At 35.9% G+C, this 72,089-nt stretch overlaps 3 protein-coding genes across 5 annotated transcripts; 2 read left to right on the top strand and 1 right to left on the bottom strand.

The window, feature by feature from the left end:
• The first annotated feature begins 22,317 nt into the window (after positions 1-22,317).
• Positions 22,318-59,002, top strand: LOC104896864 (ATP-dependent DNA helicase homolog RECG, chloroplastic). 3 transcript variants are annotated; one of them, XM_048646126.2, is made up of 17 exons: positions 22,318-22,667; positions 23,153-23,288; positions 24,637-25,179; positions 25,321-25,433; positions 27,427-27,658; positions 30,441-30,604; positions 34,435-34,516; positions 37,505-37,594; positions 39,804-40,037; positions 43,110-43,181; positions 43,387-43,536; positions 43,619-43,762; positions 48,856-49,014; positions 51,933-52,016; positions 56,423-56,995; positions 57,316-57,415; positions 58,740-59,002. In XM_048646126.2, exons 1-16 carry the CDS (start codon positions 22,588-22,590, stop codon positions 57,406-57,408), a joined length of 2,949 nt encoding a protein of 982 aa, XP_048502083.1. In that variant the 5' UTR covers positions 22,318-22,587; the 3' UTR covers positions 57,409-57,415; positions 58,740-59,002. The 3 variants fall into 3 exon arrangements, with proteins under 3 accessions (XP_048502083.1, XP_010681954.2, XP_048502084.1); XM_010683652.4 differs by lacking the exon at positions 58,740-59,002 and having other exon boundaries at positions 57,316-57,635; XM_048646127.2 differs by lacking the exon at positions 58,740-59,002 and having other exon boundaries at positions 23,131-23,288; positions 57,316-57,635.
• A 3,201-nt stretch (positions 59,003-62,203) lies between these two features.
• On the top strand, positions 62,204-62,638 carry LOC104896884 (leucine-rich repeat extensin-like protein 5). The gene has a single exon (XM_010683671.2). The coding sequence runs from the start codon at positions 62,204-62,206 to the stop codon at positions 62,636-62,638; it is 435 nt and encodes a 144-aa protein (XP_010681973.2).
• A 6,554-nt stretch (positions 62,639-69,192) lies between these two features.
• Positions 69,193-70,136, bottom strand: LOC125498659 (uncharacterized). Its single transcript, XM_048646911.1, has 2 exons — positions 69,884-70,136; positions 69,193-69,779 (listed from the first exon to the last, which is right to left on the bottom strand). Exons 1-2 carry the CDS (start codon positions 70,134-70,136, stop codon positions 69,193-69,195), a joined length of 840 nt encoding a protein of 279 aa, XP_048502868.1.
• Between the last annotated feature and the right edge of the window lie 1,953 nt (positions 70,137-72,089).

Here is a 72,089-nt window from a genome sequence, read left to right as displayed (position 1 = left end):
CATTTCATGTGTTCCTATCAATGCTGGAACCAAGAAATCGTGAAGATGCCCTAACTGATTCTGATTAGATCACTGCTATGCAAGCTGAGTTGAATGAGTTCGAAAGAAACAATGTATGGCATCTAGTTCCCTCTTCTAAACAACAAAAAGTGATTGGCTTAAAATGGGTGTTTAGAAACAAACTAGATGAGTATGGAACAATTGTAAGGAACAAAGCTAGACTTGTAGTAAAAGGTTAAAATCAATAAGAAGGAATTGACTATATATGAAGAAATATTTATTCCCATTGCTAGACTTGAGGCCATTAGAATACTAATTGCATTTGCTGCTTATATGGGATTTAAACTATATCAAATGGAGTCAAATGTGTGTTTCTTAATGGCTATTTAAATGAAGATGTATATGTTGAACAACCCCCTGGATTTGAAATCAATGATCTCCCATATGAAGTCTACAAGCTTGACAAGGCTCTTTATGAAATAAAGCAAGCATCTAGGTCATGGTATGAGAGACTATCTAAGTTCCTTTTAGAAAATACCTTTAAAAGAGAAAAAGTGGATAAAACTTTGTTTCTAAAATCGAAAGGAACTAACATACTTCTTGTTCAAATATATATTGATGACATTATTTTTGGAGTAACTAATGAATCATTATGCAAAGAATTCTCAAACCTTATGAGTAATGAATGTAATCCCCCGTAATTTTATGAATTTTATAAATATATTTTAGTATTTATGTATTTATATTTAAACATAATGTAGTTTGAAATGATTTATTTATTTAAAGAAGGTTGACCATTTTCAAAGTCAAAGAAATTATTTTAAGGATTTAAGGAAGTTAAAATATTTTATTAAGGCATGCTTTGAAAAATATTTGAAATACTAATTGGATTTGGAAAAAAAAATTAAATGGGCTTGAGGAACCCAAATTCTAAGTGGATTAGGAAAAGGATTTATATTGATGTTAGGAGTTATAATTCATTAATTCTATTCATCATCAAACTCTATTCAAACCCAATTTCCTTTTCCTAAGCCCAAAAGGAAAAACCTACTTATAAATACCTTAAACCCAATTATTTTACCACACAAATTTTCTCTCTCCTCCTCAGAACTCCCAAAGTTGTCGGTCTTTCTCTCTCTTCTTCCTTTCATGTTTTTTTTTCTCCCAATTTTCTTTCTTCTTCTTCAAGTAACGCTTTCTTCTTCGCCAAGAAACGTCACCGCACCACCATAACTGTCGCCGTCCTTGCTGTGCCACTGTTGTCGGTGCTGCTAGGGGTGTAAGTGGATTGGATTGGATTGGACTTTGCCAAATCCAAATTCAGTCCAAAGTTTTTTTGACTCGAGAAATTGAGTCCAAGTCCGATCCAAATATTTTTTTGAGTCCAGTCCAATCCAGTCCGATAATTTTTTCTCTAGTCTAAATCCAATCCAGTCCGAATATTATATCTTTTTTCCCGATTTAGATTCAATGATTCACAACATTTTTTGAGATGCTTGAGCATTTGACATCAGATTCAATTATCAATATCCACAAATTAGATTGAAAGCTTAAATTAAAGTAAAATACTATGAATAAATACTAGTACAGAAAAGGCAATTTGCGTCGGATGTGAGGCGCCTATTTGCGTCGGTCCTAGGTGCGACGCCAAAGCCCTCGACGCAAATGACTAGGAAACGATCTGCGTCGTACGAGAAACGACGCAGATGGTTAAGCTATGTGCGTCGCACCTATATACGGTGCGGCGCACATTGCCCTGCTGCCCATGCCAGCATGGGAAGGGCAATGTGCGTCGCACATTGCACAAGGTGCGACACACATTAGTAATGTGTGTCGCACCTTGTGCAATGTGCAACGCACATTGCCCTTCCCATGCTGGCATGGGCAGCAGGGCAAGGGCAATGTGCGTCGCACATTGTCTGGGTGCGACGCACATTACTAATGTGTGTCGCACCTTGTGCAATGTGCGACGCACATTGTGAGTAATTTGCATCGCACTTCTTGCCATGTGCGACGCAAATGGATCATTAAATATTTTTTTTTTCGTTTTTTTCAGATTTTCTGTTGGTTTGTTTACATATTACTAAAATTTGATGATTCAAAACTAAACAAACATTCATATTAATAATTGTGAGGGAAAAATTCGGCAGAGTCTCCTTTGTAATATGGATAACCCAAGAAATCGTTGGGAATATATATATATATATATCAAAACCTGTTTGAATACATCTCAAATAATCCCAAGCAAGCAAACCAATGTTGCCATATACTCAACCAAGGTTGCAATAATAAACCAATTATGTACATCTACTACACTTACTACACTAACACTACTTGGCCTTTTCTTCTCCCACGAGATGTTGAAAGAATCGCGCAAAATTGTCTTTGATTTCGTTGATATCTTCTATGGTGTATGGTTCAACGCTTTGAGGAAAATCCTATAGATATGTTAACTTAGTTGCTTACCTTGATCTAAGTTGAGAGGAAGCAGAGAGACTGAGAATTAATCTGAGGGAGAAATAGAGAATGCGAGAGTCGAGACAGCGAGGTAGAAAGAAAATGAAGAGTAAGAGGAAGTGAGTAGTAAGGACTGATGAGTGAAGTGAGATAGAATTAGTCGGCTACTAGCCTACTACTGCAGTATTGCTAGTATAATTTACTTATTTAACAAATGGAGCGAAGTGCAATAGTCTGGCGCCAAGTAAAATTGTTTGGCGCCAGTTGAAATATTTAGAGAGGGTAAGTTAAAAACTCCAAAATTTTAAAAATAGTATCTTTTTTTAATATATACATTATATATGTATTAAATATATATTATATATAAAAATATTTTTGGACTGGACTGGACTTATTTGACTCTAAAGAGATGAGTCCAACTCCAGTCCAAAAATGTTTGGACTCGAAAATTTGAGTCCGAGTCCAATCCGAAAAATTTTCAGTCCAGTCCGGTCCGACAAGTTTGGACTGGATTGGACTCTGGACTTTTCGTAGTTCGCGTACACCCCTAGGTGCTGCTTTCCATTGTCGGCGCCTTTGTCTTCTTTGTTTCCTTGATTCGTTGGTTTAATTCTTTTCTTCATCGTCAAGTTTGATTAAAGATTGTGTTTTTATGTATTGTTTTAGTACTAATCATGAATTCATGATTAATAAATTTAATTTACTATTTTAATGGTGAATCTTTAATTATATATAGTATGTATTAAAAGAATAAAATTTCAGATTTGATTATATTTAGATTGAGTTTTTAATTATCAAAGCATGAATTTTTAGGGTGTTAAATATTGGAAAATCATAGTAGCATGTTATAAACTATGAAATTGATTTAAATAAGCATGTTCAAATATGTTTAAAGGGAGTTTTTAAATTTTATAAGTTGCTTGAATTTTAGAAAGCGCATTAATAATGGAGTTTTATGAATTTTAATTACTAGTATAATAGTATGTATTATGCTAGATAAAATAAGTAATTGAAGTTTTAATGGTAAAAACAACTTTTAAATATTTTAAAAGAGGATTTAAAGTATTTTAAAGTTGCTGGATTTTATCTAGAGTATTGACTTTTACATTGGTTGTTTTAGGTGGAGAATATTCAGTAGGCCATGTTTAAGGTGATTAAAGGTGGTCTACCAATTGGTTTACACAAGGTACGTACATACCTATGTGTTATGTGATGTAGTATCATGATTTTAGGAAGGAAAAGTTGTAGTATCATGTATAGAAACTTTGTAAGTTCATACGTGATTTCTATTATGATTGGATCTTACATGTTGTATGCATGTGTGCAAACATGTTGATTATGAGATTTGATTTTGAGTTGAATATTATGTTTGTATGGAATATTGATGCAAGCATGTTGGTTGGGAACGTTACTTATTAATTCACATGAGGGAATTAATATATTTGTTGAGATTAAATCATGTTGAATCATGTGTTCCCTTGTATTATTATTTTCACTACTTTATGAGGATTGTGGACCATATTTGGTAAGTTGATAAATTATGCCTTTGAAAGGTAAGTTGGTTTGTTGGATAGGTTCAACAAATAAGAAAGATTGGAATGAAAAGGAATTAATCTTGGATTGTAAGTTGTGTGATCACTTATTTAATCTCAAGATAAAAAGAAGTTCAGTTGTGAATGTTTGATTATATATATCTGTGTGACTTGTGTGACATAACAAGTAATAAATTGTAAATGACATAAAGTGTAACTTGGATAGTCATAAACATTAGATTGGTGCACGTCTGAAGTTGGACAATCAGGAGTTGGAGTACATGGTGGTAGCCCATGGCTTTTTCTGGGAGACGGATTGATCGATCACCATTCCTATTTTTCAAAGGTTCCTCGATATCGCAGGTCATTCTGGAATGTGGAGTCGCGCCCGTATTTTGTCTTCCTAGGTGAAGCTAAGGCAAGTTTTAGTTAGACAACTCGGTGTAATAACTATTCCATTAAAGTAATAAAAAGATGGCTAAAGTTTAGTTCAGTAAAAGTTATCTGTAGAATATTAGATTGTTATATTATCATTTATCCCTGCTTATTATTTATTAGTATCATGTTAGGAATGTTTATGTATTACTATGTAGTACTCAGCTTTGCTGATTACGTGCTTTATTTGTGTATGTCATCATGGATTTGCCTTATTAATCCTGTGATGACCCATTCTGGTGAGCAGATTCTTTAGAGCATTGACATCTACAGGTTTGCAGATGTTGCATCATGGGGATCTGGGAATGGAGAGCTTGTGTAACATATTGTTTTATCTATTACTTTAGTAGGAACTTATTATATTATTAAGTTTGATTTGAAGTTAACACTTATAGTGTGTTGGTTTTAAGTACTTATTTATTTATTATATTAAAGTATGAAGGTTATTTATATATGTATTTCGCTGCAAAATTCTGAATAAGGTGATACGTTATCACACGGGCAATAATGCTTTGGTAATTCTCTATGTTTTATATTGAAAATGTTTTTTTGAAAAGAGAGAATTACCGGGGTGTTACAATGAATTTGAGATGAGTATGATGAGTGAGTTGAATTTCTTTCTTGGGTTACAAATTAAGAAAACTTAAAAAGGAATAATCATTCACCAACAAAAATACATAAAGGAACTGTTAAAGAAATATGGTCTCGAAAATTCAAAGATATATCACACTCCTATGGTAACTTCAACTAGATTAGATGAAGATTTCATAGGAACAAGTGTTGATCAAACAAAATATAGAGGCATGATTGGTTCACTTTTGTATCTAACTACTAGTCGTCCAAACATAGCTATTAGTGTTGGTTTGAGTGCTAGATTTCAAGCAAGTCCCAAGGAGTCTCATTTAATTGTTGTGAAGAGAATTCTTAGATATCTGAAAGGAATAGATGATCTTGGACTTTTCTATCGAAGAAGTGATACATTTGAGTTAAGAGGATATGTTGATGCTAACTATTCTGGAGATCTGGTAAATAGGAAAAGCACCTTACATATGGTTCAATTTATTAGTCATAGTTTAGTTTCTTGGAGCACCAAGAAACAAGACACAGTTGCTTTACCCATTGCTGAAACAGAATTTGTGGTTGTTGATGCATGTTTCTCTCAAATGCTTTGGATAAAACAACAACTTTATGACTATGGAATAATCTTTAATTTTGTTCCTATTTGTTGTGATAATACAAGTGCCATTAGTATTTCAAAAGATCCAGTGCATCATTCAAGAGTTAAGCATATACATATCAGACATCATTTTTCTAAAAGAAAATGTGGAAAAGGGTCTGATTAAACTTGAGTTTTGTCAAACTGAAAATCAAATTGTTGATATACTAACCGAGCCTCTACAAAGAGATAGATGTGAAAATTAAGAATTGAGTTATGTTTAATGAAACTTAAGTAATTGTTCCTATTCCAATACCCCATATTTGAATTGATTTGTCTTACTTGATGTTGTTGTATTCCATGTTTTGAATAGTTTTGACGATGTCAAATAATTAGGTTAAGTTTACTCTATAGTTTTATTTTACGAAAAATATAAAATACCAAAAATAATGTAATGTTCAAATTTGCATTTATATCTTGTGGAGAAAGATTAATTATGTAATCTATGTCAAGATATTTATTTTATACACTTTGAATATTTATTATAAGGTATGTTTAATATTCTAGTAACTTAGAATATTTGAATAAAAGATTCTTTAAGTTATTAGATATTTTGTGTTGTTGGAATTGTTTGAAAAACAGATGGAAAATAGCGTGAAGATGATCCTTAAATGTCTCCAACAAACTCCATCTACCTGCGTGAAAACAGTTGGAGTAAGCGTGGCTGAATTTGTCGAACTAAATCCTTGAAGATCTCCAACTAACTCCTCCACCTGCGTATTAATTGCTGTAAGATTAAACCACTAACCGAAAGTAGTGGGAAGTTTATTTTCCATTGCAAGAAGAGTGGAGGAAGTGCAGCGAAATTGAGCCATGATCTCCACAACTCCACTTGTGCAACTTGAGGAGAACATGGAGCACAACATGACTAGTAGAAGAAGATTTGCAGCAGCTATATAAGAAGAAATTATTTAATGAAAAACTTGAGAACTTTCAAGCGAAAAAGTCTATCATTACTTAGAAAGTTTTTCCTGTAATTTCTTCTTCATTCAACATACTCTTTATTGTAATATTCATAGTGTATGGGTGAGAGAAAATTAAAAGAATATTCTTGTATTCAAGATAAAGAGAAAGAGAAAGAGAAAGAGAAAGAGAAGAGAGAAGACTTCGAGTGAAGTCAAGAGAGAAAAGTCACGTGTTCAGGGGGAACAGGGTGACTGGGGAACAAGTTCCTAGAGGAACAGAGAAGGTCCGAGTTTAGGTTGTACAAAAGAGAGTCTTTTGGCCTAAGTATATTAAAGAGAATTGAGTCAAAATCCCTCGTGGTCAAGGTTTTTCTTCCTATTGGGCCTAGGAAGTTTTCCTTGTACAAATCTCGTGTGCTTGTCTCTTTCTAATTTCGAGTTTGTTTTAATTCCACATTACAAAATTTAAAATTTCTCCTCAACTACAATTCACCCCCCCCCCCCTCCGCTCTTGTAGTTGGTCTAGTGTTCATACTCGACTAACAAATGTGTTATTAAGTGACTGTGATTAATTGCCTAAGGTCATTGTAAATTAAGTTGTTCAAAATATAAACATGGATTCAAAGAAATAAAGCTACTCACACATGTCACGTAATACTTTCCTTATTGTTCCTAAGTTATGGAAACATGCATGATATGAATAATGTTGATAATTAACATAAGTTGTTCCTATAACACAAGTTCCTTAGAATTTATTTTCTTTCCATAAATTAAAAAGTCAATAAAAATCAAAAAATTCAAAAAATCCCAAAAATATAGGAATCAATTTTAATCAAGTCTTGATTTCCTTTTTATCTTTTTTTTTTCTTTTATTATTTATTTTATTTTTATCTTTTTAAATTTTGCGCGTGTAACTCTTCATTTACTGTTACATACATCTTCTTTCTTATTCCTTCTTCCCTTCCAAAATCGTGTTCCTTAAACGCTTCAACTTCACCATTGTTCATCTCCTTAACACCTCTTCGCACCACTGATAAGTGGACTTTAGGTTCACTTATTTGCATTTAGTTTAGGTCATTTAGATTCATTTTAGGCCCGGATTTTTCACCATATACCCCTGAATAATTTTTTTTTTGCACCGTATACCCTTGCAAGTTTCCAAATTCACCATATACCCCTCACGTTTCAAAAAATACATCAACATACCCTTATGACTAACGGTGTTAGACTTCCATTAGTCATTATGCCCTAATCCCCCCTAACCTAATTAATAAACCCTAAACCTAAGCTAAACCCTAACCCCCTTATTAACAAACCCCCTAATCTAATAACCCTAACCATCCTAACCACTACCCCTCCCCAACCCCTTACCCCTAGCCACCTATTGCCCCACCACCCAGCCCCCCTCCCCTCCCCTCCCCTCCCTTTCCACGGCCAGTCGCGCCGCTGCCCTCCCCTTCCACGGCCAGTCGTGCCGCCCCCTCTCCCCTCCCCTCCCCTTCCCCGCCTGTCGCTCCGCCCCCTCCCCTCCCCTTCCCCTGCAGCACCCTTCCCCTCCCCTTCCCCTGCAACCGCCGCCAACCCCCTCCCCCCTTCCCCTGCAACAGCCACGCATAGCGCATAATTGGTTCTGGGTTTTCGAATTCTAGGCGTTTTCGATTTTTTTTCATTTCAGGGGAGGGGGAGGGGTTCGGCGGTTGCGGGGAAAGGGTGGAGGAGGGGTTGCGCGGCGGTTGCGGGGAAAGGGAGGGGAGGGGAGTTACCGGTGGTTGCAAGGGAAGGGGAGGGGAGGGGAGGGGGTTGGGCGACTGCAGGGGAGGGGGAGGGCGGCTGTATGGGAGGGGGCTACGGGGGGTGGGGGAAAGGGGAGGGGGGAGGGATGGTGGGGGAAATGGTGGGGGTGGGGTGGAGGAGAGGGGGGTGGGTGGCTAGGTTAGGGTATTAATTAGATTAGGGTTAGAGTAGGTTTTGTATTATTTGGAGTTAGTTTAGCTTAGGTTAGTTATTAGGGTTAGAGGGTTAATTAGGGTTAGAGGGGGATTAGAGCTTAATGACTAACGATGTTCGACTTTCGTTAGTCATAAGGACATGTTGATGTATTTTTTTAAATGTGGGGGGTATGTGGTGAATTTGGAAACTTGCGAGGGTATACGGTGCAACAAAAAATTAGTCAGGGGTATATGGTGAAAAAATCGTTTTAGGCTATATAGTTTCCTTTTCTTCCCCTTTTTCATCATTTTTCATATTCTCATACTTAGCATTTAGTTTTAGTTCGTTTGCATATTGTTAAGTTGCATATAGGTCATTTCATTTGCATGTGCATCCCCCCTCCCCCATCTAATATTTTCTTGGAGTGTTTTAAAGCTAAGATAAGCAAGGAAGAGGCTCCAAACAGGGGAGCGGGCGCTCCATATGTGAAGAAACAAAGGCAAAATGGCAGTAGCTTGGAGCGGCCCGGGAGCGTTCCAGGAGCGGGCGCTCCGTCGTCCAGTTTTTCTACTTTTTGTTTCATCTTTTACAATTTTGCCCTTGTTTCTACGGGGTATAACACCAATTTTATTTTAATAATCCTAATACTGAGCTTTTAATTTGGGAACTAATTAGTTCTAATTAGAGAGAGTTTTTAGAGAAAGAAGTAGAACTTAGAGAGAGAAACTAGATCTAAGCTTTTGAATGTGGATTATTGAAGCTATTTCAATGGAGTTTTGCATTTGATTTTCATCCATCTTTAAGTATTTCTTCTATCTCTTCTTTTTATGTACTTTTATACTTGTTTTACCTTGCTTTAGTATCGATTAGTAGTAATTAGTTGATGATTAGCTTATTAGATATGACATTCACCATTGTTGCTTCACCATTGTTGCTTCAAGCTTTTTATTTATTCCTTTCCATGGCTAGTTTAGTATTGATTAGTTCCATGGCTAGTTTAGTATTGATTAGTAGTAATTAGTTGATGATTAGCTTATTAGATATGATTTTCACCATTGTTACTTCATCATTGTTGCTTCAAGCTTTTTATTTATTCCTTTCCATGGCTAGTGAGTAGATTAGTAGCTAGGGGAAGAGGATGACCTTGCTAATCATGTGTTGACCTTGAAAGTCAAGCTTGGGGGTGTGATTTGGGTGAGATTGTGTTGTCTAGCTATTTTGATTGCCTTGTTTATTTGATTGATCACCATTTGAGCTTGTTGTGGAAATCTAAGGTGAAGGATTGAGAAATGAAACCTTAGATAGACCTTTAGCTAGATTTTAGGTTGACTTCACCATGAGAATAGGTGATTAACTCCCTAGGGCCTTATTTGGATCATTATGAGTTGTGAAAATGCTTGATTAATTGATTTTACCATGAGAATAGGTAAAATCGGTCGATTAAGTCCTCCTAATTAGCTCGAGAGAGTAATTAGGAAACATTTGAGTGACTTAGTCCCCTAATAGACCCTAATGAATCGCCTTGGCTTGAAATTTGGTTAATTATCTGTTAGCTCGCGAATACCCTATCCCTAGCGTCCTCTTAATATAGTTTAATTCGAATCATTTAGTCTATTTGTTAGTTTCTTAGTTCCTAATTTCGAAGTTGCTCACTAATCTCAAAAACCCCCCAAAAATAGGCTTAGCTCGCTAAATCGCATTCAACCCTTGATTAATCCTTGCTTCCTCGTGGATTTGACCCTTTCTTACGCTATATTAGGCTAAGTTAGGTATTTAATTTGGCACGTGCAACGACCGTGTCAACCACATAAAACCTCAATTTCTTTTCACCAAATGGAAAAATCTCTCTCAATACACCTTTTCAAAAAGCAAAAACTCTCAAAACCTCTCAACTGAAAAACCCCTCTTCTCCATCCAAAACCCTAGAAGCCGAAAATTTCCAAGAAACAACTATGGTGGTAGAAGAGCAAAAATTGGAGTCACCAAGGAGAAATATGTGACGAACAAAATTGATTCGGAAAGATGATGAGGAAGAAACCCCGAAATTAGTTGAGGGGGAAAAAGAAGCTACACATGTTCCCTCCAAAGGAGCTGCTGCTTCTTCCTCCAAGAAAATAGTGGAGCGAAGTGATTCAAGGTATGTGTTAGGATTTTGTGTAGATCTTGAATGGGCCAAGAAAGTAAAATTCACCAAGTTAACTAATATTCTAGAGGAATAGGGTATGGAACACTTTTTTGAAATCGCTTATAACAATGTCTTAGTTCCTTTAGCTATGGATGATTTTTGTACAAACTTCATTAATACTGATGGAGTATGCGCTACTGAAGTTAGGGGGAAGAAAATAAAATATTTCCAATAAACTTTAGGAAAATTATGGAAAGTTCCTTGCAAAGAAATTGATCTATATTTTAATAGGAAAGGAATTTGTCACATTTCCCAATGTCTCCCTGCAGGATGATATTGTTGAATCCTTTAGGGGAATTGTTGGCCAAACAAAACTTAATCACAACCTCCTTTCTGCTATCCACAAAATTTTATTTAACCTTGTTTGAAGAGCACTCATTCCTCGAACTGAAAAGAGGAATGAGGTGGGTCTCCTAGATATGTTTTACATGTTTTTCCTTGTCCACCACATCCAAATTAACTTCCCTTCTCTCTTTATCCAACATCTAACTCACTACAGTGAGAATCACTGTGTTGTTGGCTATGGTGCTTTAATCGCATCTCTTCTTTCTCACTTCAAAGTCAAGACTACTGGTCGGCCTACCTTGGGTATAAAACAAGGTAATATTTTAAATGAAAAAACTTTGTATGGTTTGGACCTCTTTGTCCAAGATGGAGTGTTGACTCAAGGGAGGACCGCCACTAGTTCCTCACACAAGAGAAAACTGCCTAACGCAGTAGAAGAGGAACCAGTGGAAGTGATACTAGAGGAATAAGTTCCTTCCCATATTGAACCAAAGGAACAACCACTTAAGAAAAGAAAAAAAGTTGCTAAAAAGTCTACCTCTCATGTTCCTAAACGTGTTAGACAAAGCTCTAGGTTAAGAATCTCTGAGCTGCACATGTTCCTTCAAATAAGGACTCTTCTTTAGTCGTCTCTAATGAAGAGGAACTACTTACCCGCTCACCTAAGGAACCAACTCCTCAATCCTCGCCAAAAATGCCAGTAAACCTCACTATCATTCCTTCCATCTCTCCCTCCTTCTTCTCTGTTCCTTGTAGTTTTGAACAGATGAAGGTTGAGATGAGTACACCAAACCCTTTCTCCTCTACATCCACTGACCTTCCACCACGACCCATTTTCTTCCTCCCCTTTACACCACCACCTCACCTTCTATTTCCCACAAAGGAACAACAGGACCATCCACTAGTAGAATAAATGCTATTTGCTGCGGTGATATTGCTGCGGTTTTACCTATACGCAGCAATATAACACACAAAAAGAAAAGAAAAAATAGAAATTGACAATATTGTTGCGGTTCCCGCCCAAAACCGCAGCAATATTCTCTAACTCACACTTTTTAAAATTAATGTGGGGCCCTAAACAACGAATATTGCTGCTACTAAAAAAAAAAGACAGGGTCAGCGCCTCTCATACCTATCATCAGTTAGGGTTTTCCCCCAACACTTTATCCCTACCCTCACATACTCACGCCTCTTAACCTCTATCTTCCTTTACCTCCTCTCAACCTCTCTCTCCCTCTACAGCATCTCTCCTCTACCGCCATTTTCTTTCCTCACCAGCATCTCTCTCTTCCTCTACCGTCGTTCTCTCTTCTTCTACATCCGTTCTCTTCGTCGGCCATTCACTCTTCGTCGGCCATTCTCTTCGTCGACCGCAGTACTTCCTCGACTGCAGTACTCCTCTACCCAATTCATTCGTCACGTGTTTCCTCGACCGCAAGTCGTCGTCGGAGGCGTTAGAGTGTTCGATAATCGAAATCCATTTTCGGGTGACAGACAAAGCCACCGTTCGCAGAAGCCGCCTCCGACGAGTTTCTGCTGTTCTTCGCTCGACCTCGCCGCCGGATATTCCTTCTTTTATTTATTTTTCTTCATTTTTTATTTTAATTTTCGATTTAGATCTAACAATAACTTTTGTATTTTTTATTTTCTTCATTTTTTATTTTAATTTTCGATTTAGATTTAACAATAATTTCTGTAATTTTTATTTTGTTCATTTTTTTTAATTATTTTCGATTTACATCAAACACTTAACTTTTGTAATTTTTATTTAGATATGATGTTTAGGAGTATGTGGTTGATGTTTTAAGAATTTGAATGTTATTGTTGTGGAAATACATCTTTTGGTTGATTTGGGTCATGTTTATGTTATGATTTTTCTAAGTAGTATTTTTGCGAAGATTTTAATTTTAAAAAAAAAAATTTTTTTTTGAAAAAGTGCACCTATTGCTGCGGTTTTAGCCCAAAACCGCAGCAATATGTGCACTTTTATAATATTAAAAAAATTCATATTGCTGCGGTTTGTGCTAAGAACCACAGCAATATGTTGATATATTGCTGCGGTTTAAAACCGCAGCAATATAATTAATACCTATTGCTGCACCCTTAATTGCTGCGCGCCCCAAACTGCAGCAATAGGGCACTTTTTAACCGCGGCAAGTAGCATTTATTCTACTAGTGATCACAAGACAACACCCTAGTTCCTCCACTAAAACCACCTACTGACTTTGGTTCTAAGGGAAAGCAATAGTTTCCTTCGGATGATTTTGGTTGGGTTAATGATGTGTCTCTCCCTACTCAACATACATATGATCAAGTTCTACAACCATCTTCACTGGACTTTGGATGATACTACGGATAAGATGATGAGTTTGATGATGAAAGTCCTTAGTGATATAGTGATAAAACAACAGAAGAACATGGAGATAATGGCCCAAGAAATTAACACTTAGAAGCAGCAGCTTGATGGGAATCACGAGGAGGTGATGAAGAAGTTGGAAGAAGCGGTTGAAGAAGAAGTAATAGAGGAACACAACTATTCTTCCCTTCCTAGTGTTTAGTTCTTGTTTCTCTTAAAGGAACAAGAACTCTTAACTTTTGTTTCTTTTCTTCTTTTTCTCTTTTGTACTTAAATGAAACTTTGCTATAAATATTTAATGACTTTTGTTATCTTTGTCTTTGTTTGTGATTTGAGTGCGTAATTTCTTACTTGAAATGGCTAGTATTATGTGATTGATGTTTGAGCAATTCTAACCTTTGACATTCCTAACTTAATTATTTTTTTGGTGCTTGTTGATGGTTTAAAAGGTCTTGTAAATATCAGTCTTCCCAAAATCACCAAGAGTTTGATCTTTTTGACGATGACAAAGGGGGAAAAGATACAAGGAACAAACTAAAAGTTGAAAAAATTGAAAAAAAAAAATGAAAACTATAAATCCTTAATATGCCATATTAAATATTGTAAAGTATCATTTTATTTCGGTCTCTCATCTCCTTAAGTTATTTCACTAGTAGAAAAAAGCACATCTAATGCGGTTAAAATCCGGTTTACGGATGCGGCTTTAGTCCGCATCAGGTGGGCTCGCAACATATCTCATTTATTTACTAATCCGGTCCAAAATCGGATCAGTAAATGATTTACTAATGCGGAGCTTAAGGAAAATCGCATCAGTTAATGTGTTTAACTGATGTGGTTTTCTTTAAGAACCGCATCAGTTTTGGGACTCATGAAATTTAAAAAAACAAATCCCGCAGAGCCACAACTAGGGATGAACCAAAACCAACACTCAAGCATACAAACTGATTATACAAAATAAATTAAAAAAATTTCGCAAACTAACAAAAAAATTAGGGAAAATAAATTAAAGAATAGCATATTATACAAATTGATTAAAGACAAAAAATTGGAAACGAAATATTGTACGAAATGATTATACAAACTGATTGGCAATGAAACCAACATCAGATCAATACATAATAATGAAATTAATTGGTAACGAAATTAAAATGAAACTTAAATAACTAAACTATACATAAAATTAAAAATGTTGAACAATATAAATTGAAACTGAAATATCAAAAAAAAAAATTAAATCAAACAAAACAACAAATCTAAACCCTAAATTACATGCGAAAATCAACCATCTTGGCTTTGTAATTCATCTTCATCATCTTGGCTTCGTCATTCATCATCTTCGTCATTCGTCATCATCTCTTCGTGTCGTCGTGCGAAGGTAGTGAAAGCGGTGGTGGTTCGTTGAAGCAACGAAGAAAGGACGAAGTAGTGGTGGTGGTTTGTGTTGTCGTGCGAATATTGAGGTGACGAAGAAAGGACGGCAATGTCGTCGTCATCGTGGTTCGTAACGATGTCGAAGAAAGGAAGAAGGTAGTGAAAGTGGTGGTGGTGGTTCATTGTGGAAGGAGAAGGGAGTAGGAAGGAAAGAGCAGAGAGGGCATCATTCAGTTGGGAAAGAGGAGAGGGCGTTGTTCAGTTGGGAAAGAGGAGAGGGCGTTGTTCAGTTGGGAGAGAGGTGAGGGTTATGAGTTGGGATGTTTTTAGGGTTCGGGTTATTAGGGAGTACACTGGGGTTATAAGGAAGGAAATGAGCTACGCTATTTTTTTAAAAAATAAGACGATTTGATATGGTCCACCAAACCGCATCAGATTTTAAAATAACTGCATCAGTTTTTTTAATCTGATGTGGTCCACAAGAGGACCGCATCAGATTGTCCTCCTAGCTTTCCCTCCCATTTTTAATGTTGATTTTCGGATGCGGTTTTACAAAAACCGAATCTGTTACTAAGTGACATATAAGGTTTTTTCCACTAGTGTTTGTTATTTTATTTTCCTTAGTTTGTCACTTTCTTGTCATCATCTAAAAGGGGAAAATAGTTGAACCCTAGTTTTGATGATGACAGGAACAAAGATGCAAACTAAGTATTGGACTAACAAGTTGTTTAAGTGAATGAATTTCAAGGTATCAATGAAAGGAACAAAGAGAATACTGAGTTAAAGAAGAAATCAAGTTTGGATTTTGAAGACTAAGGCTCCATTTGGTAGGGCGTAAAACGTTTTCCTGTAAAACCGTTTTCCTCTATTTTCAATTTTACATTGTATGGTTGGAAAAAGAGTGTGAAACCATTTTTCCTTGGAGTAAAATTATTCTCCTAATGATGAAAAACCATTTTCCTTTCAAAAAATGAAGGGAAAACTGTTTTCCTTATCTCTCTTGTACACTCCTCTCACTACCTCCTTACTTTCCTTTCATTTCATTATTTTTCTTACAGTAAACCAAACAACGGAAAACTAATTTTGGAATGGTGTTTTCCATTGTAAATTGTATTCAATGCAAATCATTTTACACTAAAAATGTTTTACGCCCTACCAAACGAAGCCTCAGTGAAAATGTCCAAAGATTTGGTACTGGAGTAGTATTGGAGCAAGAAGACCAAAGCGAGGCTTTTTGTTTCTAGTTCCAATGTAAAGGAACGAGTAACAATGGTAAAGAACTGTAGCAATTTAAAATGAGAATGAGAATTTGTTCCTTTGCAAGGAGCAGACGTACTGGCGTTGTCATAATAAGTTAAAGGAACTAACTGTTAAAATGAAATAGACTTAGGATGAAGTAGTATAACGGTTTAATTATGTATATTGAGTAATTTATGCCTAGATTCTAGGTAACCTTTTTATTTAAGTAAAAATATGATTTTCAGGAAAATATTTTTAAGGAAAAGATTATATTTTTATACAGAAAATAAATATCCTTTTCGGTTCTATTGAAAATATTTTTAAAGATAATATTTTTGATAAAAGAATTTTATTTTGGTTTTATTAATTAAAATATTTGTAATTAAATAAGAGTTTAGAATTACTGCTTTAAGTGGTTGCTAAAATTAAGGGAGCAGTAACATGTCTATCTCCCACATTTAACAATGATCATGGTTTAAGAAGGAATTTGTTCCTCTGGGTAAGGAATATCATGGGATAATCATTTTATCAGTAACACATGTTTTAATCCCACGTTCCAAGTTATTACCACTATAAATACTAGTGTCTAATTAAGTTCTAATTTGTGTCTGACTAAGTGATTTAGCGAGTTTAACTAAACAAAGTGTCAGTGCCTTCATTCTCTCATAAAAGTCATTTGTTCCTCAACTTCTTACTCTATTCCACTAATTAAGTTATTAATGATCAATTGTATTTTGATTTTTGGGGTAATGGGACTTTGAGTAAAGTTCTGTAAAAGAGAAGCTTTGAGTGAAGCGAGTTGAAGTGAGTAAACATCAAGTGAAGTTGAGAGGAATAGTTGTTAAGAGAACAATTGTTTAGAAGCTTGAGTTTAGGAATAATTCAAGGGGTGGCCCATGAGTAGAATTAGGTTGTAACAAAGTTGTTTGGCCTAATTAGTGAAAGAGTTGAGTTTAAATCCCTAGTGGTCGAGGTTGTTTCTTCTTGTTGGGCCCAAAAAGTTTTTCCTCGTCAAGATCCCTTGTGTTCCTTTACCTTGTTTTTTGTTTAAGTTTAAAATTATGCAAAAAGTTATGTTTATTTCTACACATATAATCAACCCCTCTTGTATTGTTCCTAGTAAAAATAACATGATGACAATCTTCTCTTCACAAGAGCTACTAGACAAGAATGCACTCTGATTGTTGATATTCTCAACCAATATGAGTTGGCTTCAGGTCAGAAAATCAACTATGACAAGTCAAAAGTTTCTTTTAGCAAAGGAGTTAGTACTGAACAAAAAGATGTTTTGGCGTGATATTGAAGATGCGGCAAGTTGAGAAACATACCTTGGTATCCCTTCTATTGGTGGTCGATTGAAAAAAGCCATTTTTGATTCACTACTTGATAGAATTCGGAAGAAACTCCAAGGGTGGACATAGAAGTTACTATCTCAAGCGAGGAAGGAAATTTTACCCAAATCTATCATCCAAGCAATTCCAACATACCTTATGGGTGTGTACAAAATCCCAAGTGTGATTCTTTAATGAATTCGTTCATTGATGTCCCGATTTTGGTGGGGTAGCTCGGATTCTCAAAGGAAGATTCATTGGAAAAATTGGGACTTTATGTGTACAATGAAATGCTTTGGTGGAATGGGTTTCAATTATCTAAGTGTTTTTAATGATGCTCTCCTAGGACGTCAAGCTTGGCGTCTCATACGTGCTCCACATTCTTTATTTGGGTGAGTTATGAAGGCCAAGTATTTTCCTAACTGTAATTTTCTTGCAGCATCTATGGGTTACTCATGTAGTTACTCTTGGAAAAGTGTTTGGAGTTTGAAGGCTCTATTGAAACAAGGGTGTATTTGGAGAGTGGTAAGTGGTGAAAAAATTCGTGTATGGTCCAATTCGTGGGTTGCTAGTGACAAGGGGGGTTTTCATTATGAGTGAACCGAAAGAAGGGGTGGAGAAAGTGAGCGATCTCATATATTGACTCCCGAACCCATGAGTGGAAAGTGAGTTTAATAGAAGAAAGCTTTCAAGAGAGAGATGTTGAGAGCATTCTAGCTATCCCCATGAGTAGTTTGAATCATGAAGATGAGTTAACATGGGCTCTCACTAAGAATGAGCATTATTCCGTGAAAACAACGTACATGCTTAGGAAAGGAGGCAATTTTGACTCGTTTCATCAAGCATAGGTTTATATTTGGAGCATAGAAGCTAGTCCCAAGGTTATGCATTTTCTTTTGCATTGATGCACTAATTCTCTTCTTGCTCGCTCTCTTCTTTAATTTCGCCATCTTATTGATGATGATGTGTGCCCATGGTGCTATGGTGCCGTTGAATCTTCTTCCCACGCAATTTTTTAGTGCCCTCGGGTGCTTGATGTTTGGGGTAGAGTGGGGGTGTGTTGAGATGTGCACCCGTGCTTCGAGTATGACAATGTGTGAATTAGTGGAGAGTTGGAGGATGTTGGATAGGAAGAAAGTAATCAGAGGGACTTTTCTTGCTTGGTGCCTTTGGTGTGAGAGGAATTGTTGGGTTTTTCAACAACAATGTACTCCTAACAAAATTCTGGTTGACCAAGTGACCAGATTGGTTGATGAATATGGTTCAAACACTGCTTACGTTTATAGTCATGTTGTTGCAGCTTTCAGACCAAGTGCGAAGACTTGGCAACCCCCCCCCCCCACCAGGCATAGTTAAGCTCAACATTGATGCCTCCTGTGCTGATGCAGGCTGGATTAGTTTGGGTGTTATTGGATGTGACTCTAGTGGTAGAGTGCTATTCTCTATTGTGCTACAGTTGAAATCTTTTTGGAGTCCCAAAATTGCGGAGGCTAAAGGCATAGTTATGGCTATTTTGGTTAGGCATGTCCTTTGGTTATGATGATGTTATTCTAGAGTCGGATTGCCAAGTGGTTATTAATCGCCTTTCCAAGAATGCTCTCTTTCTCTCGGACCTTGATATTATCCTTCATGAGATTTTAACTTCTTGTACTTCCTTTAAGTCTATTGCTTGGTCACATGTTTAACGTGATAGGAATTTCGTTATCAGCCACCACTTAGCAAGGCTAGTTCATTTTCGTGCTGAACAGACTTGGGAAAACCACTCCCTTCCGGAGGTGACATCCTATGTATTGTTGGACAATTTGTCCTTAGTTAATCTAGCTTGCTTTTCCCCCCTTAAAATAAGTAAATAAATAAAATGGTATATACTCCATAACTTTTTCTTTTTTCTTTCTATTTCTCCGCAATACTGCCTACTAACTATGTCCATTTGTTCGTTCGAGTTACAATTACAAGCAGGACTATCATACTATATACATTGACAATTATACTGTCCAATGTGATGGTGCAAGTGTGTGAATGGATCTTATCACATAATTGGTCAGTTGGTTATCTCGCGCCTTTAGTAATCAGGACTTTTCAGTTGAGATTAAAGCTTCAAAATCAATCACCATTAAAGAAACTAATCTTACACTTGTTCTTAAATTCTTGTTATAGGTGTTTTTTTCCTTTCCTACAATAGTTGTATATAAATCATTGGGTTCTCTCAACTTTTCGCAGTAAATATCTTATTTGTTAACTATGAGCTTGGTTTGTGAAGCTGAAATTGGATTATTTTTGTTGGATTAGTTTGATGTATCATCAGGTTGCGGCGCATACATAAGCCCAACGACCACTAGTTCACCATGTTTGATCAAGATGCTCTCCTGAACATCATATGAGTTATCCATGTGTAATATGCTTATATTAGCATATATTTTTTTCCTTTAAATGGGAGGTCTAAGGTTATATGATTTTTTTCGAATGATCTATCATTGTATTTTTGTTCTTATTTATTTAGAAACTCATAAAAGTATTTCTTATTTTTTAAAACTTAAATTGGTATGAAATACATTTTTTTATTCATTTAATTATTATATAAAAGCAATTTGTTAGCTATAAATTGTTTAAAACAAATTCGCATATTTATTATTTCATATTTAATGTGTTTTTATAAAATTCAAAGTTACATATATTAGAGGAATTTGTTTATTTTATCAGTTCCTAGAGATGAATGTGTCATCTCAAATTGTCCACAGATAAGACGAGAGTTGAACTCTTCGTAAATGATTTAGGAAAAATAAATAAAATTAGATAATTAGTTGTTACGGATTGAAATAGTTTGATTCAGTTTTGTGTAAAATGGTGAAACGGTTTGATTATGTTCAGTTTGAAATGGTCTGGTTTAGTTTAATTTTGTTTAGTTTAGATAGGTTGAAACCATTTTCAGCTGAATTCAATTCACCTTTCAGTTCACTTCAGTTGTTAAAAATAATTTTATATGAAGTTAATTTCAATTTAATTGGTTTTCGGTTCAGTTTAAGTTCAGTTAACTACAATTCATTTTAGTTCAATTGACATTATTTTTATTATTTCAATTTTCAATTATTGGTCTATTCAGTTCGTTTTGTTCAGTTCAATTGACAATTTAACCAATTGTTTTCAACCAAACTGATAACACTACTTATCATTGCCTTCCTCTAAGGGCATGTTCTCTTTGGCATAAAACAACTGATTTGAACTGAACTGAACTGAACTGATTGAAACGAAACTGAATTAAATTATAACTAATAGTAGTGATAATAATATAATATAATATTATTAAATTAATAATAAAGATTTATTAATAATAATAAGTTATTAAATAAAATAATAATAAATTATTAAATAATAATATATTATTGTGAGATAGATGCAGTAGTCCATAATAAACAGATAAACTAATAACTTGACAAACAAAATTAGAATATCGAAATATAGAACAACAACTCCTAGTAGCTGGTAGATGTATAAGCACCTCCTAAAATTCAAAGCAACATCAAATATAGATTGACCTTTCTTTAAGGTGCTTATCCTACATTCGATGACATTTATTAGTAATTAACATAATCTAATATCAACACGTATAATCTCAATGTAGTGACGATATATACTTTTGTTATTAGGATTGTGTTGGTGCCATAGATGGTACCCTTATACAATCAGTTGTTACAGATGATGTAGGCAAGACATTTAGAGATTGTCACGGGGACAAAACATGGAATGCGATGGTTGTGTGTTCACTTAACATGTTGGTTACTCACATCAATATGGGATACGGAGGGAGTGCACACGATACAAATGTATGGATGCGAAGCTTAGGAGATGCTAGAATGGGATTCCCTCATCCACCTTCTGGTACTAGCTAACTTATATTGCCATGAATAATATTGGAAAATTTTCCTGACACTTTCACAAACTAACATTATGATTGTTGTACAGGGAAATACTATGTAGCCGATTCAGCGTATTCTAATACACTCGGGTACTTGAGTCCATAACTAGTACCTGGGTTGAGGTACCATTTGCTTGACTTTAGAAGAGGGACTCCACCACAGGGAATGTATGAGCAATTCAATTACCGACATTTTTCTTGTCGAAATGTAATTGAGAGGGTTTTTGCGGTTCTCAAAAATAGGTGGAAGGTTCTAAAATCGATGTCGTAAATGGACGAGTCTAATCAGTTGAAAATTATTGTAGCTTGTTTTTACCCTACATAATTTATTCGTTTACATGATCTATGTATTCCTTTCACATACCAAATAGAAGTCATAGAACAAAGAGTTGATCATAATATGTAATATGATAACAGAAAAATGACTATGGATAGTGTACGATAACAAATAACTGAAGAAATATGGGTGTCAATGGAGAATAATCCCGAGATAATGAAACAAATTTTTGGACAAGAAGAAGATGAAGAATTAACCGATTATGAAAACTACTTAATGTTCGATAATATTATTATTTTGGCTAGTAATTCAACTATCAAAACGTGTATTTTTTTTCATTTCAACAATGACAAGTATTATTGTTGTTATTATTAATAATATTAGTGTTGTCATCTATTAAAAAGTTTGTACTTTTAAACAATGACAAATATTATTGAAATGTGTACTTCTTAGACTTGAATTATCATTTCGATATAGCTATTGGAATCATATAGAAAAAAGTATTAGCAAAATAATAATTAGCAATATTAAAATAATAATATTATTATCATTATTATTATCCCTAATGAGGGCCTTTTTGATTTCATTCGTATTCCGATTCCGACTTTCTTTTTTTCATTTTTGTTTTAAATTTTTTTAATAAAAATAATATTAAAAGCAATAGTAATAGGAATAATAATAACAATAATAATAATTGTAATCATGATATTAATATTTACAATAGTAATAATAATAGTAGTAATAATAATAATGACAATCATAATGATCATTGTTTTATTATCAATTAAACTGAATTAAACTGAATTGAACTGAAAATAAGTTGGGGAGACCCGACCTTAAAAATATCTACATGTTAACCCGGCCTTACCATACAAAACAGTTGTGTTATGCATTTCTCCGATACAACTATACAAGAGTAGTTTCTTTTGGTTCATGTGAATGAAGTCTCCATCGAATTAATTTGCAAAGAGAACAAAAAATATCGTTTTTATCTCCTCGGCAGCAGTTTTTTGGGTGCACAAATCAGAATCTTCTCACTAACGCCACAACAATTTATAGTTATTTTGCCAACTAAAATGCTCTTTTCGTCGACCTATTGTTTGCTAATAGCTCACTGCAAAATTCTGCCTTTTTTCAATTGAGTGACATTCAGACGATGTTAACTTTCAATTTTAGAATCGCAATATCCTTTGAAGCTGAAGGAGGTTATCAGAAACTTTTGAGAAGAAAAATGAGGTATTATTATTTTTCTTGTTTTTTTTTTCTTAGGCTCCGTTTGGTAGAGCGTAAAACATTTTCAGTGTAAAATGATTTTCATAGAAAACAATTTACAATGGAAAACACAATTCTAAAATTAGTTTTCCATTATTTGGTTTGATGTAAGAAAAATGATGAAATGAAAGGAAAATGGAAGGGAAAGTAAGGAGGTAGGGAGAGGAGTGTACAAGAAAGATAAGGAAAATAGTTTTCCACTCATTTTGAAAGGAAAATGGTTTTCCATCATTGGGAGAGTAATTTTACCCCAAGGGAAAATGGTTTTACACTCTTTTGCCAACCAAACAATGTAAAACTGAAAATAGAGGAAAACAGTTTTCCGGGAAAACGTTTTACGCCCTACCAAACGGAGCCTTAATGTCCTTTCTTTTTTAGTTTCCCCTTACTTTCAAAAATGATAGTATAAGATGATTTGTGAGAGTAGATTTGTTGTTGAATTTATGCAGATATAATCAGATATTGGTTTCGAAGATATCGAAATTTTGCTACAGATCAAAGCATAAGGTGGCGGAAAAGCTAGTTGAGGAAGTGGACAGTTATGGTGCTGGAAGTATTTCTGATCGTTCTAAGTATCTTGATAAGGTTAAGTAATTGTCAAGTTTGTGTTTGTTTGGTTAGTTAGTTTCTTATTGAATTTATGGACTTATGGATATTTTCCTGCATTTTGTTTTTTATTATCTGAACATGATTGTATTTACATCTGCTTTTTTCCTGATTAAACTTGAATTTGCCTTAGAGTCCTTGCAAACTGAAGTGGAGACTATTGTAGGGGGCGTATAATTTTGTCAAGGATGTATTAGTGACTATCGACGGTAAATAGTTCGGTAAATCTTAAGAGTTGGGAGGTATGAGTATCTGTATGAGGTTGGAATTGTTCGTTTGAGGTTAATTTGCTTTTCGATTCTTTGGTTTTGTGGCTAGAGAGGAATGGTAGAATTCTTAAAAACAATAATGGTTGTGAGGTCTTGTGGGATGCACCATTTACTTTTGGGACTTACTTGAGGGTTTTTTTTTTGGGTTTTGGTTCATTTTGTGCATAAATGGCCAAATTGGTCCTTTAAGTGTAGGCTTCCATTTATATCATAGTGTTGGGTAGTAAAAACACATAAATGGTTAACTTCAAGTTTGAATTGGATTTACTTGTTACTGTCCAATTGCTAGGAATACTCGAGGAGTTTGTTTGGGACCAAATTGTGAACATTGGATTGTCTGGCTAGTACTATGATGGACCAATTGCAAAGAAAAATACACGCAAGCACATGTCTATGTATACATATCTGTGTATGTATGTGTTCTCATGTTTCTCTATCTCTCTCTTCAGTAACGCACACATACCTACAGTCACATGATTCTGTACTTGTATCATTGTATGTCTACAATATTACTCTTGATATTGGTTGGATAAGTTTTGTTATTTGCCTTGTCTCCATCTTTAACTTTGAAGATATTGGGTTCCCTAATGTTGTGACCATCTTCTTTCTCTTGTAATATGAAACAACCCTTATATTTTATATAAATTTTTATATCACGTATTTATCTGAAGATCTTTATTTCAGGGCTTTGCTCTATGTACTCAAGAAAAAGTATCTAGAATATTTTGAAGGCTTAGTCATGTCATGCTAGATTTACATGTCTCTTTTATGTGGCTTTTCCGTAGTTCGAGCCATGTGCTTCAGTTGGATCATCACTTGTCAATTATAGATTTCTAGGCACGATTATAAGTGCTTCGTTTGCTTTGACGTGTGATTATTTCTGCTTACAGCCTGCTATGCTTTGGTGTTTAGTTGGCTTTTGACAGAGTTTCCAGGACATAATAAATCTATGTTGGCATTAAATTGAGCTTCTTTTTTCTCATATGTTGATTTCCTTGATTTTTGGCTATATGTATGCTCTTTATGGATGCATTTTTTGTTTTCATATTCTCGTACAGGTTTCTGTTATGTTAGGGTACAGTAAACTTGATGGTTTAGTAAATGGAAGAAGTCAGAAAGAATCAGGTGTGGTTTTAAAAGATGGGTTAGACACCTTTGATGTTTCCATCATGTGCAAAATATTTCCATCCATCATCATTGGAAGCTCACCCCCGGTGGAACTGTACAATGATTCTGCTTGGCATTCTCAAATAAGGACTTATTCTCCAGTTCTAAGCTCTGAAGAATTTCAACCTATCCTGACAGAAGGGAAGTGGATGATTCCGGAAACTCTTACAGAAATGGGCCCTTCTCTTAATTACAAGGTTCCAAATATGAGTTCCTCATGTGAAGAAGTTTCTTTTCCTTCACCATTCCAAACTCAGTCTGATGGTATGGAAGATCAGCAATTCGGTTTTCCAGGTTCTGGAGAATCTCCAGCTCCTCCAATGGTGCTTGAGAAGGACAAGTTATCTCGGTTGATTCTTGACAAGCCTATTAGCTTCATAGAGGGATTGAGCAAAAGGCAAACTCGTCAGCTGGAAGACTGTGATTTCCATACGGTGCGCTTAGTTGTCATAGAGAATTTCCTCTGTTAGTCCTCACAGGAATATCTTCTGCTAGTCTAGCAGAACTATGAGGGTCACCATTTTATATATCATATATTCCTTTTTAACTCAGATTTTATCTTTCCCGCTATGTAGTTGCGCAAATTGTTGCACCACTTTCCTCGTACCTATGCTGATCTACAAAATCTAAATATGGGAATTGAGGATGGCCAGTACTTGATTTTTGTTGGGAGGGTTTTGTCTTCCAGGTATGTTGACTTTACCAATATCAGTTGCTTTTGGTGCTATGATGTGCTTGGGAAGCAAGAAGGAATCCAGTATCTGCTTGTTGTTCATATTTGAGCTACCTTATAGCTTTCAAATTATTATTCTGTTGAATGATCTTTGTGATGGAAGCATGCTATGTTTTTGAGCTATGGTTAACTATGTCCCTAGTATTCATGTCTGACCATATATTGAGTATAAAAAATTATTTCTTTCAAAGTTGTGAGTTTTCTTTCTGGAAGCATGCTGTTTGGGAAAAGCATACTCTCAAAGTGTGATTTTTTTTGAGAATTTATACACATTCTTGGAACAGTGCAAATATCCATGGGATAGCCTTTGCAAAAAGTGTCTGAAAGTGACCTTGTCACAGTTTTTCTCCGTGAATTTGCATTGTGGTCTGCACATTTATTGACAGATTGTGAACAGACCCGCTGGACTGTGTAATCTTAAACAATCTGTTCTAATTTTAACAAGCCAGCTCTCTAAGCACAAAACATGTGCTGCAAGGGAAGTGCACTTCTTGTCCCCCTATCTATAGTTTGTCGTATCATGACTGTTATGTCTATTCAATTGGGCCATCCTCCCAGAGGTCTTAAGCTTCTTTAGGGCCTTTGATTTCCACATGAATTTGGATAAAAGAAAAGGAGATGAATATGCGCATCTTTGTAGGTGTTCATGAAAGAGTTAATACAAAGATACGAATATTCATCTTTCCTCTTCTAATATCTTTTTCTATGGGTGTGTTTGGTTGGATGAAAAACATTTTTTATGGAAAGTGGTTTTCCATGAAGACTATTTTCCATAAAAACTCAATACTAGATTGATTGATTTTCCTTTGTTTGGTTCCAGAGAAAGTATGGAAAATGAGTAAGAGGACAGAGAAGATATAGCTAACCAAATCAGTGGAATAATGGAGAATGAGTGAGATTTTCTCCCCGCCCCCCTCAAATTAGACCAAAATATTTTATCAGACAATTCTACATATCTTAAACAAATAAGATTATGGAAATTCATGATAATATCATTCGTTATCATTAAATTAAAATGTTTACCATGGTGAATAAGCTTAATGCTTGTTCATATCATAGGACTGTATTTTACATTTTCCTGTAGCTATTACTATTATTGCCGGTATCATTAATATTATAAGTAGTTCTACACTTTGTTAGTAGCAGTATTATCTTTGTAGGTGCACAAAACACAAAAGACATGCAAAGATACACATATGCATTTCCCTATGCTCAAAATACTCACAGCAAACACATTTTCCGGATCTACAATGTAATATATCCTGAGTGTTATGTGTATCCATTTGAGTTGATCTCGCAAAGTTCTTAATCTTCTTTAGGATCTTTAGTTTCCAATCAAAATAATGAATAGGGGATGAAGATGGTTCTCATAAAAAAGCTATGTTCATCTCTTTATACATACTTCCTTTACTCCAAAAGAATACTTGCATTTTTAAAGTCAAACTTTACAAACTTTGGCCCTGAATTCCCACCACTATATAATACCATGGTCATGTGAGATCTTGTCAAATTCATGCCAATGTGTAGTTTCAAAATATAGTTTATGATAATCTTTTTAATAGATAAAAAGATATTTATTGTCAACGTTGTGCATTGGATAAGTCTAATTGACAAGCGATGTCCTTCTAACCTAGAAAAATGAAAGGAATTTAATTATTTTTTGTCATTATTTAACTCGAAAATTATTATGTTTAACGTTACATGAGAAGTTATGTAACTAAGTACGAATTGCTTTAACTCTAAAGAGGCATATATATCATTCTCATCCTTTTCTTTTCCAAATCCTCTTAACCGTATCTCTTCCATATGTCATATGTGCGCGCGCGCACGTGTGTGTATATGTATGTGCGCGCGCGCACGTGTGTGTGTGTGGATGTTAATAGAGGACAAGCTACTCATAATTCCTTTTCTTATGTTCATTGGATCAAGAGCTTTCTATTACGTGCAGGGCCATAAAAGCTAGCTACTCCCTATCGTTTTTGGAGGTGGTAGTTTGTGGTAAGGTTGATCTTGTAGCAATTGACGAAGTTGAACAAGACGGCATTAAGGGTGAAGGAAAGAAGATAATATATATACATCTGAAGAAATTTTTCCGTGGCACTCGTTTTACTAGTCAAGGTTTTCTTCGGTGTGTCGAGAAAAAGCATATTGAAGGTGATATTGTGTGTGTTAGTGGCAAGGTAAGGTATCAGTTGGATTTCCAATTTATTTTGTATGCTATCAATAAACTTGACATCTCTAAGAAATGACTATTCTCTTGCAGTTGTCCCTTTCTTTTTCTGAATTGAGTACCTCTGGACTTCCGTATGTATGTGCTGTTTTTGAGCCTTGTGTCATTGCGATGAGAGAACATAGTTTCATGTTTGCTAATTAGTTTCTTTGAAAGAGATAAATCCTCCTCCCTAATTTTAAGTTTAGGACATGCTTTGTTGACTAAGAAAATATGGAATAAATAGATAAAATCATAACTTTTCTTTTTTTAAGGATGAAAGTGATTTTGCAACAAGGTTTTTGGCCTTTTTATTTCCATATATTTGTCTTGTCATCTGTTTGTTTGACATGGTGATTGATGCTAATGCAGAAGCATCCGTTATTAGGTCTGGTCATATGTTGACTTACCTGAAAAGTTCTAGCAGGACTGCAGGACTAGTGCTTTGGATGATTAGACAAATTGTGAACCTTGACATGGCTCGGAAGTCTTGAGGAGCTTATGTAGGGTAGAATGTCTTTTTCTTAAACTTTATAGAGTATATTTGCAGTAGTATGTTTATTTCTTATGAGTTGAGATTGGATTTGCTGTAGATAGCAGGCAGATTTGCAAGTAATCTAGCTTCTTTGTGGAGTCATGTTCATGGGGTTATCTTGGACTATCCTTTTTATGTCATCATGTATATATCATGAAATTCTCCTTTGTGGCATTCTTAGTCTCTACTCGGGACTTTTTGCCTCCCTTTCCTTCGTGAATGCTAATTTCTTCTAATCAATGATATATCTCCTGATCATAATAAAGCAAATTGCTAGAAGTCAAAAATTTGCTAATCATTCAATGTGCTCATTGGCCTGCAATAAATAGAGGTAGCTCTCTAGCATCTATTGCTTAACTTATCAGGTAAAATTCATGTATTGTGGAGGTGAGTCTTGAACAACCATAGATGAATTTCATTTTTCGTTATCTTTGCTACCTAGGTTCTCTTCTTCTGGTGTTAGAATATTTTGGTAAAGTTAAAAAAATCTAGTTGTAAAAATATGCCTGAAGATAGATGAAGGAACGTGCAAAAGAGCCATGAATATCAGCATACGCTACCTTGTATGGTCTCTTCAGCTTGAATCTATGTTGTTAGGTGTCTTTCTAAAATGCTTTCTCTGTCTTTAAATAGTTAAAACTTGAAATGCTTTCCTCTTTTGGCTGTTTTGGATGAGTCAGGGTAGTTCAATTTTTTTTTATCCAACTCAAAGACTATATATATTACCCTTTTCTCCTTATGTACACACCATAATTAACTTGCTTTTTATTTTATGCAAAATTAGCCTCAACACCACAAACTATGGCGTGGAGTGCACCCAACACCACTAACTTTGACTAGTAGCCGAAACACCTCAAACTATTGGCTTGGGTGCAGCAAATGTCATAAATGACGCTGGATCTTACATTCTTGCCAACGGTGGGGAATCAATGTTAGTTTTCTTCCCATTTTCCCCTTTTTCTTTCATTTATCCTATTTTTTCATTGATTAGAAGCCTACGTCATGTGAACATGTGTCGAGAAAAGTTAGCTCAGGCATCATTTATGACACTCCTTGCACCAAGGCCAATAGTTTGGGTATGATGGCTACTAGTCAAAGTTGGTGTGCCAGGTGCACCCGCGCCATAATTTGTGGTGTTGATGCCAATTTTGCCTTTATTTTATGATAATCTATTTCTTTATTGTCGGTGTAGTAAATCTTGTGAGCTATTGCCTGTTAGAGCCACAGTAAATTCTCCATATTCCATATCTTCCCAACATCATTCGCTCTCCAATTCAATTATTCAATTGTTGAAGACAATCCAAGCTCCAATGTTGAAGGCCATAAAAAATTAATTGTATTGGGATTCTGAGTTTGAATCAAATTCTACTGAGCATGCTTTCGTAGAATCGAATTCAGCCCAATAAATCAAGTAATATGAAAAAATAGCAGATAATTTTTGCATTCTCTTTCAAGTAGATCTATATGTAGAAAGGATGGCAATGAAGAGAAACAAACAAAAGAAGAAGGTGGAGGCCTGGAGGGAGTATGGAGGAAGGGTCGAGAGGGAAGAGGGGCAGCTTTCGAGGTGAGGATGAAGAAGTGGGGCTTGGGGGGAAGGATTAAAGTTAACTCACTCTCTCTCTCTCTCTCTCTCTCTCTCTCTCTCTCTCTCTCTCTCTCTCTCTCTCTCTCTCTATCTTCTTGGGTTCTTTGGCAATAAATATTCCCATTAAACTCAAGCTCAAGCTAGACCATGGTTTGCTAGTAATGGCGTAAAAGAAACCAAGTAGTATTAGAACGCTACACTAGTAATTGAACAAGACTTTAGCCTGTTAAGACTTATACATTTTGAGATCTTCTTTTAATTTAGTTGGAACACATCCCTTTCACTATTTATGTTATCTGATAGTCTAAAAAAAGCAAGACAAGGTCGTTATCTGCTATTTGAATTTGAGGTTCATTTGCAGGACTAGCCTCGTTCCCTTACCCTGTCATCAGCAATAAAGGGGACTGAGAACGTCCTGTGCTCTAGCTGCAGCAAAATAATCGTTATCATTTACTTTAACAAATCCTCCAGCTATACTTAACTGCTTTAAATTCTATTTTCCTGGATTCTGGTTTGCCATGTATTATTAGAGTAATGAATGATCATAGATGTGGGTGCATTGTTATGCATTACACTTGTTTCTGGTTTGATGTGTATTTTCTGTGAATTACTTAAAGCTCATTGCTGCAGGTGAGAGGCACCTCTAAGGAAGATCACTATGAAATGAAAGAGTATAGCCTGGATCTAATTGAAAATGAAGATGATCCATCTGTTCCTATGAACGGTAGACCATATCCTATATATCCTTCAAAGGGTAGCCTCAAACCTCAATTCTTCAGGGACATTATGACAAGGTTCTTTGCTGCTTATTGCTTTTTTCTTTGTGCTCTCTGATTTTTGTATCATTTTTGGTTAAGTTTCTCCAATGTACGTCCTCCGTATCAAATTAAATGCAACAATTCCCTTAACACAGACTCCTAAACAAAATTTCTTAAGGTAAGATTAATGCAAAAGTTTAGCATGTGGTTATGTTAATAAGGGGAGAGAAAGTGGGCCAAAAAACTAAAAAAGGAGTGGAATGGGGCACAAGATTACCATCACCACCACCACGGAGACTACCATCACCACAAAGACTACACCACCACCGAGGCACTACTGCCACCATCACCGCTGAGGTACTACCAGCAACCACCAGCAGCCACGACAACCCCCCTCCCCCACCAGCAATAGCCCAGCCTCCCCCACCCCATCAGGCCCCCCACCCTTGCGCCCCCACACCCCCACACCCCCTTCGATTTCGGACCTCTTACCCCCTCCCCCTTTGATTTCGGACCTCTAACCCCACCATCGCGACCCTTTTTGCTGTCTCCACCACCACCTAAAGTCGGTGGGATGAGGATTTTTTTTGTGTGGCTGATTCTATGGTGGTTAGGGTTTGAGTTCGTGGCTTGATGGTGGTTTTGTGGTGGATGGGTGGTTCGTGGTTGGCCGGTGGTCGTGTGTGGTGGTTTGGTGGTCACGATGGAATGGGTTGGTGGTGGTGGTCGTGTTTTGTGGTTTTGCGGTTGTTGCGATGGGTTGGTGGTAGTTGGCTGGTGGTCGTGTGAGGTGGTTTGGTGGTCATGATGGATTTGGTGGTGGTGGTCGTGTGAGGTGGTTTGGTGGTCATGATGGATTTGGTGGTGGTGGTCGTGTTTTGTGGTTGTTGCGATTGGTTCGTGGTGGTTTGCTGGTGGTTGTGTGAGGTGGTGCCGATGAAACGAGGTGGTGGTAGGGTGGTGCTAGTGACAGTAGGTGGTGGTTTTGTTGAATAGGGGTGGTCAATGTTGGTCAAGGTGGGTATTGGAGAGAGAGGGGAGTGAAGTTTTGGTAGTTTAATGTTGGTTAGGTTAGGTTAGGTTAAGGGGGGCTTAATTAGTTTTAGTAAGGGTATATCTGTAATTTCACACTCTAAATCTTTACCAAAAATAGAAAGAAGGAAAGTGTTGCATTTAATTTGAAACATCCGTTTTTAGAAACTGTGGCATCTAATTTGATACGGAGGAAGTATTTGTTTTTATTTTTATTTGGAAATGACAAATCTTTTGACAATGAGTGGAGCCAGCTTGTTGGTTCATTTTGCCTTTCTGTTTGTGCCACTTGGCTTTGGTCACTGTTTGCTGAAAACATCCTCAACTTCTTGGCCTCAAATAATTACCCAAACTTTTATTGAACTTCTGTATTACCCTCATCATATGATGCCTGATTATTTAATACCAATACCTGAACTGCCACTTCTTCGCTTGTTTTCCCTATGACAAGGAGATATTGTGCATTTAAACCTGAAAAAAATAAAAAAAATGAATGGAGAATTTCTGCATTTACCAGGAAGGTATGCTTAGTCTCAATCATAAATTTTGTGAGGAGAATAATAGGTGTCATCGAGATTACCTTTGAAATTCTTGAGCTTTTTCCCCTGAATAAAACATTAGTAAGAAAAAACATAATGGATTTGGAGAATTTTCCCTACATTATGGTGAAGTGTCACTTTTTGACTTGTATTTTTCGTTTTCCCTCTTTGATGACTTGAACTTTAATAGTGCAACTCTAATTTTAGAGACCTAAATGTAAGGCCGTCGTATTTTCTGTCTAAAGGGTGATATATGAGTTAAGGTATCTATCATATATACTACTATACCTATTAATGTACCACAAGTACATTGAAGATTAATTTGTTGCGGTGGAGCATTAGATTGTTAAGGTAGTACATCTAATGATTTGATGGTATATCTAGTAGTTGTGGCGGTACCTCTAACATGCTCTACACTGGGGTGCCAATGTTTGCACTTGTCAGATGTACCACCACAATTTTTAAGTGTATGACAACTAGTACACTTAATAGTTGTTTATAGAGTGAGTTAATCGATCATTGTGGTATGTCCATGAAAATTCCTAATTCATCACCATGAAAATGTTATGACCAAAAAATAATTAATTTTTACTCAACAATCACTTTGTTTGGACTCTTCTGCCAGTAGTTATGCTGTCCAGTATATTACTAATTGAACTCTAAAAATCCATGCTTAGGAGGTCACATCTCATGTGTCACAAGGGACCACACACGTAAAATACACCTTAAAGTGTAGCCTGCAATGGGATAATCAATAGCTGGGACTTTATATGGAAGGACGGCCGTAGTTGGGACATTCTTGTCAATTTTTCCAATATTATTATTCACATAACAATGCAAAGCAACTTTTTAGTTGGATTTGATGGAAAGAAAGAGATGTTACTCCTTAATATGATAATGTAGAACTTTATTCTATGTGTCTGCTACCGCAGCTCTTGTTGTATTGCAAAGTAATTCTCTTGGAATGCATATCAAAAGCTTAACTAACATCCCTATCTGTTACTAAAGCTTCTAAAACACTCTTGGTGATTAGTCCTCTATAACAGGAGCTACACACATAATGCTTTTATCACAACCATCAATAAGATATAGTATCTAGTAGTTATTGGTTGTTTTACACTTTTACTATCTTAATCTATCTAAAGACTGTTACTGCAGCTCTTATTGTATTACAAAGTAATTCTCTTTGGATGCATATTAACGACATTCCTAACAGAGTTATATATACTAAAGCTTCCGAAAAGTTCTCTTTATAACAGGGGCTTCACACTATGCTTTTATCATAACCATAGTTATTGGATGTTTTACTAATTTAATCTAGAGAAAACTTGTATCCTTTGTTTAGAGCAAGGTCAAAATAAGAAAATGAAGAGCTGTCAAGCTAATGGAAGTATGGGATTCCCTGAATTAGGCTATTCTTGTCTTCTACTTAATATAGGACTCAAAATTAAATGTAAAATGATTTGGAAAAATCAGTATTTATCATTCCATTTGTCGTAGCAAGTGGGAGCTATATGAAATGATGAATTTTAGGCATCTGATGATATTCATGTCCAATTACAGAAGCCATACGCACTGTTTCATCATGGATCAAGGGGCATTTGATCCAACCTCTATGTTCTCGTAGGTGTAGGGCTTCTAACCCTCCTAATCTTATAGTCTAGCAGCATAGGGGTAATGTTGATGCCAATGTTGATGCAATTTACTAATTTCCAACACTAAAAGCCTTAAAATGATCACATTATATAATTATTAAAATTGGCCATATAAGTGGGACCATCAAAGAGAGTGTTTGTGATGATACAAATCCAATGAATGCATAGTAATTTGACACTTAATAATTGTGTAAATTGATGTTCACTAGTAACCCTTTTCATGGACTTAATCCTACGAAATTGAGATATTGTTAGAATGGATGATGTGGTAGCTCTTTGGTGAGAAGAAAGTGTACAAGACATATCACAAATTTTCCGGCAACGTGTTTGAAAGTTAGATTGAAATCGATCTAAAGAATAGTCTCCTTGGTCAAAATAGGTTGTTGCTTGTTTTTAGTCATGATCATCTTGAAGTTGTATCACAATCCCGGACTTTTTTTGCATGATCAACTTTGTTATTCGAATGGCAAGACAAGCAGATCTCTGCATCTCCTCTTCGTATTGTTAGAAACCTACACTTTTCTTTTTTCTTGGCAAATGCTGCTTCGATTGGCATCTTCCTAGCTTCATTTCTAATTGTTTTTGTGCTAATTTGTGTTTTATCATGCACTTACCATTTGAAATTTGTCTTATACTTCAGAGCATTGCAGTCATTGCATTCTAATATTGATCCTATTCCTGAAGATATCACAATAGACATTGGACTTCCGGGGCTCCATGATGTAAGCAAAACTGGAGTTTTTTTACTAGCAATTTTTGTCATAATGTATGCTAAATCAATCCACTTTAATGTGAAAGCTAGAATATTGTACTCTCCTAACGTTTTATGCTAAAACTTTGTGTTAATTGCTTCATCTCTTTCAAGGTCCTAGTCATGAAATACCTTTTTTTATATTTTAGTTTCTTCGCAAGGATAAAGGGTTCATTTATGTTTGTTGATTTCTCTCTCCTAGTATCATTACTTTATACTACCTCCGTTTCTCAGTACATACATCAACCAACTATGATAATCTTTTCTTGCATCATTATGCAAGAAAAAACATAGTCAAGTGGGATCTTGATAAATTCGTCTCAATGCGAGAATTCCAAATATCAACTTTTAATGATTTTTAGTTATACGCAATTAGAGATATTCATGTCCAAAGAAGCGTGTTGGAGTACGTGAAAAAAGAGTCTTAGCATGTATTGTGAAAAAGAAGGTAGTATATAGATATAGAGGTATAATATGCTGAAAACTGAAACCAAGAGTACATTTTAGTAGAAAAATAGTACCTTTTTTCAAAATAAAAGGGGTACATTTAGAGGTAAAAGGAGTACAACACAGAATGTAAGTAAACAAGGATTTAAACAAAGTTGTGGACTTGTGGTACATATCACAATTTTTGTGGATAGACTTCATCTATGTTACTTCGGCACCCTCTTTCACTTTGGGTGTCGCGTGTCTACGCGACACAACTCTCGACACGCCTGGAAGAAGTGTCCGAGTCGGGTATCAGAAAAGTGTCGGAAGAGAGGTGTCGAAATCACCCAATCAGAAGAGAAAAAGAGAATAAAGAAAAGCCCATTGAAATTGCAAAGGAGAACTTACAGATCTAGGGCTTGGATGACAAACCCTAGATGTGAAATTGGAAAGAGAGGAGACTAAGCTTAGGAAAATTACCATGGGGATTTTGCTTTTCGATCAATTTCAAACTGGAAGGAGGATTCCATTGTTATCCGATGTGATTGACACAGAGAGGGAGAAAGAAGAGAACTGAAGAAGATGAAATACACAGGGAAATGGTTGTTCTGAAAAAGAAAAAAACAAATACTACTAAAACTTGAAATGTTATAAAGAAAAGCAAAACAAATAAAAGCAAAATAAATACTTATTAAATGTAAAGTTGACTATTGGAACATGACCCTCATTTACTCTTACTTATTAAACCAACATGAAAAATAAATGTCTGCTATTCTTTAGTTATAATAATTTTCAAGGTAAAAATTTAAATTCTACTTACTTTTTAACAATTTTACAACTTTTTCTTTTACGGAACAAAGGTGTGTTGATTTTTTCCAACACTTATACGACACCCGTGTATCAAGACACTCTTTTGACCGTATGCCCGTATCGGCCATACTTTTGGAGTAGAGTGTCGGATCCTCCGATCCCTGCTTGGATACGACATCCGTATCCGTGTCGGAGTAACATAGGACTTCATAACAAATGATTGAAATGTAATTTACAAAGCAATGGACCACTTTCTTTTACCAAAAAACAATCAACAATTTGGACTCTCTAAAATGTACTCTCTTTTTGTACCTTAGTTTTAAGTGTCCAGCTTGATACTATTGGTTTTTGATGATCCGTAAAAGTTCCGATGACAACATTCCTTATATGAGAACGTCGGTGGAATAGTTTTCCATTTTATCTAATATGTAATCTATTATTAACATATTACATGGTAATCAGGTTTCCTGAAATGTAATCGTATTGAAAGATTGGGGTTCCGCATTAATGGTTATTAGCCAAAATTGATTACTTTTTGGTTCAGAATGAATTATTACTTAGCATTCTCATATAAGAGTTGTGTTGACGAGAACCCACATATATATATATATATATATATATATATATATATATATATATATATATATATATATATATATTATATATATATATATATATATATATATATTATATATATATATATATATATATATATATATATATAATATATGTGTGTGTGTATATGTATATATATAGAAGTAAGTTCATATGAGAATGCATACTTACATGAGAAATGAGAATAAATTTTACGCGCTATAACTTTTATGAAGATGTGATGTAACTCCAATGAAAAAGTGATGTAGCTCAAAAAAAAAAAAATATTAGAAGAAGAATTCAAAAAAATTTTTTTTTTTTGGGCTCAAAGTTTTTTAGGGGGATATAACTCTAATGAACAAGTGTTGTAACTCTAATCCAATCGTCTGGTTGAGATTCATTCTCATTTCTCATGTAAGGAGCATTCTTATGTGATCTCGCCCCTATATATATATATATATATATATATACAAATTGGGTGTAAGATAGAGTTACTAAAGTGATTTCATAGAGACTAATTAGATTTGGAGACAAACTTTTACTTTCTCCTTTAATGAGTCATTAACGATCAATATTTAGGAAGTTGGAACAAGTGAAAATCTTGAGTATCAATCTTTCCTTAAAATAAAAAAATAAAACATGAGTATGTATGGACTCCTTCAATGCTAATTCTCATTGTTGCTAGAGGCCGTGGTGACGTTGAATTGCCTTTCCAATGAAATCATACTTGCTTCATAGAGCAAGAGCTTACCTTCTTGTGGTTCTCTTGTGTAAAGAGTGAAAGACACTCATGCATGTTGCAAAGAATCTTTTTTCTCTCTTACTGTTGTTATACGCCTCATACAGGAGTAGGACCAAGGTTGGAACCTGGGTGCCTGCTGAAAGAAGCAAGCTAAATACTATTGGCATACTCAATGTGTGTCGAGTGTCAGGCAGCATGTTCTGAAAATTCCTCTGGGTTCACACACATGATCTTATGGAACTGGTGGCACCTGTGCATAGCTTATGGAAGTGGCATTGCGAATACATGATGTGCTTTCTGTTTTTGTTGTTCTGCATCTCACGATCTATCACTTCTTGTTCTGCTTCTGCATTTTTACTGCTGAATGCTGGTAATGGTATGCAGGCATATATTGCGATTCACCAGCCTAAGGATTTAGATCATGCTGATCTTGCTCGCAGGAGGTTTATATTTGACGAGTTCTTTTACCTTCAGGTGCTCTCAATTTGTACATGCTTTTTCTTTGGGTTCTATATGTGTTTGTGTTTGATTTGACATGTTTTTGGTAATTGTTTTCCTTTGGAGTTGCCATATGTAATATCAATCTAAATTGATAATTCTTTTATGGCTGATGCTCAATTTCATATTCATATGATAAAAGATGCTGGCTGCGTTACTATATTAATGACAATCATTTTTCACTTTATGTATATAAATATATGTATATATATATATATATATATATATATATATATATATATATATATATATATATATATATTATAAGTGAGTTCATATGAGAATGCATACTTACATGAGAAATGAGAATGAATTTTACGTGCTATAACTCTTATGAATAAGTGAATAAGTGATGTAATTCTAATGAAAAAGTGATGTAACTCCAGAAAAAGAATATTAGAAAAAAAAAGTTCAAAAAAAAAAAATTTACTCTTGGGATCAAATTTTTTTAGGAGGGTATAACTCTAATGAACAAGTGTTGTAACTCTAATCCAATCGTGTGGTTGAGGTTCATTCTCATTTTTCATGTAAGGACCATTCTCATGTGATTTTGCCCCTATATATATGTGTGTGTGTGTGTGTGTGAGAGAGAGAGAGAGAGAGAGAGAGACTGTGTGTATAGAATTGAGTTCATATGAGAATGCATACTTACATGAGAAATGAGAATGATTTTTACGCGGTATAACTCTTATGAATAAGTGATGTAACTCTAATGAAAAAGTTATGTAAGTCCCAAAAAAAGAATATTAGAAAAAAATTCAAAACAAAAAATCTATTTTTTGGGCTCAAAAGTTTTTAAGGGGGTATAACTCTAATGAACAAGTGTTGTAACTCTAATCCAATCATGTGGTTGAGATTCATTATCATTTCTCATGCAAGGAGCATTCTTATGTGATCTTGCCCCTTTATGAATATATACTTCCCCCATTTCATATTACTCGCTACACTTCTCAATTCACGGACTCCTGGGCAATTGTTGGAGAAGAGAGAGGTAGAGAGTAAAAGGAAAAGGGACCCATGTGAGAGGAGAGAGATAGAGAGAGTTTATTGCCCAAAAAGGAAGTTTAGCAAGTAATGTGAAACTTCTCACAATGGAAAGTGTAGTGAGTATTATGAAACGGAGGAAGTGTATATATATATACTTCCTCTGTTTTTTTCAAATATTACACTTTCTATTTTAGGAAGTTTTAAATTAGAGGTTACACTTTTATTTTGGATGATAACTTCTCTCTATCTCTCTCCTATCACATGTTCACGTGGGACCCTTTTGTTTTTTATTCTCTCTATCTCTCTCCTCTCCAAAAATTACCTAGGAGTCCGTGATTTGAAAAGTGTAACATCTAAATAAAAACGGAGGAAGTATATATATATATATATATATATATATATTATATATATATATATATATATATAGGGGCAAGATCACATGAGAATGTTCCTTACATGAGAAATGAGAATGAATCTCAACCACAAGATTGGATTAGAGTTACAGCACTTGTTCATTAGAGTTATACCAACCTTAAAAAAAAATTGAGCCCATAAAAAAAAATTTCAAATTTTGATTTTTTTTTTTCTAATACTCTTTTTTTGGAGTTACATCACTTTTTCATTAGAGTTACTTCACTTATTCATAAGAGTTATAACGGGTAAAATTAATTCTCATTTCTCATGTAAGTATGCATTCTCATATGAACTCACTTCTATATATATATATATATATATATATATATATTATGTATGTTTACTCACTCAGTCCCGAATAAACTTCCCTTTCACCTTTTCAAAGTCAAACCTTATGAAGGTTCACGGTTCACCTTAGATTTTCTTTAAAAAATGTAGTCATGTGAGATCTTGTTAGAATCGTCTCAATGAATACATTCAAAGGTATTAACTTTTATGATACTTATTAATACATAATTAAAGATGCACATGGTCAAAGAGTTTTTGCGAAAAGTAAGGGATGAAGGAACTTTCAGTAGATATACATACATATATATACATATGCAGAAGCCATTACCATATGCTGCAAGTATTAAGAGACACAGGTAGTATGTATGTATAATTGTATGGTTTTATGCATATTTGTGTTTTATAATAAATTGCACTAAACATATAGAAGATGGAACAAAATTATTATTGAATCATTGAAATTGGTGGCTCACTTGTATTTGTACTTTTTTCCTAGTTGGGACGCATGTACCAAATGCTTGAAGGTCTTGGATCAAGAATAGAGAAGGAAGGATTGCTTGAAAGATACAGACATATGGAGCAAAGTTCAATTTTCACGGAGGAGTGGTGTGACCTCACTAAGAGGTTTTTTGACGCACTTCCTTATTCGTTAACGAAAGGTCAACTAAGTGCGGCTTCAGAGATCATCTGCGATCTAAAGCGACCAGTTCCCATGAATCGGCTGCTGCAGGTTTGGATTCGTACTTTCTACTGTTGCTTGGGAGTTTCAGTTTTGCTGCTTCTCATTCTCTTTCAGTTTGCACAATTGTTTATGATTATTTTTGGTGGGCAAACCTCCTTTCTTGATAGTATCAGGAGTGGAATTAGCAGTCTGCTGTAGCTGTTTGAGCTTGACCTGCTGGTAGGTTTATGGGTTTGACAATAGACAAGTGAACTCGCTAGTAAACACTTGTGAAGTTCCCGTCGTAAATAAGGAGCTTAGCACTTATGCTAGCTTGGCTCTCCATATTAACTAATATTTAACATATACTAGTATCATGGCTCTCCATACCTTATTAGTTTATGTTTTTCAAAATACCCCCTTTTCTTGCCTTTTAATCTCAGTTACTCCCATCTTCTTCGTTCTCCTTCATTGATATATGGCACCCACCACCACCACCACCACCACCACCATCTTCCTCCCACACATTCAACTATAAGTAATTCACCATCGAAAATCGTTTTACTTTTCTTTCCCTAACTTAACTTCTCTGTTAGCTGCTTCCGTTGTTAAAGTTGTTGCTCATGCTCGTCTTCCTCCTCCGACACAAAGCCGACAAGAAGTTGTGGTCGTTGTTTGTTCATTCTGCCGCTCAAGCAGAAGCCCATTCAGCAAACCTTTGTATCTCCTCTCCTCTCTCTTTCTCTCTCTCTTTTTGGATTTTGATACCTTTTTTGAAGAATTTGATTGTAATCTATAATTTCTGCAAATTTGGGGATTTAGGTTTTTGGGCAAGGTCTCGAATGTTATGGGGGAGATGTTGGTTGATCGCGGCCACGATTATGACGATTTCAGCTGGCTGTCTCAGTTATTAGTCATACTCAGACTGTCTCGGCCAAGATTTTTTGTTTATATATTTAAAAAAACATAGAATTGTACTTATTGTACATTCTTCTTTATTTTTTACTTCTCTCATAATGTGTCCCCCCCCCCCAAACAAAAAAAAAAAAACTTATATCTATAGTCCAACAAGTATTCTTACTTGTCGCGTCCCTTTAGTTTCTTACTCTCCTGTACATGAGATTTTATACAATGATAACATCCTGTCATGAATATTTCTTCGATAAGAGTTTTGGTGATCTAAATGCTTGTAGCCTTATCCCCAATTATTGAAAGTTTATTGAAGGTTTTCTTTCACAATTAAAAGGGTGAATGAGCTAAGAATAAATAAAACCCCTCCCCTTTCGAATTTGGCAAGTAGATATTAACATGTTCTTTTTGCTTCTCTATTTTGCTTTCTTATGCACTTCTTTCTTCATACTAAAGCATTTTGATGATAATTTTGTCTGATTTGCCAAATTTGGAGCTCAACAAAAGTGGAAAGCATTAGCTTAAGAAAAAATTGATGGTCAATTGGTCATAGATGGGATTTCTTATATTATTAGATGGGTATAATGGTGGGTCAGGATATGAATGGTTTAGACCTAGTGGTCGTATTTCTAACATATATTGATAATATATAAACAGGCTCTTGAACTTTCTGGGAAGTAGAAGAATTTTCAGTTTTACTTCACATCAAATGGAGGATTCTACTTACCTACTTCTCCTGGGTAAGTGGAACTTCTTGTCAGAAGTAATAATTTTCATGGTAAGTAGAACTTTCTGTATCTAAGTAAAGTAACTTTGGAACATCCAAGGGAGTTTCATCCTAGTCTCCAATTTCTTGGCTGGTGACCTCATACCTGCAACAAACTGACCCAATGGCTTTCATGTGTTTGGTATAAAATCGTTGGGGGTAGATATCAATAAGTTATAACTACTTAAATTTGAAGCTTGTTTTGGGAATCCCAACACTATGTTTCTTACTTTCTTGTCAGGCTGCCCAGGCTCGAAACTGGGGCCAACTTGTGGATGGTTTGAAGTTATTGTGCATGATTATCATGCAATTGGATCCATAAGTTTGGAGCCTTCGTCTTTTTTGAATTAAAGAATTCACATGCAAAAGCTAAGACACAAGGTTGTATATAGGAAAGCCCTCTTGCCCTAGTGGTTTCTTGCGCATTGGGCCTCTCAAAATATTAAGCTTGTTCATCAATGAAGCCATGTTTATGAGGACTGATAAGTTAGCTTCATTGATGAACAAGCTTAATATTTTGCAAGCTGTATTCAATATCAATTGGTGACATGTCATCCAGACAAGAGCAACCAATCCTAGGTGTTGCAACTTGACATGTGGATGGCAGTTGTAATAACATTGGCATTGGTAAGAGAAATTGGTTAACAACTAGACAGATGAAAATAGAATACGCCAAGTGACACACAGAATAATTTTGGTCAAAACAGATGTCATCAGACCTAATTGATAGTATGACAACTAGTTAATAATGTAGGAACCACCTCATAACCATGCTGAATATAGTCTTGTGGGCCAGTATATAGGGATCATTTTCAAGGAATTTTTCAGAGGTGACATCCGAGTTGAGGAGACAAGCAGAATAACCCCTCTTTCTCTTTTGGTTACCTTTTTAAGAGTTGTATTGAGTGGGTAGCTAGTTTTGTATGTTTTTGTGTGGGTTAGGAGAAAAAGTAGACAGAGATAGTATGGACCCTAAAGGGAAAGTGGGGCGATCTTCTGAGGACAGAGGGAAATGAGGTTATGGAATTGATCCACCCTAATGCTTAGCAACTACTTGTATAGATTATAGAATGTTATTTTCAGCTGTAGGAAAGATTATTCTTGTAAGCGTATTATTGTGCTGGTGATCATTTCAGCATTTGTTTTCTGGTTGATTCTGTTTGAAATGTGTCAAGTTTTCATCTGCAAAAAATCACTATGGGTTTGGAAGAGTTGCAATATTTCATGTAACCAAGAGTTTGTGACTACTTCTTGTGTGCATGTTTTGAAGAATGATCCAGTAAACACGTGTTTCCGCTCCGCCTTTCCCATCATTACATCAATATTTCTATGATCTGTATTTCTGCCTCCCTCTCTTTGTTTTGGTGGTTTATTCGGTTGGGTGCTAGGCTTTTCCTCCCTAAACCCTCCCCCAGCTCAAAAAATAATTAAAAATAATAATCTTTGGTATGCATTATTCCTTTCAGGGTGATGTGGGCTGTGGAAAGACAGTTGTTGCTTTTTTGACTTGCATGGAAGTCGTTGGTTCTGGATATCAGGTTAGCACATTTAACTATTTAAGGACGACATGCCTATGTATTTTCATGAAGTATGTAGGGGAAACGTGTAGTTGCCTCCTCATCAAAAATTGTGATGCATAAGTTGCCTAACTGTTTAACAACTCTAAGTCTATCCATCTCTGGGCATACTCATCATTTCACGAGATGACTCTTTTTCTAACATTATTTAATTCAATTGTTTTAGGCAGCTTACATGGTCCCAACTGAGTTGCTTGCAGTCCAGCACTATGAGGAGTTATCTAATCTGTTGGAGAATATGGAATCTGCTAGCAAACCTTCCATTACACTTCTAACGGGGTCAACTCCAACAAAACAAGCACAGATGATACGCAATGTATTTCTTGATCTTTAGCTAATTTTTGATATATCCATTGTGAGTTGTGACTCTTGCTACTGTTCTCACTAGCTTTCTACAGGAACTCCAAGCAGGGACTATATCTTTAGTAATTGGAACCCATAGTTTGATAGCTGAAAGTGTGGAATTTTTGGCTTTGCGACTTGCAGTGATAGATGAGCAACATCGCTTTGGTGTAATCCAGAGAGGAAGATTCAATAGTAAGGTTGTCCTTTTGTTTTCATATGATGCCATCTCCAACATTAAATTACTTTTATTGCTTATATTTCCTGAGCATTCGTAATCATGATGAGTTCATGAGTTTTTACTCTTCTGCCCTGAAATCTGTCAAATTCAACTGTACAAGAGAGACAGTGAAAATCTACACATTTTAAGAGATGTCTTGGACCACTGATCATTCCTGGATTAAAAGTTTTTTGATTCTAACTTGTAAAAGTATTGTGATGCTGATGAAAGTGCATGCTAAGACTCATATACGAGTGTCAGATTCGATGAAATCAAGAGTCGAACTAGGAAACTTCTGGATCCAAAGACACAAGGATACGTTGAAAAAGTTTTTTATAAAGGCATGGTGTTTTAGAAGTTTTTTTTACGGTTTTTTCACCATATACCCTTGACAATTTTTTTTTGCACCGTATACCCTCGCAAGTTTCCAAATTCACCATATACCCTTCATGTTTCACAAAATACATCAGCATGCCCTTATGACTAACGGTGTTAGATTTCCGTTACTCATTAGGCCCTAATCCTAATTAACTAACCTAAATCAAACCCTAATTCTAACCCTAACCCTAATCTAATACACTAACTTGGGCCCTACCCCTAACCACTAACTTGGGCACTAACCCTATCCACTAATTTGGGCCCTAACCCTAACCACCCCTTACCCCACGTCACCACCACCCCCTCACCACCACCCCGTCATCACCACCACCTGCCCTTTTCCCTCGCTGACCCCCCTTCTTTTCCTCCGTAACCACCACCACCCTTCCCCTTAACCCGTTGAACCCCTCCCCCTCCCCTTCCCTCACCACCACCACCACCACCCTTCCCCCGCTGCTAATCGAACCCCCTCCCTGCTCCTGCTGCGCGAACCCCTCCCTTTCCCTGCTTCTAATCGAACCCCCTCCCCTCCCTTCCCTGTTGCGCGAACCCCCCTCCTCGCCGCTTCCCCTATCGCGACCCCCTTCCCGCTACAGCAACCCAGATGCGCGAAAATCGAACCACCTTCATGCGTTTTTTTGTTCTTCTCCGGCGAGTTTGTAGGGGAGGGGAATTTGAGTCGGGAGATGCGAGGGGGTGGGGGGAGGGGCAGCGGGGGAGTGGGGAGGGAGGTTTCGGGGGTGGGCGAGGGGCTGCGCGAGTGGGGATGGGGTGGGCTTCGGGGTGGTGGGGTAATGGGGGAGTGGGTGGGCTGCAGGGGTAAGGGTGGGGGAGTGGGTGGGGTAAGGGGTGGAGGGGTGGTTAGGGTTAGGGTATTAGATTAGGGATTAGGGTTAGGGTTTGGCATAGGTTTAGGGTAGTTAATTAGGGTTAGAGGGGGGATTAGGGGTTAATGACTAACGACGTTAGCCTTCCGTTAGTCAAAAGGCTAAGTTGATGTATTTTTCGAAAGGTGAGGGGTATATGGTGAATTTCAAAAGTTGAAAGGGTATACGGTGCAAAAAAAAATTTGTCAGGGGTATATGGTGAAAAACCGTTATTTTTACTATAAAAAATTTAGTTTCTGTTCTAAATTATAGCAGTATTATTTAGTGTTACTCCGACACCTTCATTTACCTCACAAACGGGGTGTTGTGTCGTGTCCGACACGACACTTTACTTGGATACTTCATTTAAAACTAAAAACTTGACTTTTTTCTACAAAATAGCTGAGTCGGACACTTGGACACCCGTATCCGAATAGACACTCAATCTGTGTGTCTGAGTTACATAGGTATTATTTACTTGCTCCAGGAACCAGTACCTTGAAAATACTACAGGTGTGAAGAACCAGGGAAAATGGAAGACGACTCGCTGTCATAACCGGTGTATATTATAAATTACTGGTTATAATTACCACTATTTCATAATAAGAACCGGTCTCGAAATAGGAAATTTTGGCGCATGATTATCAGATATCACAAATATACATAGTATTTAATCTAGCTTAGCCAGGATATATTATGGGACCATAATGAAGGCAGTTATCATGTCTTGTCTGATGCATAGCATACCACTAAGATGTCATGATGTAGCAGGTTCCAGATGAACCCATGTTATGAATTTATGGGCTAGAAATTTTGAGAGGAGAAAGAAGATGTCATGCAAATAAGAGGTGTACATAGAATTAAAACATAGATATTATTGGTTCTTTTATTAATATATTAGTGTATATTGAGGAGTATGCATTACGTACTTAGGAAAGTAACCCCCTTCCTCTATGTTTCGCTCTTACATGTGAAATGTTATCGGAAGAGGAGGTAAAACTGCAACTAGAATCCACAAAAGCATTTTACTTCTTTCATCATTCTCTGACAATCAACTACCTATTGGTTCCACACAAAAGAAGGTCGCCTCTATTTTGTATACAATCGCCTAATGTTGGTTCTATTTCCTTGCCAAGGTTATTCTTTGGAAATCTTTTATTTGTCAAACAGGGGTATACTTAAGGTGAGAGGACGCTGGATTAAGGGCAATACAAAAAGTATGCACCAGAGGAAGGGGCCGGCCTGGTTATATCTTTTATGCAAATGAGAGCCTTTTGTGCATGTCATTCTTCATTTTTAGGTAATAGGTGGCTCGATATCTTTGGTGAATGTTGTTTGTTTTGTATCAGGCGTTGTCGGTTGGCCTCTTTATTGTGTTTGTGGTAGAGTTGTTACGTGTGTGCTGTTTGGATTTCGGAATGGGGTGAACAAAGAGATGTTGTTACAGCGTGCCACTTTTATGGATTTACTGTTAGAATAGAATCTGTATATTCTCTTGGGGTCCTCTGTACCATATCACTTGCTTTAAGGAAAGAGTCACTTATGTGGCTTCCTTCTGGGCTAAGGCAGCCCTGGTTTTGAAAAGTTGCTCAATTTTGCAAATAAAAAAGGAGATGGATTTCTTTCTAATTTTCAGTTGTGCTGGAGGACAATTTATTTTATTTGTTGTATACTCTGTAAATTCTTATATATAATTTTTTCATAAAAAACGATTGGCTGTGCGAACCTTTTCTGTTGCACTTCGGGCATGTAATGTTACATTTGAGATTTGGCAAGAGCAGCATTTTATGTCGCACTTCGTGGCTATTGTCACGTACATGTACTTCATAATTGCAGGAAACAGGCACGTTTCTCTTTTCTTTTGGAGAGGCATATAATTTGTTCATTCTTCTTTCTAGAATTCCCTTGTACTTATTATCCTATTATGGATTTTTGTGTTGTGGCTAGAATGTTGGAAAATTTAGGTGAGTTTATAATGGTTAGGTGCTAGAGATTTCATTTTTTAGCAACTGCTTTGAAACGGACTTGCAGATCCTTTTAGCGAATCTCAGAAGCTGAAAGCAGGATAAATTCTGTGGTAGCTGGCCTTTTTTATGATCTAGTTGGCGATTCTGTGTTCGGCTGTTTAGTCAAGAAAAAAGTAGTTTTTTAAGTGTCTCAGGCCTCTCGGCAGCTCATGGGTTTGGGCGTTTCTCTTTCTTTATTCCCTAGTTGAAGTAGCACATCATTACAATTAGCTCTTATTTACGATTTATGTGATTTTTTTCTTACATTAAGGAACCTTGTGAAGTTGAGATGTAGGCTCCTATACTCTTTTCTTTAGACCTAAAAAATTTTAGCTAATAATGAGGCGAGAGTTCTTATTTGTATGAAATCGAAAGTGCAAAGACTTAAGTAATGGGGTGAAACTGGTGAAATATTGTAGTAACCTAGGACAAAAGGTTGCCACGCAGATCCAGGATGGAGAGTTAGGAATTAATCAATAAAGGCTCTTCTGTTTTGGAGCATAGCTGAAAATAAGCTCTATTAATTGAGCCTTGTGAGAATCTTAAAGCTAAGATATGTAAACAAAATTTATGGAAAGAGTAAATTACAGCTGGTCAGAAAGTTCAGATAAAGCATGACAAAAAAATTTCATAAGCTTGTTCTCTTGTGGGCTGCAAGTTGTCAATTTTCATCTTCCTGCCTCCTTGACATATTTCAAGCTTCTGAAAAACTTTCTTTAAAGGCAAGTTTAGGTTGAGAATCAATCAACAAACTAAAAGATGCAATGACCAGCTCGAAAAGTTAGTCTGATGTGTCCAGGGGTTAATGAGGGTAGTTAACCATTGATAATATACCTCTTATCATAAAGAAATTACTGACCTATGTATGCAAAGGAATAATAATATCTAAAGTACCTTCTTCTTTTCTCTCCAAGCTATTTTTTTCTTTAAGCTCTTCCCAGGTCTGTACAGAAGTCTGTGTTCAACCCCTAAATGCTTTAGTAGCTTGCTGCTACATTTATACTAGCACTCCAAATTGTACTCTACTCATACACCTATGTCCCAAATTTCAATCACGCTTTATTCAGTTCAGCATGGCTCCTACATCTGCTCAATCATATCATTTGAACTACCGTCCTGCACTAACAGTTGATGCAGCTGCTGCTATATGTAGCTCTAATAAGTTTCTATGCACCTAAACTTTGATTCACAATCCTCAAAGAGCCGCATCAGCTTCTAAACCTAATTTAGTTCATAAGGACATCAGCCCTTCAGTCCCAGCTCCATGTTCTTGTGTGTGGGTAGCCAAAGATTTACCAGATACTGCTTTGCTATGCCTAATATTCCAAAAGAAATGAGTTAGCTGCTACCTTGGCTTTCTAATGATGTCTGAGATGCATTTTAATGCCAACAATTCACTTCACAACCTTCAAACTGGATTGTAAGGACTTCAGTATGTGTTTGCTCCTTTGACTTTTCTCGTAATTTTTTTTGTCTCCCCTTGATTATCTCCAGCACTTTTCATAATACTTTGCACAAAATACCATATAATCCTTAGCCTTTGCTCTTCATTTTTTCGATTTTCGATGTTCTTTAGCTTCATCAAAAAGTCAGAAATTGGCACCTAGGATAATAATGTGCTTAATGAGTTCTTAGGCATCTGGATGGACTAGTGTATTAAACAGACACGTATAACATAATGGAAAATAATCGTTAGATGAAATTTGATGTTGGTGGCATGTGATGTCATCAAGGGACGTAAATTCTATTGTAAGTGCATTTACTTGCTTTCAGGATGTTGGGCGGAATACATTAGTTGATTGTGACGGCAAAAAACTTTGCAGTTATGTTGTGCATCTACATCTTCTGGAACTGGTTCAGCTTCTTTCGGTGGTGCCACGAAAGTTGAAATCCAGATGGCACCTCATGTTCTTGCAATGTCAGCTACCCCAATCCCAAGAAGTCTTGCTTTGGCTCTTTATGGAGATATGTCGCTGACTCAGGTATTCAGATTTTATTTCTTTACAAATTACAAAATATCATCTCCAAATTTTACTTGCCTATTGTATCGTTTTTATCTTTTTTTACAATATTTTGACTAGAAAAACTTGCTTTTGGAAAGACAAACTTCTTTCATGAGTGGGCCTTAAACTGGTCTTTTAGGCCATATATTTGTCATAGTGTGATAATGATATTTGTAATTCTGTTGATCAATAGTCACCAACCATTCCTCAATTCTTGTCAAGTAACTGAATTAGAAAAAAAGCAGCTGTGTACTTCGGGTCCTTCTGATCGATGCATGTATATTATTCCTATATTTACCACCCTGACAAATGCATAGGTATTCTTTGTCGTAGAATCAAGTATTGCAGCTCCTTTTTCTTCCTCGCCCCTTTTTATTTCTTTTTCTTTTTGTCCTTTTATCTCTTCTGAGTTTGGGGGTGAGAGTAGGAAATAATAGCGAATGCTGAAAACTCCTTTTTTTTCCGGATTCCTATTCCAAATGGCGCCTAGAAATATGTCCAGGACAATTGAAGGATAGAGCAAGAGCAATGATGGTGCTATGCATTAGGTATAAGGAAGGCGTAATATTGTAAATATAAATAATTAGGTTAGCTTGGGGAGTAAGTAAGTAAGTTAGCTCTACAAATAAAAGAGATTAGTGATAGGAGGGGGAAGAAAAAGATGGTCGCCGGCAACAACCACAGTGGTGGAGGAATGTTCGAGAAAGGTGAAGCCGGAGGAAGTGGTTCCGGCGATGGTACAGGCCTCTTAGTCGGAAATGTAAGTTTGCAACCGCAACGTGTGGTGGCCTAATCACGGAAGAATATGGATTTGTCAATGGTGGAACTGAAGCAAGTGGGTCAGGGGTGACCTGGAGCATTTCTTAGGCATAAATACCAGTGATGATGTAGACTTATGTTTCGGCGAAAGATTGAGTGGTGAAGTAGGGTGAAGCTCATTGGGGTTATTGTTGCAGAAATTTCCAGTTATGGGGTGTGGAAGAAGCTTTGAAGAATTTTCCTTTCACTTGAACGAAGGCAGATTCAGAACATTCAGAAATTGAGGGTAATTTTGTAATTCCGAAATACAACATATCAAAATTGGATGAAGTCACGTGTCTTGGATGAGAGTGAGAAGCAGCCAGAAGATGATGTTGGAGCATCCACCAACATGACATGAAATTAGTTCAAGGGATCAAAAACAAAACAAAAAAAAAAAAATATCATCCCCATCCTGAACAAGTTGCAAAATATGTTTGGTCATAGTGTGACCAACTAAGGAATTGGTCACATGGTGAACAATAAAAATTAAGTCATGAGAGAAGTGGGCCCCACCAAGTGGTCGGAAAATGTGTAACAGAATGTATTTGCCAAATTGAAATGGTTATATTTCAAAAAATACCATTGGTCATTTTTTTTGAGATCTATAAAATGATGTCCATTTTGCCATATTTTGGAAGACTTCAAAAACATTAATTTCGAAGTAAAAAGTAGGAGAGAGAAAATTGATGAATTTTTTTTTTCTCATGGGTGGTATGATATTGTGAATTTGGTCATGAGCCATGACATTTTTTAGATGATGAGAGAGAAAGTTGTAGTGAGCAGGGGGTTGAACATTTTTTTTTTGTTCATGGTGGTGGATGCTGTGGTGGATGCTCTTAAGGACAATTTGGAAAAAGATCAAAAGGATGACATCACTAATGAAAAGGGTTGTATACATGGGAAAGTGAAGAGGAGAAGAACCCCACTATGCAGAGCAACCTAATAACGGTTAGTTATGTAATGCAGAAAATGGGCCTGCTTTGAACCCACCTTGCAAATGATGAAAGTTTGGGTATCTGGGCATCCTCACCTTAAGCCCAATTTCTCTATCTAGTTCTCTAACCCCAATTTTTCTATCCACCACTCCACCCATGCCAACGTATTCTAAAACCATCTTAGTTTCCCCCCCAAACCTTCCTTCCATCTCCACACTTACCCCGCCAACCCATGATCCAATATCCTTCTAAGTCCTGATTTATACTCACCAGAGCCCACAACACACAACTACTCTGAAGAGGACACTGGCCTGAGGCTGGGAATTACTGCCTATTACTATCCACCTTGAGGACAAGGTGGAAGTTTGGGTGGCTTGTAGTGTTATGCATTGATTATAAGGAAGGAGCAATATTGTAAATACAAATAATTAGGTTAGCTTGGGTATGAAGAAAATTATTGAGAGATTAAACACATGAATACTTGGCAACTATCTTTATTTTCTGTAAATTTTCCACTACTATTGATGAATATCTCCAGCTTGTTCCCTTAGATTATCTGCACAAAATGCCAGTTCATTACAGATGGTCCTACTTATCCTTCGCATTTTGTACTCGCTTCAAGTTGACCTACCTTTATGTTGCTGCTGGTAATAAAGTACTCTCTCCTTCCACAGATAAGCATCGTGTTAGGTTTAGCCGTTTAGGCACACTTAGTTAGAGTCTATGGTAGAAGAGTATAGACTCTTTTGGTAGGTAGTGTAAAACTAGGAAAATAAATGATTGAAAGAGAGATATGGGAGCCCCAAAACATAAAGGATATGAAGACGGAGTGAGTTGGTGGAGGGGTCCTCATCACATGGGTTTAGCGGGTTCAGTGGGGTACATTTGCTGCGTAAGTTAACAAGTCGTTTAGTTGTGGATTGGCCAAAATAATGTACATCAGTACCCAATGAGTTTTTGTGGACAAAGAGAGTACAAAATTATGCTTTTGCTTGTATAAAATCTTCTTCTCTTTGTCCCACTTTTCAAGTGTACCTCAAGGACCATGGGGATTTTAAAGATAGTCGGATCTTGAAAGTATTTCTCCTGATCTCAGATCATACTTTAAATGCTTTGGCAATTAGCCTTATAGTGGTTCCCTTCCAAAAATTTTGATGGCAGATAACAGATTTGCCTCCAGGAAGATTGCCTATCGACACACGTATCATCGAGGGAGATGAGAATGGATTTGAGAAGGTTTATGAGGTAATTTCGCTTCCTTGTAAGGTTAAAGTAATCTTAGCTTTGATGTTCTAAGTGGTTGCATGGTTCAAGATCTATGTTGAAAATGTGTAGTGCTAAACAATAATTTATAGGAATAGAAAAGAATATATTGTTGTTGTCTTATTGTCATGTTTATGTATGAGTAATATGTAGATTTATATAATAAGCTCACATGAATAACAACTATTAATATTCTAGCTAAGTAATAATGGCTTTAAATTATACATAATATAAGCATAGTTAGAACTAATGTTGTAGGAAAGATTTGCGGAATAAGCTTTAGAGAGGAATAAGGAGGTTCCTTCATTTTTAAGGCTCCTCCTTGAAGAACTTCCTTTGAACACCAAGCTTATCTTAAATAATCAAAAGTTGCTTTGGAAGAGCTTTAGTGAATGCGTCTGCAATTTGTTCTTCTAAGCTGCAGTGAACTTGACTGATTTATCCTTTAGTTTCTGCTTCACGCAAAAAAGGGATATTTTATCTTGATGCGCTTAGTTTTTCAATGTTGCACTAGATTCTTTGCAATAGCCATAGCATATATTCTGTCAATAAAATTCTATGTTGGTTGTTTGTGCTTCCCCATTTCTGCCAAGATCAGCCAAATTGTTTGATTTGTTGCTGCACACGTACTGCGGTATATTCGGCTTCAGCTGTTGATTGAGCCACGATGTCCAGCTCTTGATTTAGCCAAGAGAAACACCATATCTAACTGAGAACACGTATCTTGAGATCTTTTTCATGTCATCTGTGGATCCCTGTGGATCCGTCCCAATCACTATCTGAGTATACAGTCAATTCTGAATAGGTTTATAACATATTCCACAATATGAGGTTCCTCTTAAGTAACGAATAACTCTTTTGACAGCTTGTAAATGTATTTGGGATGGGCTTTGCATGATTCGAGCTAACATACTAATATCATACATCGTATCAGGTCTTGTTGCTGTTAGGTTATAACAAGCTTCCAGTTATGCTTCTATATTGCTTGATAGCAGCATCTTCTGAATCATCATGTTTGCTCAGTTTTTCATTTTGAGATAAAGGAGTTGATATCGGCTTAGAATTTTCCATCTTAAATTTTCTTTAAATGTTTTATGCATACTTCTTCTGACATATAAAGATCCCTTCTCCTGTTTGCTTGATTTCCATGCCAAATAATAGTTCATTAAACTAAGATCAGTCATTTCAAATTGACTCATCATGTCTTGTTTAAACGCAACTATAAGATCATCCACATAAAGGGACAATATGAGAATATTAGGCCCTTCTTTCTTGATGTATAGAGTAGCTTCATTAGGACACCTCCTGAAACCTTGTTAGATAATATATCCATCAATTCTACTGCACCAAGCTCATATAAAGCTTTCTTTAGTTTCAACTTTCAAGACTTTATCTCCTTTTCCTTTCATAACAAAACCAAGAGGTTGTTCAATATATATCTCTTCTTCAAGAAATTCGCTTAGAAAGGCGAATTTAACATTGAGCTCAGAAACTTTCCAATTTCTTTGTGCTGCTAGAGCAAGTCTAACGGTATCTTGTCTTAATACCCGAGCAAATTTCTCATTATAATTGATGCTAAATAGTTGGGAATAGCCTTTTGCTACCAGTATGGCTTTGTGCTTTTGAATTGAACCGTTTGTATTAAGTTTTGTTTTGAATATCCATTTTACACCAATCACATCTTTGTTAGGTGGCTTGTCTTGCAATTCCCATATTTGGTTTTTCTCAATCATGCAAATTTCTTCCTTCATATAAGTTCACCATTTCTTTGTGTTACTAGAGCAAGTCTAACTGTATCTTGTCTTGATACCCGAGCAAATTTCTAATTAGAATTGATGCCAAATAGTTGGGAATATCCTTTTGCTACTAGTATGGCTTTGTGCTTTTGAATTGAACCGTTTGTATTAAGTTTTGTTTTGAATATCCATTTTACACCAATCACATCTTTGTTAGGTGGCTTGTCTTGCGATTCCCATGTTTGGTTTTTCTCAATCATGCGAATTTCTTCCTTCATAGAAGTTCACCATTCTTCATATTGAGAGGTTTGCTCATAATTAACTGGTTCATGAATAGCTTGACAACAAGGCTCGCATTGTTTTGGATCAATATCCGGAATTCTTTGATTACTATCATATGTGTCAGAAACTCGTATGGTCTTTCTAGGATTTAGGAGAGTCTGAAAAACTATCATATTTGAATTTAGGAGAGTCAGAATCATCAGAATTGTTATTAGACTCCTTCTGTAATCATCTTGAGTATCTACTTGTTGTGTAGAAGGTTCTTGTTGAAATGATGGTGTAATCACATACCTTATGTCAATGTCATTTAGCTCCCAATTCCAAGATGCATTTTCAGCAAAAACTACATCGTGCTAAAGTGAATCTTCCCGGTTTGTGGATTATATACTCTATATGATTTAGATTGTGATCTATAACCAAGGAAGATTTCTTTTTGTGCTTTATCATCAAGTTTATATCGATTTTGATCTGGTATGTATGTATCATACACATCCAAACACTCGTAAATGACTTGCAGAAGGTCTACATCCAGACCATGCTTTAATTGGTTTTCGACCTTTTAATGCCGTAGTTAAAGGACGATTTTGGAGATACATTGTTGAATACATATGCCCAAAACTTGTTAGGTGGACTTTTATCTTTCAACATTGATCTTGCCATTTCCATTATAATATGATTCTTCCTTTCTGATACACTATTTTATTGTGGTGTGTATATAGCACGATAAGTTGATGGCATATTCCTTCTTCATCACAATATTTGTTAAACTGAGTTAGGTATATTCTATGTCAGAATCGCTCCTAAGATTCAATATTTTTAAGGAACTTTCTTTCTCGACATAACTGTTGAATGTGTTGAATATTTAGCTGTTTTGAACTTAGCTCGCCCAATATTTACGTGATAGCACCGCACCAGCTTGAAGTGGAAGGTTTCTGCTAAATTTCTGAAGCTTTTGGGGGGTAAAATGCTGGTGAGAGCTAACCAAACTCCATACACTTCCTGCAATCATTATGGCATGAGAGAGTAGAGAGAGGAGAGAGGAGAGGAGAGAGAGAGAGGAGAGTGGAGGGAGGACAGAGAATAAAAATTGGTAGGGAGGGTGCTGAGTGTGACTGCTGAGGTTTTAAATTAATAAACTCTAGTAGTACTAGGTGGGTCACATGACAGTTGTCCATTCTATTATTTTAAAAATCAGTTTAGGGCCCACCACCCATCTCTTCTATTTAAACTAGTGAATAAGCTAGAGTATTATTCTAGATTACTGCCTCGGTATTTTTTTATCTTTCCTACTTTGACTTTGCACGTTTGCGAATGCATTTATTCAACATTAAATATCTTTCATTACGTATTAGTAAAAATTATAATAATCAAATATTAATAATGTACTCAGTGAGACGAATCAAACAATACCCCACATGATTATATTTTTTCTTATATATTGAGAAAAATCTAAAAGATTCTCTCTAATTATGAATAGTATCAAAATTCGAAGTGAGAAAGATAAAAAAAATATAGAGGCAGTAGTTAATAGTATCTTTTGAATCACACTATCTGCCTCCCGTATTTACCGTACACCGCACATGTATATACTGTAATTTTTTTCTTCTTTCTCCCTCAACTTCTTCCTCCATAACCACCATGACGGAGAAAATGCAACCAATTACCCCCGGCCAGCCCCCCCCCCCAACCCCCCAGACTACCCCCACTGCAACCAATACCCCCGGCCAACCCCCCCCCCCCCCCCCCACCCACCCCACCCAACAACCCCACACAACCCCCACCCCACCCCACCCAACAACCCCACACAACAACCCCACACAACCCCCACCCCCACCCCCACCCCACCCAACAACCCCACACAACCCCCACCCCTCACAGCCCCCACCCCATCTCACCTCTGCAGCCCCTTTCCCACCCGGCAGCCCTCTCCCCACCCGGGAGCCACTCACCCCGCCTTGCAGCCCCCTCCTCTTCCCCCTGCCCCCTCGCCTCTCTCGTCAACAGCATGTATTACCCATATGTTTCAATTAATTATAAATTATACTAGGTTAGTTTAGTCACTTTTACAATAAAATTTCCATTAATCCACTTAAACTTTGGGTAGTACTCTAAATAATGCTTCTTTGTGCGACAGAGGAAATAGCATTTACTTAATCAGTTGCTCAATTTCACATATGGTTCTTCTTGTTTTACAGTTATCACTTTGTTATGCCAATTGGCTTCTCACTGCATAAATTAAGACTTGTATCATTTTGAAATGTGAAATGGTGTCTGTGTATCTAGCCAAGTATAGCTTGATGAGTTGCATGGCTTTTTAAAGATGCTTCATGTTCATGATGCATAACTTTTTCTCTTTTTCTCTGCAAATAGATAATGCTCCAGGAACTGGAAGTCGGTGGGAAAGTGTATCTTGTATACCCAGTAATTGAACAATCTGAGCAACTTCCCCAGCTGCGTGCTGCTTCAGGAGATTATGACACTATATGTTCAAAGTTTCCGAATTATAAATGTGGGTTACTACATGGAAGAATGAAGGGTGATGAAAAGGATAAAGCACTAAAATGTTTCAGAGATGGCGAAACGCAGATACTTCTTTCTACTATAGTTATTGAGACAGGAATTGACGTGCCAGATGCGTCCATGATGGTGGTTATGAATGCTGAAAGATTTGGGATGGCACAGTTGCACCAACTTCGAGGTCGAGTTGGACGTGGTACTAGGAAATCCAAGTGTATACTTGTTGCATCGACTGCAAGTAGTTTGGGTCGCTTGAAGGTGCTGCAACACTCGTCAGATGGATTTCATCTGGCAAAAGTTGATCTTCTCCTACGTGGACCTGGTGACTTGCTTGGAAAGAAGCAGTCTGGACACCTTCCTGATTTTCCTATAACTAGACTGGAAATTGATGGATCTATTATCCAAGATGCTCATGTGGCTGCACTGGTACCCATTTTTCCATTTTTCTTCTGTTTTGATGTTCTTTTAACTCGTTTGCATGCATCCGTATCTGTCTCCTCTCTGATTCTTGCTCTTTGTAATGCTCTTAGATTCTGCTTACCTTAAAACAGTGATTCAGCTGTCCTACCTTAATCTGTGCAAAACAAACAAATTTGTGACATATCCTATTATACCATGACTTTATTCTGTATTCAGCACTGACACATGCAAACACACTTTAGCAATACACCTATCCTTCCCCTGCTGTGCTCCTGGAGCTTGAATGGTGCTTTTAACTCGGTTTCCCGTTTCCGTTGTTTGTGTAGAAAATACTAAGCACCTCCCATGATCTGGAGCTATTCCCGGAGCTTAAAGCTGAGCTTAGTATGCGACAGCCACTTTCTATCCTAGGTGATTGAGGTGCAGGTAATCAAGTTTTGTATCCATGTTTATATTATATATATCATCTTTGAAAGACTAGGCAATGGAACACTATCTTTTTGGATAGAACATTTTTTGTTCCTTTGGATTTCTCAGTAGTAAGGACTCATCTATAGAAGCAACTGCTGAGAAGCATGTATATATTGAAAACTAATTACTCAAGCTAATTTTTTTAGGGCACAAGCTCAGCATGCCCTGTCTTTTTTCTCTGTTGCATAACCATTTTAACCGAGGTGACGAGGGACACAATGTCAAGAAATATAGGATGTCTCCTAGTTTATTAACAGAATGAGGGAATTATTACAGTACTATATTGACAGTTAATTGACAAGTTGGATGTCGCATCATGAGCTCCTTGGATATCTAATATCATTTTGTATTATTATTTTTCGGAACACTCATACACCTTCAGTGAAAATGGATGAAACTAAGGAGGAGATGGAGGAGAAAAATCAGTGCAAAGCAGATTTAAACTGCCAACTTCTCGGAAGCATTGGCTGGCTATTGGAAATGGTGGGTAGGCTGAAGGGATTTAGCGAGTTAGAGGAAGAGTTATTAGAAGAAGAAAAAAGGAGGTCGGACTAGAGAGGGTTGGCAAACATTATTTAGGTTAGGGTGTTGGACTTGTGCTCTTTGTCGAGTGAATCTTGGGCTTTATATTGGGAAGTATAATTGGGGAAAATCAATGACATGCACAGTTTCCCCAAATGTTTTTTTGTATGATCTCTTAACTTGAAATTGTGTATCTGAAGGCCAAATTTTTGTATTGTCGGGGCAGTGATTGGGGGCAGTAAAGACCTAAAGGAGTTTTTCACTTTTCTTGCAAAGAACTAAACGAAGGAAACCAATATATTATGTTATTTTATTGTAGAAAATGTTCTTTATGGTATATAATATGCTCTTAAAAATCTTATGCATCTACCAAACAGAGCCCTTATTAATACTCACTTCAAATCCATGGATCTCATATCTAACCTCATACAAAGTGAACCAATCACCCTGTGAAGATCAAGTGTTCTCAACCCTAATAGCAATTGTGGAAGCTTCCTGTAAGACAACTGATAGTGGGAATATACCTGAGCTAACAACGAAGATAATATTGCCAATTAACCAATAATTAAGACAGTACCTAGTATTCCCTAATTATACCTCTTTTGGGTTTGTTTTGTACTCAAAACAAAAAACGAATATAAATTGATTCTTGGGTTGACCCTCCTTTATGTTGAGGAACCATCCTCATGCCAGTTTGCTGATTGATTCTTTGGTTTATGAAAATGCTTTTATTAACAATTATTATTTGTGCATGCAGACAAATAGCATGACATATAAAGCGTTCATTCCTCATCTTAAATAAATGAATCACTCCATCAGAGAAATGATTCTATATTTCTCCCTTTTGAAAAATGTAACACCTAAACATTTATTCTAATCTTTGATCTGATATCTTTTTCAAATATTTTGACCACATTACGTAACTTTTTGTGGTTTTTCTCTTAATTCATTTTATGTATTTATATGTAAAATTCTATCTTCTAAAGCTTTTGTATTGCTATTTAATATCTAATTTTTTAAGTATTGTTTTTGTAACCTTTTTTGCTTTTATTTTCTGTATAATTAATACCGTTTTAAAATAAATGAAACACTTGCCACTTTAGTTTGTTTAATGTAAATGAAACATTATTATATTTGATATTTTACTTCTCTCCATCTCTCTCCTCACTATATGTATCTTTCTTTTTCAGTTTTTCTCTATCTTTTTACGTTTTTAAATTCACGTGTCAATCTCCTATATTTCATTTAAAACAAACACAAAGTATTATTTTGTAACATATTATTGGACTTGTATCAATGTAAGAAATAAGAAATGCCTATTGAAGTGATTGAACTTCTATCGTTAGCGCTCACAACGAAATAACATTGCAAATATATTATGTTGGAAAAAGTTCACTAAATACGAAAGAAAGTTTGGAGTGGCAATTTTGCCTCTAGGTTGTTTTAGATTTGGTGAGGATCTAGAATAACTCGATGCCTGAAGCCAATATTCGAGTCTTGGTCATCAACTCCCAAGGAAAGAACGGGGCCCGTCAATTTCGTTACACCAATAACGAATTGCTTCATCAAGTTGACTACCAGCACGAAAGGCGTAATGTTTTTTTGAAACTATTGGGTCATACCGTCTGATCCAATGTGTTTGGTCGGACGGGCTAATAATAGACTCCACTCGAGTGCGCGACCCCTCTCTCTCCGGCGAACTGTAGACCTCCATCTGTGTTTCAACTTCTTCGCAGCATCACCCGCATGAGTCGCACCCCTTGTTCTTGGTTGAAGAATTTCGAACTACTAGGTTCGAGTTACCAGTAGTATTTTGCGGCAATCCTTGACTCTATTTGGTGTTCTTAATTCACCTCTGAGTGTATATGAGTTCATGCTTCTATATATGCCAAATTTCAAAAGGATCGAAGGTATGATTTGCGACATCAGATATTCATCCCCGTATTCATTTTCCTTGATTTGTTTAGCGACAATAACAATTTGATAATGATGATGATCATCATCAATGACGCTATGGCAACTTGTATTCGATGATGATCGACATATGAGATGTTTTTGTTGTCACACTACTTTATTATAAGCAAATTATTATATCAATGATGGTATGGTAACAGTACTTCATTCTTTCAGATGGTTGTTTTATTCTTTCAGTTCGTTGGTCTATTCTTTCAGTTGGTTGGTTTATCCTTTCAGTTGGTTGGTTTATCCTTTCAGTTGGTTACTTTATTCTTTCACTTGGTTGTTTTATTCTTTGTTTTGGTTCCTTTATTCTTTCAGTTGGTTCCTTTATTTTTTCAGTTCGTTCCTTTATTCTTTCAGTTGGTTCCTTTATTCTCATATTTTTATGGGCATTGTCTCGAAGAGAGGCTCGATCAATTTTAAATTACTTAAAATTTAAGAGGTGTTTGGTTTACCTGAAATCCCACTAGAATTTGAATTTGTTAGAAGGTACAAGATAGCGTAGTTGTTTGGCATGCAAGAGATAAGGAATTTATGGGAAATAGAATTTCCAAGAAAATGAAAATTCCTATGAAGTGTAGAAAATTAATCACCAACACCCCCCTTAGTGATTAGAAATTCGTATCAATTACAATTCCTATGCTTAACCAAACGCCCAAAAGCCACTTCCTAGGAAATAGACAAGGTAATTTACTTCCCATGAAATAAGACTTTCCATAGAAATTAAGTTCCAACAGTAAACAAATGAGTCCTAAGTACTTAAATTTTCCATGAATATATTATCATAATAATTTGTCATTGATCAGCTTCATATGGTTTTTGCACAACTAGGATTGAAGTTCTCAAAATGAAATATTAAAAAATAGAAGTTTGCAAATAACACATGTTTTTTGTTTAAATTTTCTTCCAATATACTATGACTATGTTGTATACGTGAGTCCCATGATATATTGCGAATTAATAATAATATTTATATAATTCTTATTTGATAGTTTAGTTTTATATATTTTTATATACTGCACAGTAGAATTGTCAAAAAATGACTCGGTCTAAGAGCCCGAACTGAACCTGTAATGAACAGCTGCTGTCTTGCGCATGAAATTTTGGTAAATCAACTCACATGTAACCTAAAATGCATCCAACCTGAATAACTGATTTTGACCTAAACCTGAACCGACACCCACCCAAAAAAGACCGATAGTTGATGTGATGCGACCTGCCAATGATGTAAACCTGATTCGACACCTGACCTGATTAGGACCTGAAATCGATTTATTACTGTCTCGACCTATTGCGACCCGCTGCCTGATCTTATCAGACTTGTTGTGGACCATAATTGATTTTACCTCACATGTTGCTACCCGTTATCCGATTTTACCCAACTTGTTGGTTGTTGATAATTTGACTTGTTGTTGATTTCACCACATAATCACATAAATCACAGACTAACATTACTTCAAAAAGGCATATATAGAGACCCCCGAAAACCCCGTAGAGACCACCCAAGAGGTATTTTGCTGTTTTCTAACGAAGTGGTTTCTTAATAAACTAGATGAACTATTCAAGCATAATGAAACCTTAAATAATGAGATAAATGTGAAGCAGTGCCACATAAGCTCCATGACCCCTTCTGTAGTCAAAACGATTGAAACCAAATATGGCACAACCTAATTGTAACCAAACATGATAACTACCGACCTGAACTTGACTTAAACCTGTCCATTACCCAAATCGTTATTGTTTGATAACTATGGACCTACGGAACCTGAAATGACATGGCACAAACATGTGATAAACCCGATACGACGTCACATGACCATGAAAGATGACCTATCTCAAAGTTCTAACCTGATCGAACCTGAAAGAAGAAACAAATCGAGGCAAACCTGACCGAATTAAGACCGTTTTAGACTTATACCCAACCTGTTGAATCTAATGACCTAACACGAATTGACCGACTGAGATGACCTATTGAACCCGACTCAAGTAACTGAATTGACTGCTTTAGTGCATAATATGATTAAACAAATTTTAAAAATAATTATAATATTGATGACTAAAATTATGCATTTGAATGGAGTGACTCTTAGAGAACGGAGCCCAACCAATTTGAACTCACAAAATTGAGTCCTTGAGCATCTTTTTAAGTCACAGTCTTCACGAATAAGCCAACCCCACATTAGTAGACTACTTACCCACCTTATTATTTCCTTCACTCATTCACTTCCTCTGTTTTCTTCGACCTTCACCATCTGCTCAATCATGGCTAAACTTAACTTTCACTTCTTACTAACTCTCTCCTTAATCACCCTCAACTCATTCGTGTCAATCGCGGCGGACGAAGCTTGCCCTTATCCCTGTAATCCGCCGCCGATCGCTGGAACCATAACTCCACCAACCCCTGTTAGCGAAACAGGGTCTTACCCACCTCCAACATACTCTCTACCACCTCCATCTGGGAATTTTCCGAACTATCCTCCTGGAGCTGGAGGTACTTATGATGGTGATATAACCATGCCCCCACCTCCTGATCCTATACTCCCTTACTTCCCCTATTATTACAGAAACGGAGTACACCAACCGTCTGATCAGTCATCATCATCTTTGGCGTCTGCTTCACTTCCAACATCAACTGTTCACATCTTTTCCTTGTCAACGCTTCTTGTTGCTGTTCTTCTTCTATTTATTTTTGAATGATCCCCCAGTCCCAAGTTAGTGATTATTATTATGTAAACAGTAAACTACTATCTCGGTCTCAATTTAGTTATCCCGTTGCGAGTTCATATTACACTATTAACGTGACAGATAATTTCCGATTAAGGGAGTATATTTTTTTCCTTTGTTAGAAGACTTAAGAGTACATCAAGTTTTTCTCATAATCATGTTCTCATATACTAGTGTTTAGTAAAAAAATATCCTGTGTTGGATACTGGGTCCGTTGGTTTTCAGTTTTTTTTTTTTTTATTTATACCATTTTTCTTGTTTTTCCTGTTACACTAATATGGAAGTTGGTGTTCTATTTTGTAAGCGAGAAATGAATTTTTGGTAATGTCACAACTTTGCTATGTTTTACAACTAATCTATATCTATACTAATATATTAAAAGGCGTGCGTAAACCAAGAACGGTGCCACGTGGTGCTCTCCCTATGAAGTTTTAGTTCATGTAATCTATGTACAATAAAAAAAATAGAAATTGCATAGTATAGGTTTTGATCCCGCGACCTCAAGTTTATGTACTAAAGTTTTAACCACTAGACCAAGTTGTATTTAGTGCTATCATATCAAAGTACAATATTAATAAGTGAAAATTTTCTTACCCGGGGCATAGCCCGGGCCTAATAACTAGTTAAGTATTAAAAGACGATTCTATTAAAAGAACAGTTCCACTACAATTCACCAATCTACATGATCTTTGAAATGAAATGTAAGAGTTTAACCACCAATTTAGTATAATTTTAATGTTTGATGTTTCATAGTAAAACATAATAAAGTGTTATAATTATATGTAATTATAAAAACATAGACAAGTTTTGATCTCTACAACTTTGATTAAGGTAATACCATTCTCTTATTTGATTTCATGAAAATTATTAATTTTCTCCCTAATTCTTTAGAAGTTTTTCTTTTTTTTTAAAAAAAAACTAATTAATCATAAGGTCTATTTTCCAATTTTTGTACTAGACAGAAAATTGCAAAAAGCTAATAAAATCAGTTAAGAAATTTATGAATAAGTATATATTCGATAATTGTAACTGGCCCTAGGCATTATTGAGGCCAAAATATTAAGAGGTCTTTTGGTTCACTTCAAATTCCACTAGAGTTTGGATATCCTAGGAAGTACAAAATAGGATAGTTGTTTGGTATGAGGATATAGGAAATTCATGGGAAATAGAATTTTAAAGGAAATGGAAATTCCTATAAAGTCTAGGAAATTAATCACCAACCACCCCTTGGTGATCATAAATTCCTGTGTCAATTACAAATTCCTACGCTCAACCAAATACCAAAAGCCATTCCCTAGGAAATAGACAAGGGAATTTACTTCCCATGAAATAAGACTTCCATGAAAATTAAGTTCCAACGGTAACTAAACGAGCTCTAATATGTTCATTTATATGTGGGGATCCCTCGACTACAATAATGTTAACATTTGATTTGAAGTGCTATCTTTTATGGATAACCATATCTATACAAGGGATGATAAATCTAAAACAAGGAGAGTCTACTATAGCTTCTACCAGAGTACCACAATTATATTGTAGTGTTTGTGTATTAATATATAATGTTTGTGTTGGTTATATGTGATAGTGTTTGTGGAGATAGCAAATACAAAAATAACGTTTACCAAATTTTGTAGATTACAAACAATATATATTTTTTAAAAATACTGTAAATTACTAACACACATACTACTACTTTATATTGAATTGGCAATTATATATTACCCTTTAATGAAAAAAAGTAGTTATCAAATATCAATCTAGTAACACTTGACCTCTCAGATCATATAATAAGTGTTTTAACGTGTTTTAAACACTAACAATTCATAAGACCATAACGACACATATATAAGTGCACAAATTTGACATTGTTGCTCACTAGCTGTTATATCAGTACCCTTGTTATATCAACCTACTTTCATAATTGTAAGATCTATTGTATTTCACCAATTATATCAATTATCAACATAATAAGAGTAACACTCAAGTAGTCAAAAAACTAGTGCACTACACACGGTAAAAAAAAACTAGTGCACTACACACGGTAAAAAAACCCATATATTGTTAAAAAATGCTTTGACATAATTCTAAAGAGTCAATCAGTTGATTATGGTTTGAACAATGTAATGAGTTAAAATGGAAATTTGAACAATTTCGAGCTGCTGGGTCATTTAAAATGATATTGGGTTCAAGTTGAATTCCCATGAAGCCATGAGACTCATAAGAATGATAAGATTGTCGTTGAGAGAAAATAATTTAATAGAAAAACAAGACTAACAGTGTCTGAAAAAGGTAAATAAAATTGCTATGAGAATAGCGAGGAAAATTTGGAAAGAGAACTTTTGAAGGGCCCAATGAACTTTTGTGACATTGGGGGCGCCAAACGAGTCTTTTTCTGCGTCGATTATAGACTTTATTAGTACACCTCCATAGTCACTCACTGTATTAGTAAATGGTAATAGCTTCATTCCCAAAGCTGATACAAAAAAGGATCAAAGATTCCCTGCAAATTCTGCTGACATCTCGGCCAATTGCCTGAGCGCTGATAAGCGCATACCCGGTATTTGTAAATACCGGGGCAAAGTTGTAAATAAATACAACTTTTCCTTTTTTTTGTTTTTTTTTTATTTTTGGTTTTTACTTACATATATCCATGATCTGATTCACATTATAGTTGATCTGATTCACATTGTAGTTGATCTGATTCATATCCTAGTTGATCTGATTTCTCTCCTACATGATCAGAGTCAACTTTTTTTGTCTTTTTCTGGCAAAATTACTAATATACCCCGGTATGGACACTGTTGGTCCATACCAAATATGCGCAAATACTTTCTCCTTATGTTATTCTTCACTGAAAAAGAATGTAAAATTGAAAATCAAGTTTGTTTGTAATCAAGCAAACCCCCTATTGAACATGTTTATAGAACCTAAATTACCAAAATAAGGATGAGTTTATCCCTCATATCCAAACTCAACCTTCAGACTATGCTACATCAGCTTTCCATTAATTTTTATCTACTTTTTATTTTTCAGACTCACTCCAGATTCATTTCAGTTTTATACTTTATCCCTCAAACTCACTCCAGACTCTCTACCAAAAGTTGAACATTTAGATAACATTTATTCTACCAAAATCCCACAATCAAGCCTGAGATTGAGTTTGGGAAACCAAAACTCATTCCCAGACTCATTATTCCATTTAGTCCAAATATCGGTAGTGTGGAGGCAGACTCACCAAAGTCCGCGCTGAGACTCGTTGCTCCAGACTACCGATATTCTTGCTCTAAATTTAGGGGAATTACCTTAGTCCCAGCGTGACATCTCCTCACTAATCATCATTAAACAAGATTGAACAAGTTCAAAAGAAAGCAAAACCAAATCAAAATCCATGACAAGACAAACAAACCAAGCATTCAAGAGGATTTCATTAATTTATTGAAAAAACAAAAGGAAATGAGCAATAAAGGAAGAACAAGTAAGCTAAAGTTATTAAACTAGATATTTAAGCTACTAATTACAGAAAATAAGGAGAAAATCAGCAATAAAATGAAAAGATCTTACTTGGATAGATGAGAAATCAAAGTTGACAAGTTAGATTGTAACTTTTTTACTCTTCAACTCATTCTAAGAACCTTTTTAATCTCTCTAATCTTCTCTCTAAAATGAAGTGTAAAATCCTCCCTAAAAACCCCTCTCCATATATCAGTGGCAAATCCAGTATTCCAATCCTATGGACTCGGAGCCGGTAAAAAAAATTCTAAACCCTTCATAATCACAATACAATCTACACAATAACACAAGCAAGAAATTTAAACTCCATGAGTCTAGACACTACAAAGTTCAATCACATTTAATCATTCATTCATTCACAATCCACAGTCCACAATCCACATTCATTCATTCAACATTTATTCAACATTCAGAAATCACAATCCAAAGTCCACAATCCACATTTATTTATTCAACATTTAAATCTGAAATTCATAAAGCAACACATTCTATGAGTAATTGAGTATTGAGTCAGTGAGTCTAAGTAATACTAACAACTAACAAGTAACAACTCCACAATCCATAATTCCACATTCATTCATTCAAGTATTCGACATTTAAATGATTAACAAATTAAAATTACATAACTACAAATCTACAATTACATATTCTAATCATCTAATGTCTAAAAGACTAAAATCAAACCGTCGATGGTCAGTTATTCGTTGGCTCGTTGTTAGGGAGTTAGGGTTTTGGCTTTTGGGGGGGGGGGGGAAATGTCAGTTATGTTGATGTGTTCTGTTCAGTTGTTGAGGGAGAAATGAGAATTGGGGGCTTAGTTGATGTTTAAAATTTAGATAAAAGAAAAGAGAAGGTAAAAAAAAAAAAAAAAGGGTGTTCACGGATTCGAACCTCAGACCTTCAACATCATCCACGTGCACCAGTGGAGATACAAAACCACCGGGACACATGCTTCTTTCATGCTTTACTTTGCACGCATATAATATATATCTAATATCTAGTATCTAAATTATTTTTAATTTTTTTTAAAAAACTGGGCAATGTTTTTCCAAAAAATCACTGGGTTCACCTGAACTCAGTGAACCCATAGTAAATCCGCCCCTGCCATATATCCAAAACTAATTAATTGAAATACAAATGAGATAAAAATAAAATAAAACATGAGCTAATTCACGTTCACAAGAAAATGGGGAATGTTGGATGTGAGTAATACTGCAGAGAACTAAGATAATCAACACGGACACAATTTGTGAGTTGCGGGCGCAGTCCGGCATCAACTGTAGCCGCTACATGTGAGTTGCGGGCGCAAGTAGATTGTAAAAAATCTGAAAAAACTGCATTGTTTAGCTATGGGCATGTGGTGTAGAGTTTGTGGGCTGCGGACGCACTCTTCATTGCAGGCGTGATCTTGGTCAGATAGCACTGACTTGAGACAGGTCTTCCTTTGAAACTTGCCCACCACAACTTCAAAACTGCGCACGTACAAGAAAACCGAAACACGAGGGTATAGACGAGAGAACTAAAATATAACACAATGAAAAGATAGAATATAAAACCAAGAATAACAAAAAGATAACAAATATTGAAAGTTAATTATGAAAACTAAATTATATTAACTATAAAATTACCATAATAAAGGAGATAAATAACTTATGAAATTCAGAGTTACAATCTAGTAAAAATCACTAAATAAATAAATTAAGCTACATAATATAAAAAAGAATAAATAGAGGTTAGACTAGATAAAAATAGTGTAAGCATATATATAGTCTAAGCGGGATGAGCGCGATTTGACTACCTCATTGTAAAGATTTATGTTTAGAAAAAGAAGTAGCCTACAAGTTTTTAAGGGAAGACTCATAAACCTAAATGGATATTTGAGAAACCATGGAGACAACTCAGGGACATATCCAATGTAGATTTGCCGGCATGACTTCATAACTTGGTCAATAAACTAAAGATAGTGTTCGGGGGTGAGGATATGAATATGATAAGGAATCAAATTCGCTCATTATTGGCCTTTACATAATACGTTAATGTCTAGTTTTAGCCAATTAAAAAACCAATTAATATATTTATACAATCTAAAAACTAATCTTTGTCGGTTTATTAAACACATAAGACTAACTATCTGTGGTATTAATCTGCAATCAAATTACTAATTAAGAAGCTAATCCAATTGTCCAAGTTATTTGAATTTAGCATTATAACATTTTTTAAGTCCTTATTAACAAGTAACTATTGATATGAACATAATAATATATAAATAATTAAAAAGAAGATATTAGAGGAGGATATACAAGAGCATGCTTTATTTTAAGATCTACATCATGAAACGTAAACTGTCAGTATAATAATAAAAAAAATCGGAATTGACCCTCAGGAAATATAACTTTGGTGCTTGGGTCTAGAATAACGATCCCTAGAGGGAGTTATCTTGAAGCTTGAAATTAATGGAGCTTGAGTGTTTGATGTATGTAGAGTATTATGGAGAGAGTTTTGAGAGGTATTTCGTAATATGAGTTGTAGAAAACGTGAAAAACCGAATAGAACACGAGGTTACTTATAGGAAAACAATTCTGAAAATCGTACGCAAGAGATAAAAACAACTTTTGTGTAGGTGCTTTTATGTGTATGTGCTTCACTGACTATCTCAATGTTTCACGTGCGCATTTCGGTGCACTCGAAGCAATCACACATTTGATTGGTATGTTTCATCATTGGGCACTAAAATGGGGAAATACGATTATGTGTCTGAAACTAGATATAACTTATGGAGTTTTCTCCAATTACTCCCAACAAATCTTTTTATTCACCATATACTCATGATGTTTTCAAAATTCACCATATATCCCTCAATTTCTTGATAATTCATCATATCCCCTTAATGATTAATGACTACAAACTTTTTTGATAATTAACCTCTAATTTCGTTATTAAGCCTTGATCGATCCCTTTTTTTTTCTCATTTACCCTAACAAAAGTTGATTTTTTTTTGAGGGGAAAGAAGTAGTGCATTAATTTAGGGACAACGTGTCCATAAGTACATAAGGACAGACAACACTAGGACAATGATTTACCCAACATTGCTCATAACCCAAAGGCACTACTCTAGCAAGATGGTGGGCAACATAATTACCATCTCTTTCAACATGAGAGAACTCAACAAAAAGGAAATCAGAACAAAGAAAAATAATGTCACCAAGTATAGCATCCAAATCCGAATAGTAGATAGCCGCTTTGGAGAGGCGAGAGATAATGACTTGAGAATCAGATTCAATGATGACCTTCGACAAACCTTGCTTTCTGGGCCAACACATAGCCATATGGATAGCTTTTGCCTTTGCTACATCAGATGGCCACCAAGCTTTCATGCGTCGAACAACCGAAAAAAGCACCTTACCTTCCTTGTCCCTCGCCATTGCACTCATACCGACCCATCCTTCCTCATTCAACGCTGCATTCGCATTAATTTTCACCAACTCATCAGGCGAACTACACCATTGATTTGGCCTAGACAGATGTGGTCTACACAACCCAACATAGATACACTGAGTATAGGAGTTAAAATCCTCAACTTGGCGAAAGATGCGTTGGGCAAGGACTGCCAAAGGCACGCACTTATTCTCAAATACGAACTGGTTTCTCTCGAACCATATATTCCACGCAATAAAAAGCCCCGTTGAACAAGCATCGAATCCAGATTACTCCACTTCAAGAATAGATCGAGAAACTCCATGTCTTCACCCCCATCGATCATTGCTTCGCAACCATAATCAACCCATAGGCTTTGAATTCTCTCGCACCCCATGAGAGCATGAAATAATGTCTCGTTGCTGTTTGGGCAGCAACGGCAATGAGCATCCTCAATGATTTGCCGCCTCTTCAAAGCAGCTCGCACGGGAAGTGTGTTTGTGCACGCACACCACAAAAAATTCCGCGCCTTAGGAGACACTTCCATATTTCATAATTCAACCCATGCTCCATGGTAATCATCTAAGTTAATAGTTGTTAATCATTAAGGGCAAATGGTGAATTAACAATACGTTGTGGGATGTATGGTGAACATTGAAAATTTCGAGGGTTTATGATGAATAAAAAAATTGTCGGGGTATATGGTGAAAATCCGTAAAAGTTAATGGAAATAAACTACGAAAATAAACTAAAAACTATCCCTAAAAGTAACATAGATGTCGCTTATCAAACTTCCTCAAGGCCCAAGCTAAGCTTTGCTCGTCCTCGAGCAAAATAAGATGAAACACAAGAGGAGGAGAAAGAATTTATTTAAACAAAGTAAAAAGAAAAGAGATGAGAACATACATTAACTCACTTTTTAAGGAGTCAATGTTGTATTTAGCGTAAATAAACATTTAAACCTCAAAGTTGCCAATGAGGACTCGTAATGCTCTTGTAAGGATTTCGAAAGATCAAGCCATAAGTCTTAGGGAGGGAGAAGAATAAAGAAACATAAGGTAAGAGTCCTCTTAGGGCCTGTTCTCTTCGGCATAAAACAACTGAACTGAACTAAACTGAACTGAATTGAACTGAACTGAAATGAATAGTGATATGTGAGAGTAAAAGTATTGTCAAGAGCTGATCTGAACTGAACTGAACTGAACTGAAAATAAGCTGGGGAGAACAGGCCCTTAGGGAGGGAGAAAGAATAAAAAATCAAAGTAAAATATTCACCCAAACCAAATCAATGTGGTGAGCTAATTATTCGAGGGACAAGCTAAGGAAACTCTACATCCTCCTACACCAAGTCGAGAAGAACTAAGAAAGTGCATAACCCCATCTACCAAGTGTTGATAAAAGAACACACTATAATGAAGTGATAACCAAAAGCACCATATCCACCTTCATTCTCAACCAACAAACCACGCCCATTTAACTAGTTTCACATCCAACCCCTAGCTAGTTTCTCCAGACTCCTTGAGGGAGTCGAAAAAGTAAACAATTTAGGGCAAGAGAATAATAACTCGACATCTTGGCACAATATGGTCGCTCAATAGACTTACTCCTATTCTCCCGCCACCGACATTAGACTCAATCCTCTAGGCTCGGATGGATTTTTATTTGGGTTATAATAATAGGCTAGGGACAAGGTGTTGAAGAATTTAACTATTTGGTGCTTACCTACTTGCGGAGCTTGACAAAACTGTTAACTAGATATTTCATAATAAATCTCAAAACAAAAATGTCAGACGTCATCATAATAAGGACACTCCAAATTTATTCAATCAAATAAGACTACATCTCCTTGGGTTGTAATGATAGGCTGGGGACATGGTTACTCGGAAAAATTAAGGAAAAAGAGAAAAAAAGAGGGAAAAAAAACTAACTCATTAAAATGTCATGTGCAAGTCACGTGACATCAATTTTATCTCTTGTAGCAGGTTGTTATGTTATTTAATTTATGGAATATTAGGTTTATAGTTCATATCAACTGTGGATTTTCAATAATATGACATGTTTATTGAAGATGGTCCATAGTTTGGACCTTTGATGTTAATTTTTCCTTTACTTTTTGACTTTTTTTGTTTTCTACTTTTTCTTTTTTTATGATATTCTTGCTACATTTGCACAAATACAACACAATCTTGCTTCACTTGAAACCACATCCTATTTATTCATTCTTTTGAGCATAAACCACGAGACATGTCATAAGGGCCAAATGCTTCACTAAACGAGGTAGGAAAATAAAGCAAAGATCCCATTTGGTTTGTAATGAAGTTAATCAGTTTTGAGAAAAATTTCCAAATGGGCAAATGTAAAAGAAAGATGCGTTTGAAAATTAGGTGGTCCTAAATTAAAAAATAAAAACATAATTGTCTTTGTCTTTCCTTGAAGCGGTTCGGTCGTGATCTTGGAAAGATAGGGGAGCAAGCTCTCGATTAGACACATGCCATGCCGA

This window comes from Beta vulgaris, chromosome 6 (genome assembly GCF_026745355.1).
Source record: "Beta vulgaris subsp. vulgaris cultivar EL10 chromosome 6, EL10.2, whole genome shotgun sequence".
Lineage (NCBI taxonomy): Eukaryota > Viridiplantae > Streptophyta > Magnoliopsida > Caryophyllales > Amaranthaceae > Beta > Beta vulgaris.
Note: the sequence above shows the minus strand (reverse complement) of the source record. Positions and strands in the feature narration are given on the sequence as shown.

What these genes read in the sequence shown, in the direction of transcription:
- LOC104896864 (XM_048646126.2), top strand. Translation starts at nt 22,588, where the DNA reads ATGTTAACTTTCAATTTTAGAATCGCAATATCCTTTGAAGCTGAAGGA. An exon ending in AAGACTGTGATTTCCATACG is followed by an intron (nt 25,180 to 25,320) that starts GTGCGCTTAGTT and finishes CCCGCTATGTAG; the next exon opens with TTGCGCAAATTGTTGCACCA. An exon ending in GATTTGAGAAGGTTTATGAG is followed by an intron (nt 52,017 to 56,422) that starts GTAATTTCGCTT and finishes CTCTGCAAATAG; the next exon opens with ATAATGCTCCAGGAACTGGA.
- LOC104896884 (XM_010683671.2), top strand. Translation starts at nt 62,204, where the DNA reads ATGGCTAAACTTAACTTTCACTTCTTACTAACTCTCTCCTTAATCACC.
- LOC125498659 (XM_048646911.1), bottom strand. Translation starts at nt 70,136, where the DNA reads ATGGAAGTGTCTCCTAAGGCGCGGAATTTTTTGTGGTGTGCGTGCACA. An exon ending in CGATCTATTCTTGAAGTGGA is followed by an intron (nt 69,780 to 69,883) that starts GTAATCTGGATT and finishes TGCCTTTGGCAG; the next exon opens with TCCTTGCCCAACGCATCTTT.